The sequence below is a fragment of the Varroa jacobsoni genome, unplaced genomic scaffold (genome assembly GCF_002532875.2).
Source record: "Varroa jacobsoni isolate VJ856 unplaced genomic scaffold, vjacob_1.0 scaffold_879, whole genome shotgun sequence".
Lineage (NCBI taxonomy): Eukaryota > Metazoa > Arthropoda > Arachnida > Mesostigmata > Varroidae > Varroa > Varroa jacobsoni.
Genome location: NW_019213781.1, coordinates 171,708 through 239,887, shown reverse-complemented (window position 1 = coordinate 239,887; position 68,180 = coordinate 171,708). Strand labels below are relative to the sequence as shown.

Genomic DNA, 68,180 nt, shown 5'->3' with positions numbered 1-68,180 from the left:
ATATATAGCACCAATAAGAATATGTCTCTCGGCTACTTCTTGAAACTGAATATTTAGCGCCGACGAAGACGAGCGAAAAGGGTTCTGCTCCATCGTGACGGAGCTCCACGAAAACAGAAGCGATGAAGTTCAGACAAATAAACGAAGTGGCAGATTAAGTCATCTGAGTTATATAGGGCGCTTCCATAAGATACGTTATCCGCTTCTTGCGTTTAGGGTTACTTATACCATACAACGGCCGTAGTTTCGTATATGATAAAAAAAAAATGCAGGAACCACTGGCTGGGGCGGTTACTATAAGGAATCCGAGAAGCCTGTCTATCGTAACTGCTTTACGCCTTTCAGATTGAAAATTCGCATTAGTGGCACCATATGGCATCGACGTGATATCGCTGGGTTAAATCGCAGAGAACATCAAGCAGCTAAATTGGCCGAACACTCAATTCTTGAAACGCGAGTTAGGATTGCAACGCTCAGCACAGAGTGGACCCGCGTAACTCTTTGCCGGCACACTGCTTTTCTTGTTGAAGAGCATAGAATGCGCTTTAACCTTCCTTCCTTCGCGAAAAATCTCGCCAACTGTGAACGGAAATTTGCAAAAATCGAGGTTTCTCAGCATTGCAGCAATCACGGATGACACGTGGAAGAAGCTAAGTCGTTCAAACCATAACGTCATCACGCGGTTGCAGTCCTTGGCTTTTGTCACACGGGCTTTTACGAGCCCATCGGGAACTGCAAATGCATATATGTGAACAAATCTCTGATAGATATCGTGCGGCACAATGCCCTCAGGCATATTCACTGAGAAATCTTGCACAGTAGCGAAGATATCTTGTGATCTTGTGAAACGTTTTTTAATAAACGAATCTCGTACCTCCTTGATTACATATATACATATATATATATGTATATATATAAACATATATATGTATATATATAAACATATATATGTATATATATAAACATATATATGTATATATGTAATCAAGAAGGTGCCAGATTCGTTTTTCAGGCAATAGTCAGCGCTTGATTTCAACTCAGCCGATCCGGATAGCACACAAATGATGTTGGTATTGTCTATCTTTCTTAACTACCTTTCTATCTTTCTTTTCTATAGTATTCTAATGCAATCGTTACTTTGAGAAGAGTCTATCATTTCGCTGAATGTTCTAGTCATGTCACCTGAAACACCACGTACAGCCCGATATCGCAGCTAACACTGGGACGTCAATACCCATTATCCCTCTATCCGTCAGATGGCCACTGCTTTTATGCTTTAGCTATGATCTTATCACCGATGTTGTTCAGAAACAGCTTATTATCGCTAGAAGTATTATAGTAATGTTGACAGACTATGCATATCCATATGTGCGTACCCGTGTGTGCATGTTTGCTGGATCGTTCATTTTCCGCAAACAGACGCGCATTCGACTGTGTATGGTAGTTATTCTATGGTCACTAAACATCAGTTAACCACCAATTACACATTGTTGATTGTGGAAGTGAAGGTAAATCGTGTCGTACTTAGCAAAGAGAACCCACGGCAAGGCGTAATACGCCGCTACGCTTAGGGATCTTCGTCTCTTAAGTAAAGGAATTGACAGTGTACTCCTAAATATCACGACATGGTTGATACATCTATGCTATACAGTTTTCTCAGGAAAGTTAAAATGTTGTCCTTATATTATCAAGCTAAATTATTTAGCTTTTGTTAGTATTTGTTTATATACATACATTTTCGTCGAATTGAAAAAGTTGCAATGATTGTAAATTTGATTTTATTCATTAGGAATCTTCTTTTATACACCTTCTGATTTGCCACGAAATTAACATGACGCTTGTTTTCTCGCGTGTTAAACCATTTTAAGAAGCATTAGTAATGTAAGCGTATAAACAATAATGTGTAGTCCTGTTTCTAATTTTTATTTATTCATTTAATCCCTAAAATTATAATAGATCAGTTCACTCATCAATATATTATACATCAGGAAATTATAAAATTTACTCGTGTATGCGTTTCGTATAGCCTTTGTAAGTCAACAGCCTTCTGCTCCATCGACCTTACGGGCCTATTCCATCCGTTTGTGGTTTTGTCCAAGAGGCGAGTAAGCAAAGAGATGCTCGCAAACCAATGCAGGCTCACCGCATAATATGGTGCAAAGATCTGAAAAGCGATGACTCTCACAATTCAACCATGTCAGCCCTTCCGTGGCCCTCAATGATCACGGTTTCCCCTTTTATCCTTTCGATTTCTCTGTCTCAACTATTGCGGTTTTTCGCGGCGGCAAATGAGATTCTAGAACCGTGCAGCTCGCCGAATTCCTACAGCCAGGCCCGCAGTGACGGCGGTAACAGAGAGCTTCGAGACGTCGCCGTTCTGGGAGCCGTTCGAACCCGCCGTCGGAGAAAAAGTGCTGAGTAAGCTCTGTCGACACGAGAAAGACGAACCAAGCATCAAGCTGTTTTTCGAGGGCTTGGTCCGAGGGATAAAGATACAGAGATGGCAGGCTAGACTTGCTTATCGCCCGATATGAGGTTTGCAAGACGCAAGAGGGAAGTCTCTTTTTTAGGCCAGTGTATTGTATACTGGTAGTACAAGTAGTAGAAGCAGAGAATTGGGCACCGAAATTGGTGAGGAAGTAAAAGAAATTAGGGTTTGTCGGGGCAAGAAAAATTCTGCTGCAGGGTTGGCAGCCTCTAGAGCTTTCAGGCTGCCCATCAATGAATATAGAAAAAAGCCCTCAGGGAGCAAGTAGAAGAACTTCTTTTTTATCTTTTGTTTCTGGAATAGGTAATGGCACCTGCTGTTGTCCGTGGCGAATTGTTTTGGCATTCTTCCTCGTGAAGGCCTCTGTCATGTCCAAGGCGTTCTCATTCCTGTTATGTGGGGACATAAGAAGGACAAAAATGTCTGATTGGGACAGTTTGTGTGAAGGAGAAAGACAAATCCGTTCTTAAACACCCCCATTCCGTGACCCGCTCCCTTAACACGCTCGGACGACGATAAAAAAATGAACGGTGCTTATAGGCAGAAGCGGACAGTGAATTTGTAAAATTTCGCCTAGACTTAGGCCACTGAGCTAAGCAGATTGGGCACGGAGTTTAAAACGCCGACTTACAGCCACACACAATGCAGCCTTTAGATTGTATGGTCGAACTTTATACGTGCGTGTCTGCTCGATATGCACGATACCAAACTTATTGTGCCACAGAACTTGATTTTTTATTTTCTAGATAATTTTGCATCTAAAATGCTTTGCGAACAGAAGTCTTTTCTTACATACAATTACTACCAACTTGGCATTCTCTGTAAAAGCTAGCTTACGGGTTAGTCAGATGCACTACCGAAATTGTCAATGGTCGTTCCAGTCCATACGCTTACCCTCGGCCTTTGCGTACGCTTCCGCTCATCCGACAAAGAGGCACTGATGGAAAATGAGCGGAAGAGCTAAGGAAAACGAGAAAGAGCGAATCGAGTTGTGAACGATAGCGTTGCGGAACATCAATGCCTGGTAGTGTATAGCGAAGAGGACGAAAAAAAAGTCTGAAGTTGAAGGTCGCTTCTGCTGTCACAATTCTATAGCAACAGCAGTAGGGGAGTCTGGACTGCGGGGCGTGCTGCCTGTCCTTTTCATGGCCGGGAGAACGTTTCTACACTTTTGTCATTCAAAGGCCGGGTCTACTTTTCTATAGTGTAGTATAATGCGATACGGTGTTCACTTGCACGGGAGGGAGCTGAAGTTTGAGCCTCATCCATTAGTACCCCATATGCGGCCTGGTGCTGACCATGCCACTGCTGCTCCTTTACCCGCTTTTCTTTTCAGGGTTCTAAGCAAGACTGATAGTGGTAGTTTCAGTGGCAATGAACACTAAGCGCAACCAGAGGTGTCCAGGAGATGACGTTGTTCCGTCGTCTCCTGCTGCTGCACTCACAAGAGGTCTAGCTCGTCCCCGTTTCACGTCTGCAAGACTACTTCCTGCGAGGCGCTACTCCTCTTTCCCATGTATCCGTCTCTTTCGGTAGTTTCTGCGTCTTCTGGAGCACTTCAGTTAGGACATCGTCCTATAAACCTGACCAGCCAGTATCAGTTCCTGGCTATTTCACTGTACCCCCAACTACCAAAATATTTCTAGCCGACTAGCGGTCTGGATTATATGCAATAAAATCGCCTCTTCTTTTTTTATCTTTTTCATCTAAACTGTAGCTCCACAATTTCAGCCAAAGGCAGGAAGACAGCGAGTTGCAGCGCTACGGTGAACTCCGTATTTCTCTTAGCGACAACTACCAACACAAGCGTCTTCAGCCCGAGCGCCATTCAGCGTCTTTTCCGTTACTACTTTCTAACAACAATGTAATAGAGTAATACAGTCAGTATAATGGATTTTTTCTATGGTTGGGGCCAATTCTTATTGTTTTACTATATATCACTAAGAGAAGCTCTGGAAAACAATCAACAGTAGGGAATCGATTAATAATAAGAGGAACCTTATTAAAGCGAGGACATTAAAGCAAACAGTTATAGTCGACTCTCGTTATATAACGACTGTGCGAACGTAACTTCTGATTGGGTTTTGTGACCGTTTCCTCGACGCATATCTATCACCTATGCGTAACAAACTAGTCACTACAGAAATGGCCAGTCAGATCTACAATGTGATACCTAACCATGTTCGCGCGGCAGTCACCAGAAGCGTATGAAATACCCAAGTAGCGAAGACGCGCTTCTTATTAAAGTATAAACGTGCAAAACGCAATTGAATACTTGCAAGTATCTCATACTAGCGTGAAAAATTATTAGGGATAGCACAGAGACAACGTAACCTTTATTATTTTGGTGAACCGGACATAGCCGGAAACGAAGATTATTTAAATATGGCTTACTCTTTTGCCTACCTAAATAAACACTACACGCTCATGACGCTTAGCAGACATGCCTTCAGAAGGACTAAACAACGATGGAGTGTCTGATTATTATTTCAATGTCTAATGAGAGGAAACATTAACGACAGCTATTAGGATAAAAACAATTAACCCATTTACATGCATGCAGTCGCAAGCGGACAAGACGTGGAAACGGAATAGCCATTAGGAGGTCAACACGCGCTAGCTTTTTACTGCTAAAGAAACGAAAGGTTATAGGGGGGAGATTTGTCTACCCAATGTTTACCTGGCTTTTCTTTGCTGCCGCAGTGCAATCAGAATGTTTCTGCGCCAGGAGCCTCTTTTCACTAAGGGATCCTTCTCGGGGTCGCGAGTTCGAGAAAGCTTGGGTTCCTTGTTTTTAAGGATTTGTTGTTTGAAACGTTCAATTTGGTGGCGGAAATCACGACACGCAATAATTATAAAGAGCTGAAGGAATCCATTAAGACTTTTTAGCTCGTACACTAACGTCCCAACGGTTATTCTTCATTTTTGTTTTTCTTCTCTTCCGAACAGCTCAAACCAGGCAGTTCGCAGTCGACCCATTAGCCCATCGCTTAGCACGAAACATCGTCTCAATGAGCAAAAATGATTTTAAATACAAGTCTAAAAAAGTAATCGCCGATGAAAAAAACTAGTGAGTGATGTGAGAAACTCTACGATAACGAGCAACAGGCAAACCTTTTTTTGAAAATATTCACGGTCTTTAGCAGGAGACAAGAGGCATCACTAGTAGATTTGTTGAAAAACTTAGAAAAAGTGGTTTTGTGTTCGAAGCTAATACGTTCTTAAATTTAATTAAATCTTGACGTTAACCGCTAGAAAATAATGTATTCGAACATTTTTAAACACGCGTGTTTATGAATACTGCGGGAGCAAAAGTTCATTTTTCGACATAACGTATCCACAACTTTTCCTTCTTCTTATTCCAATGAGATGCAAGTAGAAAATATGTTCACACACAGAATGTTTGCATCTGAATATCTTTTACAATAGTAGCAGAGGTACCCTCTATTAGTGTGCTTTCCCGAGCCGCGCGCCTCGCCCAATAGAATGCACGAGCTTAACAGTGCTGACTGCGATAAAGGCGAACGTTAATTTGTATAAATCTCCACTTCGTGTCACACTCACTCTCGACTAGCTTGACCTCCGAATTGTTCACTGAATCCTGTCAGCCGTGTTACTTCCTATGACATTAGCCGTTCGCTACCATCGCCTATCAATGCTAACTAGGACTTCGGCCTTTGTTGAGTCCGAACAGACACAGCCAATACAATTTATCTCACTTCGCCTCCCTTAGTACTTCCTTTTAGCTCACCCAGCTACGCTGCTTAAACCCTACCCCTTCCTCAACCAACAATTCAAATTTAAATTAATCAGGGAATAATCCCGAAGCGCTGCCTCTGTGTGATTTATTCCCCCTTCTTCATATGTATCCGCACAAAACATATATTAAGCGTTTGCTTTTCCTTTCTCCCTTATTCCCAACGTTCCACCACTCCTTTCCTTTTAATGCAGTATTATGAAAAAGCCACGTTGCAGGTTATCAGCGAAAGCAGTACCTGAAACTCCGACAAGAAATGGGTCATGGTTAAACAAATAGGTCGCTCGGGCTAATCACGGGAGGACGTGTAGAAGATAATATACATTGGACATCTTACACATAGGACAAGCGCCGAGAAAGACATGCCTGTGTTGGGCCTGGCACAGACCCTATCATTTCTATTCTTTATCATTGCCTTGTTCGCGTTTTTCTTCTATTTCTTTCTGTATTTTTCCCCGTATCGTTGGAATTGCATCCCTCCAAGCCACTGCGTATAGGCAGTTCGTCCCGAGAAGAAAGCCATGAGATTCCGGTAATACGCAGCATGAAACGAAAGAAAGACGGTGGAAACAAGACTGCTCTGGTTTCCTGCTTTCGTTTCTCCTTGCATCTCTGCATCCATAGTTTTTATTAGCAGATCCATGAATCTTTGATGGTAGCGGTGAGAAGCGGAAACAAGCATGGAACGCAGCTGAACCACAAGCCCATGATGGTGATGCGGTGAACGAACCGGGAGGCGCCATCTATCTCTGGGTCTTTGCCACCAGCAGCTTCCTCTTGCTTCTTTCGACCGTCATCTTGTAGCAACACCAATGCCCTGTCGTGACATCGCGGCGAATGCGCCGCCAGTATCTACGCTGTCTACAAAGGCTACGGACAATCGAACGGCTTTTCGTGCGGCTTGAAGAGGCTTTATCGGATTTTTTTTTTCGATCTGAAAGCAGCAGCAGCAGCAGCAGCTGGCCCCGCGCCGTGGTTGCTTGGTTCTCATTTTTGTCATTCGTCTTCGTTGTGGAGAAGAAGGTATAGGAACGAGATGCAAAGAACAGTACCTTTGTGCTTTCTCCAAAGAGCTAGAAAGAAGAAACGACTTCTGTACCGGCGGCTTTCGGCCTTCGATTGGTTGTGGCAGATATTATCGTTGATGCCATCTAAGAGTTCAGTTTCCTAACACAATTCTGCATCCACAGACCTCATATGAAGCATTAATATGACCTGCCCATTTATAGCCGTACGAGATCCGAAGGCTAGACTATCCATGACAGCATCGGGTTGTTTGGGATGAGGGATATTCAAATGTCTCCGGCATCAATACTTCCCTACGTTTAGGGTTCACAAAGGCACCTTTCCTACGCACTGACTAATTTTATTCCCACCCTACAGTAATGGCTGATGTAGTTTAGCGTAGTTTGATATATGACTAGACGCTTACGAACACTTCAGATTTTTCTGACCATTTATAATAAGGTTCGAGGGGGAAGCAAGAAGATCGTTCGCCAAATGGCCAGACAATAGTTCGCTTCTCCTCATTGCTGACGCCGTCAGCTGGATTGAAAGTTCCTTTGTGCTTCTTAGAACGGCGGCATGCTCCTCGCGTTGATCTCAAACCGTACGCATATGAACCCAGTGCCAAGTCACTGGTCATCAGATTCCAAACTAGCGCGGAGAACCTCGCAAATGTTAGCTCTCGCTGCAACACAGAGCCCCACTATCACCTAGAAAATTCGTCGCTGATGTTTGTCATGAGATTACATCATCAGTTTCTTGCGCGTAGAAAAACGAAGAGCAAATACACAAGTTGTTCGTAGGAGACCTGCTGACATGTTCAGTAGTTTAAATTATATCTGTATATATTATATTCTTTTAAATGTAACATTAAGGTACTGTTTATCTAAGCATTGCCTCTATTGGGCGATGGACTAGTGCCATCACGACAATTGCCTAGATGAGAAGCCTGATTGTTCATTTTACGTTACGCCTAATGCGTCATTGGTTGGTCTAATCGTCTTCTGCGTAAGTTACATCTGCTCATATAGATAACACCCGCCCGCACTAAGGATACCGATTGGCAATTTCATGATATGGATTGTTTATAAAACGCTTAGACTATTCTTAGATGTACACATGTACACGAGTATATATGGATACAAAATTATCTGACTGTTTCTTTTTAAAGAGACAAACGTATAAGGAATTAGGTGAGAAAAGCCTTCGACTGATACTACTGTTTTCATACACAAAGTTACTTACGTACGCAGTGCCTAGTAGCCAAGAAAAAGCTAGTAGAACTTCGGGAAGCGCAAATTGCATCCGGAGTAAACGTTGTAAACGTGAGATTCGCAATCGAAAAGTATAGACAAAATTACCTCGATTTGCGTAGATACGGTGTGCTAATTGATGCTCATCGATAAGGTGCTAGATAACATTTAGTAACAGTTAGTAGAATCTCGAAAGACTGACTTCACCAGCAGCGGTGGCCGCGCTCAGTTACATAGCATATATTATTATAGAGGGCGTTTGAAGTGGTTCTCAGAGACGGAATGAGTTTTCAACGGAATTATCCACGATACGATCTTCCAACGCATCAGGTTTCAGGCTAACTAAGGCCAAGAGTACGAGATACCGAAATTAACTATTATACCCATATTTCGTAACTTTCAGGTGACGATTTACGCATACAGCAAATATCAGTACATTAAACAGCTGATGATGATTAACTTTATCGTTCGTCTTTCCTCTTTCAGGCTTGAACGCCGTCAACACTGGCCTACCGCTTGGAAATGGTCTATTTGCAAGAGCAAGCCGATTCCAGCTCACACCATTGCATCTGCCTGTACCGAGCGATACCAACACTATCGATTTCACCAGCCAAACGGACACGTTTGAAAACTTCAAGGGTAAATAAACAACCTGCGAGAAAAACGTAATTAAAATAAAGATGAAACTGAGGGTTTTCTCTGAACAACTATTTGCTAGCAGAATAAATTTGAGTTACAGGGTGAAAACGGATTCAAAAAAGATTAACTATACATTGTTAACTAAATCACTAATTGTTTAGCGTTCAAAGCACTCTACGTACCTAATGTATGTGGTGACTGTTATGTGTTTATTTCAATATAATATAACAAACAAGGTTCTGTAGTTTATGAATGAAATGCTGATATGGTATGCTAATGTCTTAGAGAGTATAGAGTTAGGACATCTTGAATTGCAAACCTTTACACTGGTTTGACGCCAGTAAAACCATGCAGCAAAAATGAATAGTGATAAATTTTTGGAGCCGGTTTCCTGTGTTGTGTCATTCTTAAGTACGGTTCATTGTGACCAATTCAGAACCAGATGGTTTTGGCCGCCGCCGTCGTCAAGTTTGGACGTTTTCATTATCATAATGACCTACGGGGCGTAAGTATTGCACTAAAGCCGAAACTGCAATTCAGCGCAAACGAGATCGTGCTCTTGAGCAATATTCCTTCGAAACTTTGAACATAGCCACATTGATTTTATGAAACGATGGTGTATCCGGTTCCCTGCCATTACATATCATATGATGTGCTTTTGATTGATACCGCAAAATGTAAAAAAATTTCCATACAATTAAAACACCCCTTATTGACTCTGTGATCGAGATATCTATCTATATATTTACATTTTGTTATGGCCATTAAATCGATAGCAGGCTATGCGTGCAGGAAAAATGAGAATGGCACGTTTTCAAACCCCTCAACCCAATGGATTTCCGTACCTAACCCTGGAGAGGTTTCTGGCGAGCGTTATGACCATTCTGATATATAAACAATTGCTTTGCATCTCTTAGAAGCACGACACGCCGTCTTTCTCACCATTTTAAAATGTCAACCTTCTATAGAACCATTGGCGGATGTAGTTTTTACTATGACTAGCTACTTCTAGAAGTAGCTACTACTGCTTCTCATGGTCATCTTTGAAGGGAAAAATCACATTCATAAGTTTACGCATCTACAGCGCTAAAATTGAATAGGGAATGAATTTGAACAGCGGCCAATGCAACAACTAAAAATTTGTACTGTTATAAGTTGAGCAACCTCACATGTATTCATTTCTATGGTCCCACTCACTCCTTTTCAAATGTTCGATAAATAGGTTTTTTTTTTGTTACTATCAGGTATGATGATAGCAGATGATTTTTGAGAATCAGAGCAGCTGAACCGTTCAAGACCTTTAGCTAGCACGAACGTGTTTGAAGCAAAAGAAGTACCTTCTATCAAAATGAAATGAACTTGCTTACACCGTAGATGTTGGTCATGTAGCTCTAGTTTTAATGCATGTGTTTCGTTTGGTATAATTTATTGTTATTACTTTGACATTTGAATATTTCCTGTTATTGTTCCGTGAGCGCCATAGAGTAACTGACAGAATTATGATGAAAATTAATACCTCTCTTTGCTTGCTGCTGGCTTGGTATCGACAAATCTTTGTGTTCCGTTTACCTATAGATACTATAAGAGTTTGCATATATAGTTAGGTAACAGTTAGAATAATGTATCCGTTTCGCTTGTTTTCGATGTTGTTGTCGCTGCCATCGTGCTGGTCGCTTGAGTAACGGCCCTTATAACAAGCTGCCGCTTTCTATAACATCCTCACATCCTTAGCCATCGCCAGGCATCAAAAGAAGGCTCAAAAGTTTTTCTCTCCTTTTTTTTTTAGTTTTGCCCTAGCTATCGCCCACTCAATCTAAGGAAATGTGCATGTCTCAATGCCTTACCTAAATGACGAATCTATTCCGGATTCAATTTCGATTCTATCGTTATCCACTTTTCAATAGCGTTCGCCAATGCAGGACGTCCAGCGGTGAGCACTAGAGAGAAGCTTTTCTCGTCCTTACTCGACTGACGTCTCTAGCTAGTACTGCCTTTACGTTCCATTTTCGAGACCATGTCCGTAAAGCCGGCTGGCTAACCGGACGAGTATTTCTTAGGTTACTCGCTACTTTGTTCTTTGCAATTTCTAAGATATTTGGCCTCTTTCGCGCAACTGCTACTTTCTAAGATGCCCTAGCTTGGCATGGTAATACACGTACGCATACACCATCCCAAACATCACGGGAACGCGAAGAGACTACGAACTCTCTTTCCTTTCCCAACGTGCCCGCTGACTCCTGAGCGGTTTCCAATACGGAACATGAACGAACGAGACATTCGAGAAATCAGATGAAGACGCAAAGTTTGTTTTTAGTTTCGGGCAGTGACAGGAACACGCGTATAGAAAAAGGGAAAGAAAGCCAAACGGAAGCCTGGGGTGTCTGTTCCATACTTATATGTCTTACATTCTAGTAGAGTAATATGAAGAAGCTAGTACTTTTCGATGGCGTAGTTTTTCCCAATAAGCCGTATTCTAGAACTAACTTTCGTCGATCCCAACGATTAAAGTCTATTTTCTACTCAAGGAGACAATTTTGGACTTTGAGACTCTGTTATTTGCCCGCTCAATTTGACTTCATCCACTGACACATATTTTTTACGTTAACTTTTATCAATTTGATCAAATGGACCAAAATTCAGCGCAGTGTACAGACTACTAGCTGGTATCCATCAAAAAAATGCCCTAGGCAATTTTCCCGTCTGCAAGCGAGACCTCTGCCGATGTGGTCATCCGCTAGTCCCCAGTACATTTCACACTCTTATGACTATTCTTAAGGTAGAAACTAGGCAGGTTGCTGGGGTACACGGACTGTGCGCTCCGCACTGAAATCGTGGCAGTCGTGCTATTATTAAGGCTGTTGATGTCGCTGTCAAGATCGTTCGTCATTGGGACCTACCTCTCACTTACACGGACCTTCCAACAGCGACGCTTACCGAAGGATCGGTCACTAGTAATCTTTTGGTTTTTTCCAACAACTTACATTGCAGTTGTCCTAGAGAATAGCCACTGATTCTTTGTTCAATAGGGTATTGTCCGTACCTCACGACGAGCCCTATTTCTGTGCAGCAGATAACAGGATGAGAGAACGGCGTCAGTCCACAGGACTGGCTTGCTGCAGAAGACAAAAGACAAACAAGAAAAAAAGCACTAACCAGGCAGAGAAGGAAGAAAGTTGGAGACAGAATGAAACAAGGCCGAAGGAATGAAAGACAGGAGATGATTGTAGATGACAAAATAGCAGAAGATGCAAGAATCACAAAATCGACAGAAAAACTGAAGAAAAACGGGTAAAAAAGGAAAAACGTAGACAAGAGAAAACGTGAAAGGAAAGTCTGGTATTTGAAACTTATTCTTCTTCTTTTCGACAAGAGTTCTTGTTCCCTATCCTTAGCTTGATACTTTCAGCCTCTTTTAATGAAGGGTGATCTTGTATTACTGCTGTAACTGTAGAACAGCACACTTCAAATGCTGGTCGTCAGCATTCATAGAGGAAGTGGCGCTGGTAAGAACGAAATCATCCAACTACCTATATCTCTCTTTAGGAGATGGAAGACTGGTAGGAAATCGATACTGAAAACCTCGATAGTCATGAGGAAACGACGCTGATTATGCTAATGCTGTTTTCTTAGCAATGTCTTTCACCCTGAATGGTGATATGGCAGTGAGAGTGCTATAATTTCACTGGGTTCTGTCGCATGTATAGCTGTACCAGCATCATTACTATTGTGCATAATATGCAGTATTGGTCTGTAGCAAAGAAGAGACAGACTATGATTTCGAACAGTTTCTACTTAATTGCAATCATGCACTTGGACGAAGATGACAACAGCGTAAAATCCATAGCGTAAATGAAGATCTATATTGATGCTTACTGCGGTTGAACTTAATGCATAAGAAATTCGTACGGCGGAAGTAAATTACATGCTATAAAATACACCGTACTTTATATTGGGCCAACTAAAATAAATCTTTATGAACCAGAGTTTAATATTAGCGCATTAGACTAGACATTCAGCGTCAGTTAAAAGTTACGATGTTCGTTTTTTATTCGTGATTTCGTTACAGTTGAGCCGTTAGCATTTCAAAGCGCTTCGCAAACGGCTGGCAGTTCCTCCCAAATATCGGATTTAAGCGTATCGTCGCAATCACATCAATCACAGTCAACGCAACAGTACTTCGTCGTTCGACCCCGCGACGTAAAAACTGCTCAAGGTGAAAATGTTCTCCTTGAATGCCAAGTAGGAAATCGGCGTGGCCTTGTGCAGTGGAGTAAAGATGGCTTCTTACTCGGTGAGTCTGAAAATACCGATAATGATCCCATCTTTATAGATCAATCAATCTCATATATTCTAGATCCTCAAGCCCTAGAATGTTTTTGGATACTGTCCGTTACCAACAGTTATATGACGGTTTCTATGCTTTTTATCACTGTCTGAATATATTCGTGTGCTTTAAGCTGAGGTACATTGAGCACAATAACTAATATCATGTTTTGGTCGGCGAGTTGGTATTTACACTAGATTTGCTGCTAAATGATGTTAGGTCTATGAGAACAGTTTTGCCTAATGATTTTTTTCAACATAAGTACCACCTTAACTGCACCATGAACACTAGGTAAGTTTTTATTGCAGACAACTAAACAGGTGTTTGATACGTTAGATTCAGCTGCCCAGTGAGTGCGTTAATCACCTTGTTCCTACGAACGTAGGTTACCAAACATCAATACCAGGATTCCCGGGCCATTCGATGGATATAGACGAGGCCAGGGGCGTGTACAACCTCGTCATACGTAATGTGCAAATGGCGGACGAGGGGGTCTACCAGTGCCAGGTCGGGCCAGCTAGCAATGGAGTGACACCCATTCGCGCAGAAGCCAACTTACATGTGATACGTAAGTACAGTCATTCTTTATAGAGAGACGTAGAAAAATTTTAACGGTGGATTTGTTTACGGAATATGACTCTTTTACACAAAAACAGCAGATAGTACGCTCACTACCCTCGCAACAAACCTGTATACTTAATGGCAAAGTGTAAAGTTTTTACAGAACTATTTTAGATAAAAACATCCAAAAGTTCTATATGGAGAGTTTTTTTTCGCAAAATACACTTTATGTCAAGACACACGCGGCCGATCTAACTTTAGAGCCACTCGTTAAATTATTAAATGCGATGAATGGTCTCTTATAATCTCCCAGCACCACTACATTAAGGCAAGTAGCGAGAAGAGGGAACCAGTTTACGTGAAAAAAGTAACACTATTAAACAGAGCTTTTCAAGATCCCTTTTCAGAGTGCGTGTAATGCAAGACATCATGCAAATTAAAGTTCCTATTTCTTGCTTACCCCACTAGAAGGGGCCATTATCGTAAAATAACACACTCGTTCAGTAGGAGCTTCACTTCGGGGTTTCTCGCTTGTATTTAAATAGACCTAACAAAGCTCTCTTTGAGCTCGATAAACTCACCAGAGAAGTTGTTCATCAAAGAGACTCCGTTTGCTTCAATAAGTATACAACTTAAACAGTGGCAAGTCGCTTGTTTCTGAGTCAACTTGTCAAGGCAGAAGGAGATGCCTTCGCCGCTAGGACGTTCCCAATCTGCGACAACAAGGTTGACTGATGGATCAAGACACTGCGTTTCCATTTTTCAAGTCCCTCACCCCCTTGACTGCCACACCGTATTTTGTACTAAGCACGTTACAAAGGTTGACTGAATTTCCAGCTTTCACCCGCTCTTTCTCGACCTTCAGTGGAACTTTCTTTTCGCTCTCTTGCAATTTTTCGTGAACACTTGTTCTGCCACCATGATACCTTACCTCAGGCGCACCCAAACTTAAGACCCCTGAAAGAATTGCGTTTCAGTATAGCAGAAAGCGCATTACTGCTCGAGTGCCTGTGTGTCCATGTGCAGCGGTATCCGACCTAAGCCCTTTTTCTTTCACGTCTATTTCTGTCACCTATTATCCTCAAAATAGCTGGTCCCTCAAACATTTAACAAAGAACACCAAACGTCAGTAGTGGCAGTTCGTTGGTGTTCCTGGCTTTTTTTGTATCTTGTTATTCTCTATTCTATGTTTTGAATTTTGTAAAAAATAATCAGAAAAACCACATTTCTACATTCGGGATGCACACAGGACTTCGAGGTAGTAGGATGAAGCAGCAACTGTGCATCACACACACACGTGCGCATATATATTTTATGATGCGTTCGCTCTAGCGTGTTATTCAACCACTCGGCAGTGAACGAAAGCCCCTTAGATCTGTTCCCTTCGTTCCGGTCTTTGCTCAGCTTAAACGAACCACTGAGAGGGGCGCTGAGGAACGAGCGAGACCGGCGTGCGTTTCTCTGATGCCTGTTTCAGTAGACAGAAAAGACAGTTTGGCCTTGAGGCAGCAAAGGCCAACCCACCCAGGCCTTTCATTAGGGCACAGTTAAACATGCGGTTTAGACGACTTAGCTGCTCTCGGGTAGAAAGTTCTATGTGACTCGGTAGAATGAAGACAGGAAAGCGGAGGGCTAGTTGAAGGGCGCCACAAGATCCCAGCAGCTCTTAGATCCCTGAGTTCCCCCAAAAACCCTGGAACCGTTTTGACTTTGAAAGAAGCGACCCTACCCTACTTTTCGAGGGCGGCTTTTTGCCGCTAGCCAACTGTTGGAACCTTGACCAGCAGTTAACCCTATGTCTAAATACGCTGTAGACGGTCAATTACCACAGCTAGCGTCAAAACCAAGCGATAATCGTGTTTTAAGTATAGAGCCCTATCATTATTCTACTCTAGACATAAACACATGCATAGTGGATTTACTTGAACAAGCCCTAGACGTCACTAGGAGAATTACGAAAAGCTCATATAAAACTGTGTGATGAAAAAAACTGTGACTAATTTTATTGTTTCTCTAAGCAAGCTGTTTGTTTAACTGTAGTATTATGCCTAACGTAACAACGCTATGATGTGTTTTTTAACAATGGTACGTTAACGTGTATCATTTGCTGACGTGAAATTTCAGTACCGCCGGTGCGTTTGGATATTAACGGAAGTCGCGGCCCAGAAGTTGTATTTGCTGTGCGAGCGAATACTCGAGTGGTCCTCACTTGTACAGCGAAAAAGGCACGACCAGCAGCTCGTATTCGATGGTTCAGGAAATCGGTTGAACTTGTACCCGGTTAGTATTAAAAACAAACAGTAACCAAGCCTTTTGTTACACATTTGCGTCTAACAATCCAACATCGTAAACAGACTTCGCCGTTAGCGGCGAAGTAAAAAATGTACTACACACAGTGTCCACGGTATAAGAATAATCGTGGTTAGCAAATTAGTTTGGAAAAATCAGTATGTCTGAATCAAACGAGACTTTGTCTCTTTGGCCTTTTAAATAACATTATTGCTACTGTATTGTCCGGCGTATACACACTATAATTATTGGATCTCTGTTGTTTATGCAACAAGCCTCAAGTAAGAGCTGAACGCTACGAACTGCACTGAATTACTTCACCTTTAAGAGCCTTACCTAAAAAAACTGGATTTGTAGATCGTTTTTAGTGAACGTATGTGTATCTGTTCCCTGTAAGTGCTCAGGGATCGTCTTGGAGTGATAAACACGTTAGGGTAAGTAAAGATAGGAAAACGGAAAAAAGACAGGGCGATGAAAGGACTGCGAATTGAGGGAAATTCCATCAGCACACATTAAGGAACCCGAGTGGAGAAGAAAGTCCATCCAGGACAAGTAGCAATCAGCGGCTTAAGAGAAAGCGGCTTATGCAAAGCGGGACGGCCGCAGTATTAGGTACGGGTGAGAATTCCCCAGATCAGGGCCTAACGACATTTCTGTATATGACGACGCCCCGGCTCGACGAGCTGGTTCATTCGCCAACAAACCAGGAGAGACAGTTTTCTTCCTATTCCAGTCGCATCTGGCACCTTGAACTCAATTCCTACCCTATCCGAGTGAGCGTACCCATAGACTCTCCATTTCTTGGTTCCTAATCCTGATTTTTCCCTCTTTTACACGCGTCCACTCACCGAGGTAAGCCTTCAATATCGTAGTTCATGGCATATTTTTTCTTTATTAATTTGTCGAAAAAATATGTAGCAAAGGGCATTGGCGTTGACGGCCAGTCGCTGGAATTTTTGTATGTCAGCTCGTTACACGATGTTTCGTCCCACTTGTCGTCTACAAACTTTCGCGCAGAGTCTACTTTCTCCGTAGCATGCCAACAGAACGTCAGCTAAGCATAAGTGTAACTAGGGGGTTTGCGTCATGGTAGTGAGAATTCTCTCGGTGGTGCTGGTAGACAAACCAACTTCCCGTGCATCCTGCCGAGTCGGTGGTTAGATTAGCTAGCTCGAAACCCGCCCTAGCCGCCCATCTTGTCGAATTTCCGGATTGTCGACGACATCGTGTAGACAGTCTAGCAGATGACAAGGCAGTCGCGATCAACCGAGGGTTTGGACCCCTTTCCAAAGCTTCGCCCCATCCAAGCAATCCTCCTCCGCTTTACATTACGAGGTCGTAATACCATCCCAGAATCTCCATTCCACTGCAGCTACTACAACGGGCGGCGATGGAAAAGGACGTTCTGCGCGACTGCAGAAATTTGCATGAACTCATTTCCATACGGTTTTTAGAGATCGCTTGCCGGCTGTCTAACATCTAGGCGGCTGGCCAAGATAGTTTCAGAAGGAAGCTAGCTGTAGGGTAGAAGAAAATTGCTGCGACAGGTCAGATATAATAGCAGCGACTGAACAAGCATACGTACTAACGAATAGAGAAGTCTGGTACAGGTATTTGTAAGTACGGCCCCAAGTACTAGCAAAGGCAGCATAAAAGAAGAATGCCTGAGGCATTCTTTAGGGAAAGTTCGTACATGGCCCAAAAGGCCTAATCCTAAAGCACATCTGTTCTGTTCACTTGTTCCCAGAACAACATATGGTTGTTGGTTGATAGTGGCCGTTGACTAAACCCGAACCAGCCGTTGGCAGAACTGGCTAAATGCTTCAATCTCGTTACAAGACTCAGACCCAGACATACAAAAGGGTTAAAAGCGCTTGAGATTGTACTAAACATGGGCTATCTACAAGCCCACAAGCGAGAAATCTGTGTATGCATATGTATCTGAGTTAGTAGCGACCGTTAATGAAGGTAGTCAATAAAGTAGGACCTGGCATGACACTCTAACCCATACCGTCATCACGCCTTCGTGTCTGCATATCTGGATGTACCTATATGTATTATGTGGTAACAAATACATACGGGTATACATGCTGACCCAGCTTTTGTACTTCTGGAGTTAGTTAATAAGACCAAGACTATAACTTTGAATTTAGCTTTGGCCTGTTTTACACTATGGATAGAGGTAATTATAGCAGATGTCCTCTAGTCACTTAGTGTTTTATTAGCCAGGCCATAAACGTATACGTCAATGCTAATGACGGTAATAGTCACAGAATACTAGGTTTTCTCAAAAAAAAAGACATAACAATGCAATTTCAGAAAATGAAAATATAGTATTTTTTCTAGCAAAGTCATAGTATTGAATTGGGTACCCACTGGGCCAGTTGGTTCATTGATTGATCCCGAGGACACCATCTTGCGAAATTCCGCTGCTGGCGCGTGACACCTTTGAATCGTGCCGTAGCAAATGCACGTCGAGTTTCGTATTCGCAGCTACCTTAGTATTGGTCAGACAGTTATCCACGTGCACGGAACAAACGCGTTCGGATTTGACTCCAAGATTCATGTATCCCTTGACACCGTATTATTGCAACGTGTTATCTTTAGCTTTAGAAGTGAAATAAGCTGTTTGAGTGAGGCAATCTAGTTTTATGGATTGCACATATGTTTGAGTCAAACAAAGTCAATGCCTTTTTAATCCTTGCTAAATCCCTATATAGGTTTGTAAACCATACGGCCTACATGGGCACTTTATTTAATAACGCCCCTTAGAACCCCCGGTAACAACACGTAAAAGCTGTTCCTGCTTGTTCTAATAAGATCATAATCCACATCTAGTCGCTTAGCCTTCACACGTCTTGGCTCGGTTCGATCTCTGTGCGACGTTACTGCCTTAAAGTTTTAGAGCCACTGACGCCAACTGCTACAACAAGAAGGTGCCAAATATCGACCATTTTCGCTAGCTTATATGCCAGAGCGCTGTTGTCCAGTTGTTCCGCCTACTTGTCGAATAGATAAAAGACGTCAGCTGCTGTACAGGGGTACTAATAGTAAGTGATGTGGCCAGCGGGAGCATGTCCGCACTTAACCGCAGACACGCACACACACATACATGCACTTCACACGCAACTTCATGGAGTATTATTTTTCAAAAAAAAAAAACTGCAGCAAAGTGAACAATAGCGCGGTATCTGGCATTCCGTATTCTGGTATTCGGTATTGGTACGTTCCATTTATTGAAATGTTATGTATTTAATCGTATTGCGCTCTTTTCCGTCTTATAGAAGCGGCCCGCACATTGACGATCGAGGAGACCGAACGTCGAGTAACAACAGTGTCTTCCATCACGCTATGGCCAAGCCAGTCGGTGCTCAATGATCAGTATACGTGTGAGGCGCTCCATCCAGCGTTGCAGCCAAATGGCAGCGGTAGCGGAAATACTAATACGGCTGGCAAACATATGAAGATCACAGCTCTCGTTCGTGTAATGAGTACGTATTGTGAGGACGTTGGTTTGGTTGTTGATATGCAAAATACAATGAACTAGGAAACTATGTAAAATGATAATCAAATTAGATCTAGAACGCTCAGTACACAATGCACTCCGGCCAAAAAAAAAATCGATAAAGAGATATTATATAAACATGCTTAATGCCCGGCTCTCGGCCTGGAGTGCTCCAAAATTTCAGCCTCTGAATATACTTCCAACGTTATCACAAATTTTATAGGATGGGCGTGTTCGGCGTTATAATTACAACAACCCTTCAATGTTTATGTTGACCATCAATAATTATACTTACTCAATTTCGAGCTGAGCTTAATCGTACACACAATTTATCATATCAACCAGTCTTAAACACTGTTATTATATGACATATACGAAGACTCGTACCTTCAAAAGATCACGCTAGCCTCAGCTTCTTTTGTAGTTAGCAAATCTGACCTAAATATCTGGGTTGGCTATTGCTACGCAACGGTAATTTGCGCAAATGCATCGTCACGATGAAAAATCCCATAAAAAACCGCTCGACGGCGAAAAAAAATCCATACAAGTATACTTTATAACTTTGTATCGAGTGAATCAGCTGGAGAATAGTCCATGCACATATTATTAACTACAGTTCTAATTGTGGAAAAAAGGTAGAATTAACATAAAAAAGAGACAATAAATAACTTGTTTTCTCCACAAATGATAAGAATAATGAGATTGTGCCAAATTATAGACATCATTTAATTTATTCAAGATAATGATGCGTATTGTTATTAACAAAATGATCTGAGCTTTTTGTCATACACTGGAGAATCCTACCCTTATCTGACCGATCAGGAACCAAGCAATGCTGCTTATATTTATATTATTATTTACTTTTATAGACATAAAAGATTCAGGTGTATTATGGTTGAGCCACTTTTCAGCCGCTGTCAGATTATAGAAAACGATTATTAATGATTTCTATGACAGCCTGACAAAAGTACTCATCTCGATGTTTTCACTTTTTTCGAAATAGTAAGAATGCTAAGCTTTCTTTGATAATATGTTAAACATTGACTTCGATGCACACAATTAAAGAGAAGTGAACTTTAAACTAGTTCATAGTAAGGAGGGCAATAACCTGCTGGGAACTCGTGGACTCCAGGTGTACATTTTACGTAAGTAATCTGTTTGTCTCTATATATGCTGCGCATCGTATGGTGTTCATTGACAAAAGAAGGAACAGCTTCTCTAGTTGTTTCTTCTTTTCTTTAATCTAATCCTATGTCACCTTGTTCAGGATCGTATTCCGCTACTGATGAGACGCCTCTTTTCCAACGAATATATCCTTCCTTTGTCTTTCTTGTCGCTCAGAAGTAACGAGAATATGGGCTTGGCCTGCTCTTGTACTTTAATCAATGGCTGGCAGATAAGCTATAGTTTGCTGCGCGTATCCGTATATTCAAAGCCTATTCGTATATTAAAGCACTCGCTGCTCCCGCAAGATCTGTGGAGCTATTACCTCAGAAAGATCCGCATTATCAAGAGCAACAACCTATGTCCTCTGCGAGGCTACTTCCAGCACGAATGGTTTCTAAGAATGAAGTATGTACCACGACGATCTGCATCCCTTTTATTAATCTGCTCACTTTACGTATGTCGCGCCATAATCAGTGTAAATCAGGGATTAACGCGGTACACAAAAGCGTCCCGGTGAAACTTGCTTGGATCATTAGTGCGGTCAGGATGCATAATATTGAGACGGACAGGATTGAAGTGTATCAAGTCTTCTATCATACTGTTACTGATATGGACGAGATTTCGCCCTCGCTAGAAACCGCTAAACATCTCATCGATGCTTGAAGGCGGCGTGAGGCGACATCACAGCGGCGATTAGCGTACTGTCGTTTGATCACTGGCTGATACATAGCACTGCTATGGCTATAATGGCAGCAACAACTCGATACCTGGTTGCAAGCACCTCAAGCTGAAGCTAGGGATCCCGTCGACTTCTTATAAAATATACCCCCAAACAAGCCCTTTGCCCCTGGTAGAAGAACGCACGTAGCACGGAGTTTCCTTTCTTCTAGACCTTCGTTTTTTTATTCTGTACTTCTTCTATTCAACTGGGTAGTGGTTTTATGGTAGGTCATATTTCCACTTCTTGTACGTTTTCGCTTTTTGTCCCTGATAAATCGTCCCATGTTGTCCTGCTGCCCAGTAGACAATTTTAACCATGCTGTGTATCATATTCCAACTGAGTCAAAGGACTCAATGCAACGGGTTACGCTATACAAGCTACACAGGGAACATCACGTTGGTTTCAGGGGCCTTTTCACTGTCCTGCCTTCAGCACGCTGCATCTTATTGTGAAATGTACCACCGTTGGCAACAAGTGGTGGTAACAAAATTAAAAGCGACAGAGCTGTCCTTTCCCAAATCGGCACTGTTCACCCCCAATTTAACTGGCCGTTGGTACACACCATATACCGGCCTTTAACTATTAAGGGCGTGCTCGTGTAGAAATCGCAGTGAAAAAAATTTACGTTATCCAATCCCGTGCTGTTTCGCCTCTGCTCTACTTCTGTATTGAAGACGTTAACAACGATCATTTTACGAGAGACAAATTTTGGTTTGACAATAGAAATAACATAAACATTGCCTTTAGTACGATTCGATCAAAGCGGATGATAAATGCTTGTCTCAATATACACATCTTTTGAACAAAATACTGAAAATGTGGTTTATTCAATATGAAATGCGCTAGCACGTTTACACTGAGTTTTATTTTCCTATCCTATGCACACACATAATAGCATCCTAAACGGTTCCTGGGACCTAGGAAGCGATGAGTTTTTTTGTTACGCTATCTGAACATACTTTCATTAACAGTGAAGGGCTAAGCCGTTGAGTAGAGACTGACAAATTGTTGGCTAGAGGCTTATCCAAGCCGCTTCTCAACTAGCAACTACCTATTTTCGTAGTCGTTACATTCGATCACCCCTACTAGCTGTACCGTGCCCACGCAGCATTCGCGTGTCCCCCCTGCGGCTACGTTGAATACGTGTCACGTTCAATATCGTGTTTGAAATACATGCATACTTCAATGAAGTTGCTACTCGATTCAATAGAAACGTATCCCAAAATATCGGGAAATCGTTTTATATGACTGTAAATATATTTATGGTTGATAAGTCTATACGAGATGCAGAAGAAAGGTGGAAGAATGGGACGTTGGATGGATCGTCCGTTTCCGTCGCGGCTTCTGGACAAATGCGTCTCTAATAGAGTAAGGAGCTGCTTTTAAAAATTGGTCAGATGGAATTTCATCGTATGATGCTAATAAAATTTGTTTCGTAGTTTTCTAGAAGATCTCACGAGATATCACATGCGTATGTCTCATTCTCTGCCTTGCCACGAGAACGAGAGTTAATTTTCAGGCCTGTTTTTAGATGGGTCTAACGAAGTGGGGATTGTCACACCTAGAGTCTGTCATATTACCATGGCCCAGGTATTTTGACCTGCTTATGTACTGTTTGGCTTGGCATTACGATCGGCAAATACATTTATTTACAAATGATGCCTCAGCAAGTTTCAATTCAGTAACATAGTTATGAGCATATTATAGAAATCAATAGGCTGCTCTGATAGTCATATAATTATTTCCACTGTCTCCTTCGTTCGTCGTCATAGATGCGGAAAAGGATCTTTCTAACTGGCCATCACATATATACCTAAATCATCAACTATAACTATAATGGTAGCTATGATTACTAGAAGGAAAATAACAACGCTGGGAGACCATAGGCTATGCACGACAGCACGGTAGAATTGACACTATAGAACACACGGGAATGACACGGTAGAATTGACGATATACACATCTGAATAAATCATGTAAACTTGGCCTCAGCGAATGCCGAAAATCGTTTTAAAAGCAGCCGTCAATGTTAGCTATTGTATTACTGCACACGATCGTCGTTTTCGAAAAATTCTTCTGATTTGCGGACAATTATGATTTTGTAACTCGATTTTGTTCGTCAATTCAGTAGTGAAAGTGATATTGTAGGACCTACTGTAGTGTGTGTGTGTGTGTGTGTGTGATTGACCTAATTTTCACTTAGTGCCTAATGATAATAGCCCCGTAATAATAAAGATATTTCGTTAGATAAATGCATTACATGTCAAAAACCCACCTTGCACTATCACGCGCGTAGAAACCAATGCGGCACTATCCTATGATCAATTTTTACAAACTTTTTTAAACGATACTTATTATATGCTCGGCACTATCTGCGTGCGCCTGTGCGGGAAGGCCTTTAATAACAACCAGCTTTGAAGGCGCTTCAAGAGGTGTCTGTAAATTACTGGTGCTAACTCTCGGCGGGGTTGCTCATAGATCAGTCAAAAGCGTATATTTTATTTTTTTTCTCTAGTAACGAAAGTTCGTTTCATATATACTTAATATTCTGCTCATTTTGCACGGAAAAGAGTCGCACATTTAGCTTCAGGATAAATTTATAGCGTACCCTATGTCACTGGGCGAACATCATCTTTCAGCGGCCCCAAACTCTACTCGAATTGAAGGTTACATAGAAGGGACGCCTGTCCGAGAAGGTGACGTGCTGAATCTTGTGTGCCGGTCACGAGGGGGCAACCCTCCACCAAATCTTCTCTGGCTTCGTGACGGCATATCACTTCCTCCGGAAATCATCACGCAACGCACAAAAGGTAGGCCTATTACAGTAGCAATTTCTATATATATTTGTCTGTGGGCGTAAATTATCTCTATAAATCGTAACGTTTTAGTTGTTCACGCCCGTGATAAATACACCTGCATACACTCGAACCACGACTGGCTGGCAGGGTGTAGATATTATGTAACATCATTATGCTACTCAAAGACTCAGGCCACTAATGAGCTTCAGGGTCGGACCTGCTAATGTGTTTATAGCATTGCTCGAGCGCCATGCACGTAGACGCTTTCGATCGGCTCAGTATTTGGCGTTTCATACTGATAAGCGCCATGTCACAATATAATCATGGAATGTTTACGCTGTAAAGCAAATGTGCATACATATGATTAGGCACGTATTATCGTGCGGATATCTAAAAGCGTCACCTATTTGCGCGCGTTTGAATAGCCCTTAGTGGCAGCAGTATATGCAGAAAAAATGCGCGGGTGCGATGATCCATGCCCGCCAGTGGATAGATACCAGTGTTTAAGAAAAGGGAGCATCGAGTTTCGGTTATTCCTTATTGTTATTTGTGTGTTGTCATGCAAGGCTCAAAAATATGATCACCTAAGTAGTTATTGCATAGCGTAGGCTCTATTGTTGATTTTGGGAAATAAAGAACCTTCATATAATATGAAGTTAGCTTTGAAATGACTATTTAATTTCCATCTTAAATGCATGTACAACTATGGTTGGCATCAATGTGTACCCCGCCTAAAAAGCTAGACTTGTTTACACGACTTGCTCTAGATGAATACGCAGTAGTACTCAGCCGTCGGAAACATTGAAGTTTACTTATGAAACAGTTTATAAAGCTCTTGTCTAGAACTCGTCCTTAATATTTGAAAATCTTACAAGAAAACCCAAATAAGATTGTTTTTTTAACTACACAATGCGAAAATGACCCCAAATTATAGTTAATAACAAGTTGTGTCATTAAAAGAGAAGCACTCAGATAACACTTCAATGCAATTTTGAGCTCCTCAAGCTATCTATGGCGTGAAGAGCTCATCTATGTATTAATTAGCTTGCCAGGCTATCTTCAAACAAAAGTCGATCTCAAACGATACTCAAATTGCTGCCCTTTACCTCTTTATCTTTCATTGAAGAAAAGTTTTACGGTACCATTTTGTTTTCAAGTACATGGAAGCTAATAGGCAGTATTTCGCTATTTTAGGTTTCGACATACGGACACACATATGACAGAAACTTTTAAAGAGCCAGCAAAACTTTACACTATTAAAGAGTATGTTTGTCACAGAGTTAGTACAGAGCCACTTAGAATAAAGAAAGAAAGATAGCCTTCTGGGCAAAGCAAAAAAGACGCCTTCCCATGCATGGATTGGAAGCTCAGTTTAATTATTTAGCCGTGTTTCTTTGGGTAATTGCATGGCATCTAGGCAACCGGATATCTGAGAGCACTCTTGACCTGGAACTGCGGGCTACAGATCATGGCGCAGAAATTCAATGTCGGCCCGAGCTCAGCGTGTCGGGGCAAAGCCCGTCGCCCCAAGTTAGCTCAGTGGGAAGTCCTTACAATGGTACGGGCCTTGAGGCGTCAGTACGACTCACTGTGTATTGTAAGTAGCTTTTTTCATGGATGAAAAAATTTGCGATGATTTTTTAGATAATTCTAGTCACCTTTCATTCTCTTTATTACCACAGAATATTTACGTTTTGTCACAATAAATTCTATCCTCCTCGTGGCGCGTCCACGCCTTCCGGAAAAGGACGCTATAATGTAAGATTTCTTTTTCAACCTTGTCATCGATGAAAACGACCATATCCAAGTTCTATATCTAATCTGAAACCACAGTATAGCTGAAACGAATCTCCCGCCAATTATAGATCCCGCTACCTAACATATGACAGGTTATAACTTCGAAAAAAGCTCTGTCTTGAAATGTGAAATTGTTTATATACGGCCTTGAATGTGAACGTGGCCGCGCGCGCAGATAACGGCAATGGGATTTTTAGAACGCTGATTGGTTTCGTGAAATCTCCAACGAAATGAGGAATTCCACACGAAAAGGACACGTACTAACGACATCTCCTTTCTCATAAGTCGTAAACAAGCGTGCTGATGGGGTCCCGCGAATTTCAAACGCGATGAAATACTGGCGATAGTTGTCTTTTCGCCAGTGTTATCAATTAGCTAATCTACGACACGTTCTTGTTTTGGTGCAAAGAATGGCGGCACAGTGAGCAATAGTCGTCCGACACTGCTGGCTCGGCGTTAGAAGCCGATCAACAAACAGCTGTAATGTTTTGCTAATGCCTTCCACACACGGTCGCGTGTCCCCGTTTCAGGTAGCAGCACGTCGATGTAATTTTACAAATTGCGAACAAAATTGGCCCAATGAGCGGAGGCGTACTTACCAGCCAACGGCTGTAATTTACACTCTCATGGACCATGTGGAGACGAACATAGATAGCATGTATCAACGTTTTCAAATGACATACTTCAACATTTCAGTCAGGCCTTTTAAGAGCGTCGATTGATGCGGTTTATCTTCCGTTCCGAGGCGTTAAAATTGCTACACAGAGGCAAGTAGCAACGCTGGTCACTGACTGGAAATGCGCGCTGTTAGGTTTGTCGACATTTCACCATTGAGCAATGGTTACTGCAGCATTATGTTACCGTACCGTTTCGTGTGTCTGAGTAAAACCCATCTGAAATAATGCCTAACAGCTTAAATACTGGAGCCTGAAAAAGGACATAGCAGAGTATTTAGGATCTACTAGATATGTATTATCTAACTGCTGTCACCGATTTCGATATAAAAAGCTGTTCCAAATCGCTACGTGGTGAAGAATACGGTCCACAAAATATTGACTTTACAAGCTAGTTTGTACATTCGGCCTATCGTATACTGACCGAGCTTGCAACTACGATCTTCCATTGGTTTCCGAGCGAATAACGTACTTCAACGAACTGTATGAAAAGAAAATCGGGAAAAGAATCTAAGTCAAGTAGTAGTTGCTTGCGTTCGACTATCCCGCAGATGAGCTGCCTACCGCCATTTTCAGATAAAGTACATTTGCATTGTAAATCGGTGGCCTGAATCAGTGTAGCGGGCTTAGAGTACGTATTAAAACCAGGTTTGCCTCCCGGAGTTCAATGGAGGGAAGGTGAAAAATCGGAAATAAGCACTTACTCATTATCGGGCTCACCACTATACACCGTTGCCACCAAGACCACGTCTTTGCTTCTTAGGTTAGGATAAAGCATATAGGTTAATGTAACAATATTACAATCGTCTAAATTGCTTGTCACCATATCCATTTTACCTTCTTGGAACGAAGAGGTAAAACGGGCCACACACAGGAAGTACATTGGTTATTGACGCATCTCCAATGACGAACGTTTCTTATCGATTCCATAACAGTACTATACCGTTATATTAAATTTACTGTAAATATCGGCACACAAAACCATGTTTTGCGTAGCGTTAACCCGGATGATTATTTTTAACGCAGAAAGTATCCGGCCAAATTGCCTTTAGTTTGTACGATCTGACTCGGTCAATATTAAAATGAGTGCCAGTGATAATAACTTTATTTCTTATAATAATAATAAAAACAGTTTATATAGTTTTATGTTACATTTTAGCCTAATGGTTTTGTGGAAGTACTTCGATGATCTCATTATTTACACACCTATTTGCAAAACCAACGCGGGGGGAAAATTAACTCAGTTTAATTTGTGTCAAATTTATGATCTATAACCATACAAAAAACGGTTCCTTGTAACTAAAGTAAAGCAAAAATATATTATAAATACGCAGAGCAAACATGAAAATTATTTTTAGATTGAACCTGACGAATTTCACTTTTGTAATCCCTCCAATAGCCGTACGTTTTGAGCAGACCTTTACACATAAAGAACTAAACTTAGATTTTTCCTACTTTTAAATGATATTTAAAGAACTAATTTTTCAGAGTACATTCTTCAATTATATTAGAATATCCAGAAAACTCCAAAGCGATCCGTGAATTAAAACGGATGAAAAAATTGACTGACTATTTTTGCGCACAATAGTCTAGGCAATAACACCTGTTCGTCCGTTTTCTCTCTGATCACCTTTCTGAGCGCTTTTTTGCGAAGTGCTTTCAAATATCGTTGCAAATTATCAAGGGCAACGAAAAAACCAATAAAGTTTGATATATGCGTCCCGAAATCAACAAAAAGGTAGGCGTTAGTCTTTTGCATGGGGATTCTTCATGCCTAAGCCAGTATTGAAAGTGGTGCAACGTTTTAGCTAAATGCTAATAAAGCCGCAACGTTAAAGCTCTAGAGCTCGATCCCACTGCTCTGCATGGAGTCTAGTTTTAAAAGTCGATCTCATACCACGCAAGTGGTATTGTGATCGAGATGACCTGGTAGATTCCTGCAATTTGAATAGGCCCCTGGACACACCGAAAAGCATAACAACAGTCGTTATAATTGTGGTCACAGACTGCTATCGTGATGCTTAAGCTAGAATCGTTCCTTCAAGCATCTTTACCTCTTTTTTATTTACATAAATTAATGGCACACGCTACTCAGCCAGGAGTTATACACAGGGAAACGCTCGTTATAGTTGTATCTAAGAGCCATACCTGTTATGCTACAATGTCAATATTTCATAAGATCGTTGAAGTACTCTGATTTGCCGAGCAAATATTTACACCGTCTCGTAACCTCTGCTAAATATGTACATTTTTGGTTTGTTCATTTTCCTTTTTTAAAACGAACGTTATTTGCATAACTTTTTTCCTGAATGAAAGTGACTGCAGCATAACGTGTTAACGTTTTAGCTTCCTGAAAGACAAAGTGTACTTTCATCCGACAATGTCACATTTAGTCTGTTCTGTTTTCTAGCCTAAATGATAAGGAATAGGCAGAAGCTGTGGATGCGTTGTCTCACATGACAGACGTCCGCTTTTCAGTTTACTTCCGTAATGTTACAGCCAAACAAGAGCGTATACAGTTAACCTACGAAACTTTTATGTCAAGAGGCAATCGTAAAGTGCTAAGAATCATTCGATCGCAGTAAAATGTAGTGTCACACCTTGGGAAAAGCAAATAGCTCGTTCGAAACTCAAAAGCCGCAATGCTCTAGAAGGGGGAATAAGTGGGGCCACATCTCCCAAAGATGCCGTCTGTATAATACAATCAACAAAACTTTTTATTAAAATAAATTCTGACATTTAAAAAAAAATCGAAGTAATACCCTCAACACCTTGCTCGACTTACTTCTTCTAGTTATTTGGTATCGTGGGTCCCACGCATTACGTTTATTTACTTATAACTAAATGTCGATGTACGCCATAGAGGTGTTGAAAGCGAACTACTAGGAAGGCAGTGCGACATCACGCTTCTTTGTTTTCTTCTTTCCTCCCGGGCCGTCTTGGCTAAAAGCAGGACCCATATACCTTCGCTTTTTTTTGGTGCAATGAATAGTCAAAGACAAGAGCATTTATAAGGAAAGCTACCTTTTCGATGCTGCCATGCACACTAGCTGCTTTTGCAGGATTCCCGGTTTCTCAATGTCAATAGGTATGATATACGAACGGAGACGATAAGGTCTACAACATGTAGCTATTTAAAGTGATACCTCTACATGAGTTATTCTAACAATGGCGGAGCTGCCCTGGACACTTAGCTAATGGGAAACCGACAGTGGCGTGAACGTACTCACATTGGGGCAAATTTTCTGAGAGTGCTGTAGCATAGCCGCCGGCTAGGCTCGACTAGGACGGGGAGGCAGCTTAAAGGGGAGAAGAATAACGGCAAAGTCTTGCCAGGAGTAGCAAACAGCTAGTTGTAGCCTAGTTGCTGGAGCGAGGCTTGATTCAAGCGACTGGTACTATCGGTATCGAGAACTACTAATAATGATCAAGAGAGAAAAACCAAGTGCCAACGCGGTCCAATTACACGATGTGTTGATTGCTCATCTGTGCGGATACCTGATGTCTAAAGCGGATTCCAGGTTGGTACGATGACCACACTGGTAACGTCCTTATTCCGCACACTGCGAGAAAACTTGAGATAATTTCGATATGCGGATTTGCTTGCAGTTTTTCGTAGTACAGCCCTTTACAGTTTATTGCAACTCTTTGTCCTGCAACCGATTGCCGGATTTTTTATGCATCGTCTAGGCTACATACTGTGTCCATTGCACCACGGATGTTAAGCCAAATCTTATGAGCGTCTGTTGGATTCATTAGCTTCTGAATAAAAGTGCTGTGCGGCGACCACTATCAGTTGCCGATTAGAGGCATAAACATATTTGGATTCTCTTTTAGACGCAAACATATACATAGAATGCCTAAACACACACAACTGCCATTGTCCGGAGACCTATTTTCGTCACCCAGGTAGCTGTCTGCTTCTATCTCCGACCGGCATACACCCACCTCGTGCCTGCTCATGTAACTGTTTCCGGCTTGTTTGTACCCACGGCCAAAGTACGATATAATCTGGAAGCGAACATTTTCGATAGCCTACTTGTCCGATAAAAGCATCATAGAGCCATAGAACAATATGTTGAAGTAGTGTGTAGGTGAATTAGACACATTAAAGTAATCCCGTTCTAAATCGAAAGGGATGTTTAATCTAGACCATAAGAAATGCAACGCTTTTTATAATATAACCGGAAATTGAAAAGCGTTTAGAGTGGTTGCTACACCGACGATAAACGTTTAAAAGGCCTGTTAGTTTCAGTGAAGTAAATTTCAAAAACCAGCTTGACCGGAATCATCGGGGTGAACTCGGTGCCTGGCTGTACCTTATAATATAAAAGTATTGCTTATTCATTGAAATAACAGCGGAAGGCTGACCGAGGAAGAGTCCGAAAAAATAAATACAAGTACGATAGACTAATGTCGTTCTCAGAAAAAGTTTTCTTGGGTGACGTACAGAATTAGCGCTAGCTACCTACGGTGTTCGTATAGTTATTGTATGCTTTTCCCCATCATTTTTCTCAATATTGGAATTCGTTTGTGAGTAAAAGACTGTGTGAACGGAAATGGTCTGAGAATGAGTCTATGAATACTTAGGTTACAAGCAGCTGGAAAGCGATCTTGGATTCACGCAGACCTAGGATGGCCTAGGTGATAAAGGAAGTCAGAGGCGGCCATAGTCGCAAGTCCAAGGAAGGTAATGTCACAAACAAGTCGTGTGTTTTGTAATGCAGGAGATCCGGTGCAATATAAGGAGGACATTATTGGATCTAATTAAGAAAGCCTCATGTGGACGCTGCGCATACAGAGAAAATAAAGCACGCTTAAAATAAATCGATTTTTGTTACTTTGCCACATTGGGTTCTATGCTCGATTTCTCCTTGTAACATGCTCTTCAAAACTAGCTCACTTGACGGTAAAGGCATGAGGAAGAGCCGTAGACAGAATCCACTTCCGCATCATATACTTTGCTCACGTATTCCAACGTATTCACGTAATTTGACAGCTCGAAATTGTATTTTTATGCTTATATTGGCGGCTTGGAAAATCCTCTATGAGATAAAAATTGGCGGAAGCAGTGTCTCTTCCAACGTTCGTACGGTGTCGGCAATCAGAATCTCCCCAAGAAAATGCTACGCAGGCACCGATCAAGAAAGTTAGTGCAAACGAGCCTGGTGATAAAATGTATGAATACATAAGCGTTTCTGAACGGCGGTGGCCCAGCTAATGAACAAACTGTGCTTGAACGCTAAGTTCAGGACCTCGCAGGTTCAAGTACGCCGACGCGTGTGTGCGCACATTAAGTTCCTCAATGAATAATGATACCTGAGAGTTTCGTGTGTATATAGTCTATATCACTTCTATCGATGATAATGCTGCCAATAGGAATAACCTAGGAACTCCATTGTGCCCCTATGCCTACAGTTATGTCAATTTCGATCTCTCATAAGCGATATAGTCTATATTAGTGATGATTTATCTCTATTAATTGTTGTGTCCATCGGGACCGGACTTTTAAAAAGTTGTTTCGATGAACGTCTGTTACTCGTCGGCCGAGGGTCGACTTAAACCCGAGTGAAAAGACCAACATATAACATATGGGTGCACTAATGGTTTTAACATGAGGCCATTCCGCAGAAGGCGCGCGATAATACCTTCAGCTTTTTAGAAAATATACCTTCAATTGTTCCAGATTTCTCCGCTCACTTGTAGGTTTACCAGGTAAATATCGTCTATAGCCGCTGAGTACACCACGATATCTGTGGCATCCATTAATCTATCTATCTAATTTTTAATGGCTATTTCTCTTCTTTTAGTTGCACCTCGTAAGGTGCTTATCAGCGGTACGAGTGAAGTAAGGCGAGGTAGTGAAGCCAACCTCCACTGCGCAGCGTCTCCTTCAAATCCTGCGGTAACCCTCGAATGGACAATCGACGGGATACCCGTTGAAGCCGAACCACGGACTGCGCTTGTTACACAAATGGACAAAGGCTACATTGCATCTAGCAACCTGACAATTCAAACCGACCCGTCAAGTGTAAGTACTCTTGCGCATCGATTAGGTCCAGGTTTTAAGGTTCATCAGAGCTCATCAGTGGTTATTACAGTGTTGTCCTGTTTTTTTATCAGATGAAAGCAATTTGCAACCTTATGAAGAAAAAATACAAATAAATTATCGTACATTTTTCAAAATAGTGATGCTTCACTTGTAATGATGTGCATTCTGGGCGTATTTAATTCTATATTATCATACTTGTCGGTACCACTATTAAAAATAATGAGGAAATCATATTCCTTTAATTAGGTCGAAACGCTCTATACCTACTGAAACTGAACAGGCTTTTATATAACAGTTGTGACGAAGTGTGACCGCAGACTGAACCAGAAGCGATCCCTCGGTCCACGTTTCATAGGTTGCATACGCTCAGTAATCAGTGTAAAGAAAAATTTTAGATTTCACATAATTCAAGCGGTAAATTTATCAAAGTCCAGTATAAGCAAACTATGTGAGACACAGCACACGATTTTCTTGTGGCCTCTGTAGCCTACACGTAGGCCTTTTTTGCGTTGTCTAAACGTTACCAACTTGTCCTTTGGTCCTTTTTTTTTTTGTTTTACAAAAAAGAAACCATATAAACGAGCCAGAGCAAAACTCTGTCCAGCATAAGACGCACATACCTTAGACCAAATCGGTTCTGTCGTTTCGGAAAAGCGCTGAATGTAGCATTGGAGTTGATACGAAGAATCACTGAATTAATAGTTTCATCATTAGGCGAGCGAGTGACGTATAAACTTCTTGTGGTTTTTGCATAAGGACCCGGCTGTGATTACTCACTGGTGGCTCATGTTATGTAGATAGACGGAGACGGCTGAACAGTTCGTCGGATGGCCACTCTCTCTGTACAGAACTGTGTGTCATGAAGACAGATGGTGGTATAGATATATAGTATATAGTTTAGTACCATAAGGCTCGCAGATGGCATAGAGACAAAGAGATTGGGTAGCATCATGAAGCTGAGCCATTGCTTCGACAAGCGTTGTTCCTTTGTCGGAGAGATCAAGGAAAAAGTCGTAAAAATATGACTCCCCTAGGAACAATTAACATTGTGCTATACAACCTTATTAATTTCTCGGATTTATCAACTTGTCTTTATCCTTTTTGGCTATTGTTTAGTTCCCAGGTAATAAAATTTTTTCCGAATGAGGGAACTGTGTGTGGAACGTGCTCTTGTCTGCACCATTCTTTATTTAATAGGCAAATCTAGTTTAACGCTTTAACGTCCGCAATACGTTGTCGGTTCCACTGTCATATGAATCTGTGACCAGGACTAGTCTTTCGAGCAGAAGACTCTGTTGCCTATTCACAGGGCTTGCCTGCTGCATGGTAATGCACAGCATTGCTAATAACTTAATATTGTTAGTAATCTTGGATACTTTAGATGACCTCTGTATGTGTGTAAGTGTACGGTTCGGAGTTTCCGATCGATGAGGCCACCGTGATGACTCGAGCTGGTTGTATAAATGGCCTCAGCGCGGTATGGGACACTGTGTAATGATCGCGATCTTCGATGTATAAAAATAGTCATGATTGCAGGATATTAAACACGGAACGATTATGTTCTAAGTGTGTTATAAACAATGTGATTCTACTCAGAGTTGGACAGCGAAGTAGATAGACGTTAGATCTAACAAAACTTAAGTCGATCTCGTATTTTACAGGAACGAACCGTTCGCATTATTGATTGTCATGCTCGGAGCAAAGATCTAAAGGGCAGTCCGTATGGTAGACATAGGCTCAACGTTACATGTAAGTATATTTGTCCGTGATGAGAAATTATTTCATTTAAGCCGCTCAAAATTGGACAGCGAACGCGTAGAGGGAAAGGGGCCTTACATATTCGTTTTGTTAGGTGCACAAAAAACAAGCAATTCCTATAAATTGTGACGTGGTGGTAATTACCGAAATTCATGTTTGTAGAATGTGATTTGTATAACTTTACTACTGCGGACAGGTAGGCGGGCGGAGTGCCGGCGTACAGTTACTAGATTTCAACTTCTATCCTCAACTGAGAATCAATGAAAATTATCTAAGCTTTCAATTTTATCGTCACACGTAGTTGTGTCTAACCTAATTTTGTCCTGGCTATATTTATTTGGAATTGGCTCAGGAATGCCACAGATATTGCTTACAGTTATTGGTATTAGATTTCTATCGGTCACCCCTTTAGGAGTAAACTCTAAGATTATAGTAATAAAAATGTATTGCAAAAACGATGTTAAAATGTCTACGTCTAATTTGAATACTGTTTTTTGAAGGTACCCACGCGTGTAATGTTCATGATTTCAGTTCTGGGTTTAGATATCTAGTTTTATTGTTAGCTGGGATTATTTGGATACGCATTCAAACAACCCAGCTACTTTGAAACTAACCTTTGATATACTTATAACATCTGTATTATGCCAAAACCTATTCCAATCACTAAAAAGCGGAAATTGATACTGAAATATTAAGAGTTTAATCGGTGTAAAGTGAAGGAGACTCACAGCCTTCTTAATTATTATTTATAGAAATCCTACCATCAGCTAATACATCGCTACCAACTTCACCTTTGATCAGCCGTGTTAGCAGTGACCTGTATACGCATTGTTTCGATATGCGGTGATATTGCGTACACGGAACAAAAACGGGTAACTAAGCTGTTTAAGGTTGAAGTTCGGTCATGTAGTCGATGCTAGGTCTTAAGGCTTGCCCTTCTTCGTATAATGTCCTAAAAAGCTTTGTTTATTGATTCGTTTCACATCACGGCACGGGTCAAAACTAAATTGATTGGGGTGAAAGGGGAGATAAAAGAAAGGTTTCGCGCTTGACGACCGAGGAAGAAAAGTCAGTTGTGTCCTGAACCGTTGCGGCAAGATCCCAATCACTTTCCAGGCAAAGATATCAATCCTTCCTGTACCAACTGGAGGTCGAGAGTATGCGTGTGTTGGTACAAGTAGTCTATAACAGATCGGCTGCGTAATTGTATGCAAAACGGCCTTAAACGTTCTTTGTTCATGAAAAGCGTTCAAACACTTCTTTTCTCATGTGAGAAGTTAATGTAACTTTGTACCTGAAGCCGCATCAAGGCCGAAAACCTGTTATCTCGTCTACCTTTTAAAACTCTAGTCACAAATCTAGGAAAACAGCCTTTATCAGGTTGGTTTAGTATTAAATTCACTCACATGATTAAGGAAGCATTGGTTGGGCTCGTTTAACTACGCATTTTTACGTCTTACTGAACATAGCATACGGGCTCCTTTTTCATAATGCATTAATCGTATTTGGACCTTCGTACACCGAAGCAAGTGTAACAAAACATTCTTACTGGCTCAATCAAGCCTAGAACAGAAGCCGTCGCAATATAATATGACAGTAAACATTATAATTGATTTAATGCTAACTATTCTATTCTAGTCTACTTATTCTAGTGACCAAATTTGAACGCCGATATGTATCTAACATAGAGTCACAAACATTTAAATATCAGTTGCTACGCGGTTCGTGGTGTGTGTCCTGCTTGAATTGCCTTTGCCGATTTAAGGAAATTGATGAATAGTAAATAACAAAATGACGGGAATAATTATTTTTCTTAGACACTTTTGACAGTATTTGCGACAAAGCGCTTAACGAGCATGTTAAATCTATTTAGTATTTTATCGTTATTGGAGTGCATTGGTTTCAGTTAAACTGCCCGCTATGTCCTAAAACCTTACGAAAGGCCTCCACATGTGTTCCTGTGTTTTTCGAGTTCTTCGGCTAACAATATAGCTTCCTCTGAAGATTTGTTTGCACACGACGGAGAAGTTTGCTGAGATCAGATTTTGATTTAAACTAGCGCTGGCGATAGTGCAAGCAGAGAGCTAAAGAAGTGACAAGGTACACAATCACAATGTTAGACCATAAAGGCGTAAGCTTTGGGCTGACCTTTCTACTTAACTCGCTACGGCTGCTGGTCGTGGCTCTATTTCGTTCCTTCAAGACCAAACCCGAGTCTGGGGAGCAGAATAAGTACAATGTGTTGTTACAGCGCTGCACTCAGAAGACGTTCTTACAAGGGTACTGGTTCCATCACGTCTCAACTACCCTAGTAGCGTCAAGCCATAGCCTGGTGTATACGGTACTTTACCAATAATGGATACACTCGCATTAAAATATGTGTACTTTGCTACGAGAAAGCCAGCAGAATAGCTTGTTTTATGGAATGAATGCAAAATGTAGCAAATGTCCATATTATGTCCGATATTTAGCAATTAATTAGTAGAAAGGGATCACAATGATAAATTAAGCATTGTAAAGACGACGTACGGTTTGTATTTAAATATAAAGATATTTGTAGATCTACTGCAGATTCATATTACTAATCTGCATTTTTATTATAAGAGGGCATTTACGAGAGACTGTACTGGCAATTTTCGAATATCTGGTTTGTAATCTATTACTATGTGAATGGGACAGCCTCGTTGAAATTCTAGTAAAACTTAATATCTCTCTCAGCTCTCGTTTGATTGATCTAACAGGCATGCATTTGATATGTTTTCCGCATGACTCTTCGATGCGTCAACAACTGAAGTCAGTCCGGATAGGCCTCAAATCATTGGGTACAAAGAGGGCCAAATAGCAAGACACATGTCTTCAGTAACCTTGACATGCCTCTGCAAAGGGGGAAATCCATTTGCCGAGCTTCGGTGGCTCAAGGATAGCGAACCTATCCCCACAAAGGACTTGACGATTCTGACCGATGGTGTTCAGAGTGCTATCACTTTCTCGGCTGATCGTAGCGATAACGGCGCAACTTATAGTTGTGAAGCATTCAATCCAGCAACAGCGACACCTCTGGTCGCCAAGGTGAAACTACAAGTAAGATGTGAGTACACATATACATATAACATATAGTATACATGTTACATGTATACTATATGTTATATATATATATATATATATAACAAGTGTTGTAAGTCAAAGGTCCCAATTATCGATAGCACAAGAAATAATCTGGCTCTACGATTTGACTGCATATAGTGACACCCGAAGTGTTTTTACGCCCTTCCTTGCGTGTTTACACGTATATTTGTAGAACGAGACTATATTTACGTCGTCCAATTTATGAAGCAATGGCCAACAGTACAATGACTAAATGATTATTCGCTTTGCTACTAATGTTACAGTCCCTCCTGAGTATGTAAATGTGACAGTGGACCCACCGATGGCACGGGTTGGGCAGCGAGTTTCGTTACTCTGTAACGTATCGTCGAGTCTTCCGGTTTCAACGATTCGCTGGTTTCGTGGTCCATCAGAGATCGACCCGGATTATCAGCAAGTTAACCAGCCAGCGGTAAGCAGGGCTGATAATTTGTCTCTATTTCATCTGCGGGAACGCGAATGAAAAAAATTCTCTGAGAGCACTAAAAATACCCAATAGCACTAAAAATAAAATGTATGAAAATCTCTTTATTCGTATAGATACCCGTGAAACTTTCTTAGTTTGGTCTCCAGCCTAAAATGAGCTGATAAAGGTTTCTAGAGTAAACAATCAAACAAAGTCAAAGTGTTGGGTTTGTTCTTTTCTAGACTAGTGTCTAAATCGTTTACGCTGCCCATTTTTCTGCGCTCCTGACCATAGTGCAATGCGAATAATCAGTCCTTGCGCTGGAAAAACATATGTGTGAATATGCTTCATCTATCATTCAGTCTGTATGCGCTTTAATTTTAATGCGCTTTTAGAATTATCGGACCTTTCCAAGCTTTCATTTTTCGAAAACTTATGTCATGTGGAGTTCTATATACGACACAAATCAGACAGAAATATTAAAATAAACGATATCAAAAGCGAGGCCCACTTTGATGCTCTTCTGTCACTTCGCCGACGCAACTTCGTTGTCCTTTGTCAAGTGTTTGTTGGTATATAGCGCCTTGTTTCTTCCGCCTGAGGACACCTGTTTTAGGGCTTGCCTGTGCCATACGCGCACGAGTTTTTTTTATGAGGTAGTTTGTTGAATGCTTTTTAAATATCAGATATCAAGACAACTCTATATTAAATGTAATGAAGTTTAAAAAGTGTGGTACATTGTAATCGTCGACTGGACCTTTAAGTAACCGATATAAATAGTCCATAAGTTTTTGTTCAGAAGGACTGAAAAATGAGTTTGTTTTATTTATCTTTTCATAATAGCCTGAGCTGAAACGTTCATCGTCGAAAATATCATATACGAGTTAGGGATAGAGCTTCGCACCATAATCTGCAACGCACAATTTGTAACAAGTAATAAAAATACTAACAACGACCGAATTTTTACTAAGTCTTGACGTTGTTACTCGTAGTTTTCAATTTTACAGGCACAACATGCCGCTAACTAAAAGGTATTCAGCATAGCAGGCAACGCAGAGTTGGGACGCCAACCCCAAATTATCGAGATGCCAAAACAATTTTAGAAAAGCGTTTCGTTTCAGTAAGCGATACTTTATGTTTACCCCTTTCTTTTACATTTTAGAGCTTTGGCGGAACTTCTTCACATTCTCGTTTGACCCTTCTGTCAGTAACGGCCGAAGATAATGATCTTCCCATTGTTTGTTCGGCATTCAATCATTTGCTCAACATCTCGCAGATGAGCAAGGTCCATCTTCGAGTAGCTTGTAAGTTGCACTTTTTATGGATACGTTTGTAGTTTACATACTAAAGTTCAGATAACTTCTACTTTAGGCGTAGATTGTAGATGCTTATATAGCAACGTAGAATGCTACACTTATCGATAGGCCCCGTATAAGTGCATTAACGAAAAAAGTTTGGGCGCTAGCAAGAGAGCCAGTACTCACGTTAGCTGTCGTTAAAGGTATACACATTTCAATGAACATTTTGCCCTACCAAGATACTACAATTGGCAGCTTATTTAAAATTTAATTTTCCAATTAATACTTAGTAGCAAATTAATTTTACGATTCTATATTTGAGCTGGGACTCTATTATGTTATTGAAGCGTACTTAATGGAAACAACAGCCAAAACACACATCCAAAGGTTATCACTTACAAGATGTAACTTAGCGGCTTACTGTAACAATGTTTCACATTTCGGAAATATAGCGTCTGCTGGGATGGGTCAGAAAGACCTCAACAAAAGATCGTTTTGTTTGCTGATACTACCAGAAATGGCCAATATGCTCTGCACTTCAAAACTTTCTTTGCTATTGAAAAAAAAGATTCGTCGACCAAACTGCCGAAGTCGTTCCGATTTTGTCACGTTCCTTCTTTCGTATTCGCTTCTTTTTGGGAATATTGGCCAGTGGCTTCGATCCGCGTTTCTGTCACACCAACAGCTTTCGTCGGTTCCAACAGAGTCAGTGATGCTGCCGCACTGCGATCTGTCTGAGAACGAAAACCATCACAAACGAGTCGCACCACGATGGCTGCCGTTGCTATTGCACTTGATCAGACGGAGCCATCTGAAGTTGTCATTCCTTCCATTCTCTTCGATTTTTTAGATATTCACCTTGTGAAACGGGACAAACTTCGGAGCAAAGGCAGAGTCCCTCCTCCGTCCTTAAGGCTAACAAACTAACTAACTTACTTTCTTAATGCAACTCTCTGCTAATGAACTAATTAGCACCTGTTTTTGCTGTTCTTCACCATCGCTTTATCGCGCTCATCTCGATCTGTTTCACTCGCTAGTCGCAGCGACATCGACAATCTGCCTAAAACGTCAAGTTTGGCTTTTGAAGACAACTCTACGAAAACTGTCAGAAAAATACAAAGGAACATTACATCATGGATGACCTTGCGTTATTTGCCCTTTTTATGTTAGCATGATAAGCTGTACCTACGACGTTCCAATCGTCGACCAGTCTAAGATTAAACTGCTGAGTGCCACGGATCAAGGTCCTGTTCGTGTATAGCATGCAGGGTACTGACTAGGTCGCGAATTGATTTCTGTGCATTTAGGTCGCCGATACGTATTGGAGAATAAATATATTTTGAATGAAATATCGTGTAGGACAGTCCTAAAATTTCTACCGCTTCTGTTTATACGGCCGTTTCGTCCCACCTTCGTGGAGTGTCGTCTCTGTTTGGCGTTTCTCTATCTTTTAAGGAAGGAACTTTTTAAAATTCTTGTAGTTTTCTCTAATTTCTCGTTTATCAGCAGTTTCAGAAGATTAAACGTAGTTTGATAAGCGGCACCACCATCGAAGTGCCATTATAGTTTCTGCCTAACTATCAATTAAAACGCCTTTTGTTTTTATATTAGCAATAAAGTCGAAAACTCGGCTTTTTTCCTTAAACGTATTACTCTGATATAGGTATTGACCTCTTTCATCCCATTGTTATTCTCACACACATACAGCATACAACAATCAAGCTTCACACAGCACTGATATTGCCGACATTTTTAAGTAGTTTTCCTAATTACACCTAATTACACGCCATGATGGTATTCAATGTTGCTTTCCACTATATAACACTATCACGAGTAGATCCAAAAATAGTTTTAACAAAGTGTAAGTTTTTTTGGATTCAAAATAAAAAGATAACAGGAAACTATCTAAAAGAACAGCGTTTTTAGTCGCTATCTTAAATTGACGTCAAACGGAGGGTGAAGCGAATAGCCTCAAGGTCCTTCCTCATCAGCAGTGGTCATTGCAAACTTTTTCTCCGAGAACGCGACGCGTCCGGTCCGGCGGAACCATCTACATCTGTTTGTTCCCTGGAAATAAATGTTGACGTGACCATTTGTTCAACCGAAAGCTGGCGCACTCTACTCTCTACTATGGAAAAATTAAACTCACCTTGTAATACTCTAACTCTATGCGAGAAAAAAGAAAACCATTATCCTCGCTCCGTGTGTTTCGACAAGTATACATGCACAAACGGAGTTTGTGTTTCTACACATCTGCACTGCCATACCCTGTCCTTTTCAAAATTCTCAACCTATCAACGATTCATTTCGTGATGTTCACTTAGAGAACAAAAAAGGCTTAGTTTTGTTATTGAAAACTAAGGCATCGATCGTTCGCGGAAGCTCATGAATTGAAAGTATCAATTAGGCAAAAAATGCTATAAATTACAGAGCAAATAAAATGCATCTATGTAATTATAGATGTTCGTTAATTATGCGGGTTTCTTTTTAATTCTGCCTTCGTACTTGAACAGTCTTTGTCTTTGGTTAACATAAGAATGACACTTAAAACATTTGTACCAACAGAAGACAGGCACATTGTTTAGAATAGGGCAGTTTTAGAGTGTCAAAGGATTTCTTACAAGCCTTCATTTAATCACTCATTGTGTTAGGTTTGTGAATTTTGTTCCGCGATTATGCATACGCGTTGAGGCTTCATTCATTGTAGTTCTTGCGATATGAAACCAACGATGGAAGTCCGTAATATAGTGATACGTTGCCTAACTAATAATGTAGATGTAGTAAGGGTTCCTGCAACTGCAGTTTCCTAAATTTCTAATAGGGCAGAAGCCTAGAAGAAAGATACTTCTAATGCGTTTAAAACATGAAAAGTGACTATTCTTGATCAGTCGCTATGAAATTAGCGCCTTTTGCGCCTACTTAATGCTTCGTTATTTTATAAAACAAACATGATCGTTCTTTTTTAGATCCGCCCGAGTTTCCACAGTCTGAGTGGACCTTTAAGCTGACAGAAGGAGAATCAATGGTGGTGAATATCTCGGCCAAGGCGAATCCCTCTGTAACGACCAAGGGATATTCATGGACTCGAAGAGGCGCGTTACTAACAAATGTAGATGGTAATACCGCACTTTGTTTAATAATTAGCTTAGTAAATATGAACGTGAATCACTCAGCTAGCTGAGTAAATAGAACTTGAAACATTTGTACACAAGCACACAGTAGAGCACCTTTTTCAAACTAGTGTGTTGTATAATCCCGCATTATCACCGGCTGATTTTAATCGTTTTTGTAAATGTCTCCTACGGCGGTTCGCTGACCAGTCGATGACCTCATCTTATTTATCCTACACAGCTCTGAACGACAGCGCTCATTCGATATCGTTTGACGGGCCTTTGTTGCACCTGCGCAACGTAACGCGTTTTCACGCGGGCCACTATCTCGTCGAAGCGGACAATGGCGAAGGTGCCCCTGTCAACGCATCTGTCTACCTTAATGTCCTATGTGAGTATGGTAACAAGCACATTCACAATTATTTAAAAAGTAAGCGAGTGAGCTTAGCAGGTTAGGTTCTGAGAAATCTTTTCATGTTTCACTTACTAATGTGCGTCAGCTGTGGTGTCATTGCTTTTTATTGTAAATTGAAATTATTCAGTTAGAAAGTGTTCACCGATTAGCACAGACAGAATCAAAACACGTTTGTAAAATGGAATCCTATGGAGCTATTAGTACTGAAAGTATAGGAATACTAGAGCTGACAAGTTCGCTATTTAGCAGGCATCGGTTTCCATATCAGGCTGTCAGTTTCCTCTACATTAAACGAGACTTATATCTGACATTTCCAAATTAGACAAACGACAACTTGTACTATCTATCGTATAATGATAAATATACTTAGGTCAGCTAGAAATGCGCCCGTATTCTATCCACAACCAAGTTCGAAAACTAACTAACTAGCACCAGTACGATGGATCTAACATGTGTTCCGCCGTCGGCTCTGCTCAATCTAGCCTTTTCGCATTTGTTATTCTGCTGCTCTTTTTCTCTGTATTTTGCGCGATTGCGATTCTAATTTGGACAGGGATTCTATCAGTGCGCCCTAGCGGAGACCACCACAAAAAACGGCGAAGCGTAACGCCAGTCATAGGCGCTCGCAGTTCCGATCAGTGTTACACTTATATTCTAGCACACCTACAGGCACATGTCTTCCTTTCGGTACGATGTCGTGGCCGTTTTCCATAAAGATTGGCTGTCTAGTGGCCCGCAGTTGTTAGCGCAGTCGCTGAATTGTTGGACTCATTACGGGTATGAAGACGGCGTGAACAGATGGCAGGAGAAGGAGCTATATGTTGTCATGCATGGCGTGCAAATATGCCCATATTTTTCTGCCTCTAATGTCGTTCTCTTTTTCCCAGTACATGGTCGGATGTTTTCTTGATTCTCGCAGATTAGGCTGCAATTGGCAACTCACACATAGACCAGAAGGTTTTGAACCAAACTCATCCAAACTAGAAACTAAGCCCTTTTTCCCCGGATGCTCGTTCTGCTCTCTTGTAACTTCTATCCAAAGTTTATGCAAACAAGTTAATTTTGGGCCGCAGTTGTACAGAGTGCCCCGCCGCATAGTTGTGTTTGTTGAAGCTGGGGCGAACGAAGCTTATCAACTTATTCATCCAACGTACTGAGCCAGTACAATTGCAAATTAGTAGTGGCTGGCCGGATCTGCCCCTTGCTACTATCCCTTTGCTACCCCTATCATCATGGCCTTTTCTCCTCACTTTTTGTGTAGAAGTGGATGCAGGACACAGACAAAAAAAAAAGACGAGAAAGGACTTCGATTCTCTACTCCTTGAATAAGATGGCTTTTTTGTTCCGCTGCAGACAACACCAGTCCGATTTGCTTTCTCTGCCAAAGCTGAAAGAGTTGAGGAGGGATCGAAGAAGAACTACTGCACCTTTGGTATTCCTTCAGACATGGCTGGTCCGGCCGTTCCGTCCAACGAAAAGAGCAAGAAAATAGAGTGAGCTAGAGAATAGTCTTTTCGGTTCTCCCTTTCTCCCTTCTGTCATTAATCACTTTGGCTAGGCCTTTTCAAATGTAAGAGTGGGTGCCCCTTGGTATCGTTGGATGATGGTGGCGGCCTTGCCTACTGATCCCCTCTTTTTTGTCTGTCCTTTGTACCGCTTTTCTTCCGGTTAGCTGTTTTTCTGTCACACTCCCCATTCCTGTGCGACTTCTAGACATCACTGTGTCTCTCCACCAGGGGCGTCCTCGCTGAGCGTGAATGAGCAAAGGCTTGAACCGCTGATCGCCTAAGGCGCACACAACGAGCCGTCAGCCTAGAGAACGAGCTACACTGCAGAATGGTGCGTGCATGTGGTACGTGTACGATGAAAAAATGAGGTTAAGAGCGCAAGGAATAGGACAAAACGGGTTAACTGAAGACCAAGGGCTTTAACTGAAACTTTAGCGGCAAGAGCCACAACGACAGCAGTAACGGTAGCTAAAAAAGCTGCCGGTAAAAAAGTAAGAAATATTCTTTCTAGATTCAGGACTCTGCTTGTCACTACAGAAAATGGTTCGTCCGCAAACAAAACCGGCCGCGTGTCTTTTAGTCGTCTGTATCCACTTGTGCACATATCCCAGAGCACTGATCTGCATTTATCGGGTGTATGTGACGGTGCATGAACGTACGAATATCAAGCGGTTCCATACGCATGTTTTTTTCAGTCTGGGCTTGGCGGGTCTATCGTTTCCAATGAAATGGCTCCCAAACGCTTAAAGTGGACGAAAAAAGGATGATGACTAGAATCGGTTAGGAAGGTCGCGCCTCATGAAAAGAAATGTCAGATGCACTGAATAACACGACAAAAAGTAAAGGTTGGGTTAGCTTTAGGGTCTCCTCTCGGATTATTTCCTTCGGCCTGAAAACAGGAATTCGAGACGGAGAGCGAAGTTGACAGCTTGGAACTAATAAGAGATCTCAAAACAAACCGGAACGAATATGTATCGTTAACGCATTTTGCGTAGCGCACCCTAATAGGTAGCCGGTGCGTTACCCAGTTGGTTTGCGGGACTTATTTTTTGTAGATAAGGTAATTTCGTCTTTCACAGTCACAGTCAAACGTAATGACGACGACTAGAAGCAAGAACGACAAGAAGACCTTTACTGAGAAACGCTCAGAGGCGAGGGTGGGGTGCCTCGAACGAGTAGGAGATTGTGGCAAAATCGAAGCGGACCGAACAAGAGGGGAATGGGTGGAGGAGGAGGACACGAACATTTGCATTGACAAATTGATGCCCGCTAATGCTTCGTCGTTGGCGCTTCCTCTACAGCGCTTACTACAGCGATGACGACCTTCACAAGTGAAATCAGCAGCGGATAGACGACAGCACGGCCATCGATAGCTCATTGCTTCTTTATGTCTTTGCTCATAGTATATATTACGGAAGAAACAAGTGCCATTCTCGATGCGGGAAGCCGCTAGCTACTATCCCACTCGATCCATACTCTAACTCCTTTTAGCCTGTTTTATATGCCTCTCGACAATCTCACTAAACAGCCTGAAGACAAAATGTGCTACGTTTTCGCCCTGAATTCCATTGACTTGGTTTTACCTGTTCCCGAAAATCATTGCCCCGCCAGATCTAATAGAAAAAACACAGATACGAAGTAGGCCCAGCTAAGCGGCGCAGAAGTGCTGCGCGATCGTTGTCAGGAAAAAACAGTTGGAGCCGATCTCAAAAGATAACCCGCCATCAAATTAATCGGTGAATACCTGAAGATGAGAAGAATCTGACAATGTCTCCAAGCGAGACAACTAAGCTTAGAAGAACTGCGGTAGGAGAAATCATTTAAAGTAAAGTAAGCAAAAACAAACAGAACATGATCTGACCTGTCATTTCGGAACTTTTTTGCGAATGCAAACGAAGCGAAGATTAAAGGAGAAGCCAAAAAGGGGTATGTCACAAGAGCAACACGGAAGTGATTTCGAAAAACAAATCCATATATACGATGAATAGGATGGGCTTACTTATAGTATGCAATAAATGATTAATTTAATTACATTTTTTTGGATAAGTGACAGTTAGTTGTTTTCACTATTTCAACGAGTATTAAAAAAATGATTCGGCAGGTGTACCAGAAAACAGAAGAAATAAAATCAAAAGAGCCATGTAAATGTTACCTGTCGTAAGCCTGTGTCGATGTCTTTACGCTTTATTTGAGTGTACAAACCAACATGAATTTCGTCATTGATTAAGTGATTGCTTTATTTGTGAATATTAGTCGCACCTATTCTGGAAAACGTCACACGTAACGTGGAGGTCGACGAAGGTCAAGATGCCGTACTGTTTTGCTCGGCTGTAGCAAACCCTTCAGCCCAGGAACTTTTCTCGTGGAGACGTCAGGGAGCCCAGCTTGGACTCGCACCCAAGACAAAACTTATACAGGTATGCACTAAAGTAGAAATACTGGATTTCATAGACTATCTCTAAATAGTTGCCAATAAAATTCATATAAATTCGAATACAAAAATATGCATACAATTAACTTCGGAATAGTATTTCCTATGTTTTTAAATTAATCACCTTTTCATGCTTAAGCTAAAGAAACATGATTCTTTGAGTTAACCACAAAGAACTGATGCTACTGGCACTAATTCGGTGCGAAGACTCATGCCGCGCTTTGGATATTTATACGACACATTGTAGTTTATTATAAAACACTGAATCTGAGACTTTGCCCCTATTGATTTTATTTCTTTAACAAGAAAACCACCTCGAGCGAACTTCGTTTATTAAACGTTTCCCGGAACGCGACGGGAATATTCGAATGCGTTGCCACCAACGGAGTTGGCGAAGCGGCTGTTGGTATTATCCGCCTAACGGTAAATTGTAAGTATCTCATAATCAAAGACTAACAGCTCTAATAAATGACACGTTTGCGAATCGATCAACGCAAGTAGTTGAAACTTGAAATACTTAACTTGGAGCCGAAGACTACCTATACACAAATGGACCATTTAAAATGCATTACAATTAGTGGAGTACACAGTTTTCCGAAAATTTCCGTTGGTCGGCAAATTGACGTGGAAAAATGATCGTATCGGCATTCCCTAGTGCGCTCTATGCTTGGTTGGTGACCATGTGCACTTGTAAGGCATCACTGCAGATATAGTTATCTCTTGCCGAAGTCTGACGTATGAAATAAACAAAGCCCCATAATCTACTGAGATCAATTACTATTGTGTTTGCATCTCCTCTTTAGATCGGCCGCGCATTCAGATGCCGCCTGATCCACCTCTACATCGAGTCGCTTCAGCCGTCGAGGACAGCGTTGAGATTTCGTGTAAGGCGGACGGTGTGCCGGCTGTTAATTTCGAATGGCTATTTAACGGCCAGCCGATATCAGCGATGCATCCGAACTTCGAACTTCCTCGACCCCGCAAACTGGCCGACACCCGGTGGGAAGGTCTTTTAACTATTCGGAAAGTGACCGAAGGCGATTACGGATTATACTCCTGCGTCGCAAACAACTCGTTAGGCACGGATTCGTTGGAGTTTCACCTCGTACCTAAATGTGAGTTGTATGGACTAATTGACTGCTGTAGAAGTTTTCATTTATCTAAATGGAAGTTCAGCTCTGGTGAATCGTGCTCAGGCTTTCGTAAGCTCTAATACGAATAGGCGTTAACTTGGAGAGGGACTTAATGCTCAATAATTGTTCTTAAAATTATTTGTTAATAATTGCTCACAGAAGAGTGACTACGGGTTCTCCGCGTACAGCTAACCTTCATCACGTAGACTAACGACGGCAGAACAATTCATTCCCTGCGCCATACTGTTTTCGTTCGCCTGAGTGCCCTTTAAGCGAGGGCTCGTAAAGTCCATAACTTCAAGTAACCTTCAACGGTGCTATAATGTTTAATGGAATGGAACTTATAAGGGGAATATGTTCTTATATTTTAGCTCGGTCAACAAGATATTCTCACTCGACGTAGAGATGGCTGAATACGTTTGGTTTTCCATGGTTTTTATGTTAAACTCTTCGTGATGATAAAAGGCGGTTTCAGGTTATCGTTTTAGCGGATTAACTGTAACGCTCATTCATAAGGGGTATTGTTAAAATGTATCTTAACGAAAAATCTATCTCTATATACATATATGCTTTTTTTTTTTAAACAGTGCCGCCGCTGCGTTGCTTTTCGTTCGTGAATGCCACTCCCCTTATCGTGATAGCCAAAAGCTGTTCGCTAAAAAAAGTCAGGTTATTTGCTAGGTTTTTCTGAAACTGTGTGTCTCATAGGCTTCGTTTATGCTGTTTCAATAGTACACTTATCTACATTCAAACCTTGCCTATTATAGCACTGGCAAGAAGTTGTTTAAAGGAAGCTTGTCACAGTTCAGTGATAAATAATTTGCTTATTTGCTCTTGGCCCATTGCAAAGAAAACCACTCATTCTATTACTCGTCTCGTTTGAAACATTGGTTATTGCTGACCAGAAGGTCTACCACGCGAGATGATACCAATTTTCCACGATTTCTATTTCGATCAATTGTCATGAACGTAGCATTCGTGTACCAATAATGTTTTCGACTAGTTTCAAAGGGTAGCTCGTAATGCAGTTCTATACTAGAGAGAGACATACACATAAATACCTTTTTCATGAGTAAATTAACTGTTTTCTGATAGCTTCTTTCCACTGTAACAGCGGCGAAGCAGCGCACAGCAGTTTCGTCTAATCAACGTTGAAAAGAGCGTTAGCTACCTTGGTAGATAGTAAGGTTGTGTGTTGCATTATTTGCAAACGTAGTTCCCTATGGGCGACCAAGCAGCTCCTCTTTTTCGCGTTTCCCCGTCCACCTATGCCCCTGTGTTAATTATGACGTCTTAGGAGAATGTTGAAGATGCAACAGATAGTTATTTGGCTAGAGGGAGGAAACGAAGGACGCCCGTAAAGATTTTTCGCTCACCGAACATCCCGCTTTGCGCGCCGTTCAGCTCGACGTGGGGCAGGTGGGAATGGCGGATCCAGCCTTGCCAGTTGTAGGCATTAGTGGACAAGACGTGTTAAACGATTAGAATACGATAATACGTGTTCTACGCACAGACACTTTCTATGCAAGCATTTGCCTGTGGTCGGACCTGCTCATCGCTATTGTGTCTCCTTTTGTCTTCCTTCGTTATTGATTGTGTAGCGGCTCCTGATCCTCCTATGGGACTACAGGCTTTCAACATCTCGCACCATGCCGTAAGGCTCAGCTGGCAACCGGGATTTGATGGAGGGCATTTACAAACGTTTTACATTACCTACAGAAAAACCGATGTACGGGTAAGGTTGTAAAAAAAAACAATAAAAAGATGAAACACAACTTAAATGGGCAACTTGAAAGAGCCAGAGGATAACAGTAAATCCAGCATATTTGCGTGTAGCTGAGAAAATTATTTAGTACGTTGAGCTAATAGTTTATAGCGCACCATGCCCTTCAGCATTTAGTAATCCAATCGTCATAGTTTGCCGTGTCGGAACTTGAAACGAGTGCATTTGTTGAAGGTCGTTACTTATCATCGTCGTTGTCATTCCCATAATTTATTCCAGTTCGAACGTAGATTACGACTATTATATACTGGCGTAATAATCAGTTTTCCCCATATGAGCGCCTTGGGTTATACTGGACAATTAAGAGTCACTGTAGTTTCGACATTATCACGTTCGTTAACGTAATGTTGACCAAGTGTGACAGCTGTTTTCTGCTCGATCGCACCTGCTGCTCAAAGTGCTAACCGTTTTTACAGGCCACCCATCCAGTTACAGTGTCCCCCAGAATAGCAGAAGACGATAGTGAGCGCAAGACCAACGTCGAGACGGTTGCAGACATCCAGCAGCGAGATACCGTTCTTCTGAAACAATCTGTCCTAGCTGTCAATCTAACATCATCGCAAAGTTCCTTAATAGTGGAGGGCCTGGAAGCGAATACCGAGTACACTTTTGAGGTGACCAGCTCAAACATTCTCGGCAAAAGTCGGGCGCCCAGTGAGCCCCTTGAGGTGATAACGCAAAGTAAGTTAGCCATTACATACTATTGCATTATATTAGTTAAGACAGACTGTTTTATTCCAACGTATTTAGCGCGTGCGTTTCGCAAGTCGTGTCTGTAAAAGTGACTAAATTTAAAAAAAGAAGCAAGTTTTTCCTTTTTCCGGGAACAGTTCATCCTAGTTATTTGATATTTGAATAATAATAGGCCCTGAATTGTAAAAGAAAGCATTCATTTCAGTTAAACAAAGACAGGCACGGCGGGAGTGAGCAATTAAACTTCAATTAAACATATTAGCCGCAAAAAAATCTGATAAAAGTGACGTTATCTAATTATGAGGCAAAAAGTACAACGGATGTTATAAAAAATCAGTTTATTAAATACTTGATTCTTCAGTGTAGCAGACAGGTATTGCAAACAAGTAACTTGATATTTTTATAAATTTAATTTTACTTCAAATTCAACTACTCTATATCATTAGCGTTTTGCAGTTAACATTACGCGAAAAAGGAAAGACACTTCATTTCAGAAAAACTATTTTGTCAGATGCCAAGGAAATCTAACAAGCAATTCTTGTATTTTGTACTAACAGCAGGCTCCAGTCGAATTTCACTGTGAAAGTTAATTCTACCACATTTCGGACGACGCCTTTCTGACGTTATTGTTAGTTTTACAAACAAATTTACTTTTTTTTTGCAGATATACCCCAAATGGATTCAACGATCTCCATGGCAGGCAACGGTGGTCCTCTTTCATCTTCAGGCCTTGGTTCGGGCGTAGGATTTCACCAGAGCGCCAGCTCGACGCTGTACGCTCTTGTGGCAGCCGTCGCAGGCCTGCTGCTTTGTGTCAACATTTGTCTGCTCGGAGTGTTTCTCAGACGGCGCAGAAGAAACAATGACTCGCAGGCAAATGGTTTGTAGCGAAGGGCAAAAGTAAGCCATAATTTGCTTTGACACTCGATTGTATCTAACACAAGGTTTCTGTTCCGGATGTTTGGCAGTCAGTAACATGCAGCCGGAGCCAGTGTCTAGTAACATACATTATCAGGTTGTCTATGACGCACTAGAAAAAGGGAAATTTTACCGGAAGGGTCTGATTTTCACGTGTATCAGCACTGTCGTCCTTTTGCTATCTTTTTAACATTCTGCGGAGCGGTGTGGCCGTCTGCGCTGCAGACGTTTTGAGTCTTCACCGGTCTTACTATCGAAATAAAGTAGAGCTACAAGGGAAACAGGGTGTCGTAGAACCCTCTGTCGATTCTTGCTTTTACTGGATGTGACGGTATCACGCAATCCGGCAACAATCGAAGATTACGAAATCATCTACTCATCAACTAGGTGATCTTCAATAATTATATCGCCAGATGCCCATCGTAACAGCCTTGCTATAGGCTCGAATAACCTGACGTAATTTACGTTTACAACATAGACTGGAAAGGCTAGAGAGATGAACGTATCCAAATAATCGCAACAAGCGTGTTATCTTTGGTATTACTGAAAATGACACAATACGCACCAGTTAGGCCTGCTGTAGATAAACCGAAAACTTATCGTGCACTGTGCAACATATGAACTGTAATTGAATGTTTGTCCAATTGCTTGTACTTAATAACTTGTTCATGTATTCGTTTATACTGGTTCAGGTGCTTTCTTATTTGTGCAGAAACGTTACGAAGGCGGCGTCATTGGCGTGTTTATTTAGGATACTGAGCCTTATATTACGAGATAGATGGTTTATTCCATGTACTACTTTATTTCAAATATCGGATTTTTAACTGAAGCTTCCACTAAACTGGTTCTACTTGCTTTAAAAACCAATTTCATTAAAATATCCTATATAGAGCCAACTAAGAGATCGTACCTAGACGCTAGATCAGGGACCTAGTTAGTTCCAGCCGCTAAGGCGCCTATATAGCACATACCATATCGATTTCTAATAGATCAATTTTAGTGAACATTGGAAGTGTATTACAAAATAGCTTGCAGTATATGAGTGTCTATTTTCTAAAAAAATAACGTACAGCAAAAAATAATTATTCACTAATTAATTATCAACAGGTGATTGCAACAGGAGCTCTGCCTCTGGAAAAAAACCATCGAACGACAAAAAAGTGTTCCTTGTAGGCGAACGTAAGGGTTTAGCTGAAAAGGATGCTCCTGCAAAAGGAGCTGCCGGCTATACGAGAGATAACGATGACCACTGGATTCAAACGCCACCGAAGCTCGACTTCCATGTTTTCCGCACACCTGATGATGAGCCTGTTGCGAAGCAGGTTGCCCTTCACCAAGAGACCCTTGAACAGGGTAAGCACCTTTGAACTTTTCGGTTTATGGTTTGCCTATTGCATAGAGCCAATGGGAATACATTGATTTTCTTTTACGATTACTATAGCTTTTTTTTTTTTGCATAAAACCTACGAACAGTAAAATGACTTCGTACATTTTCGTTTTGATACTCCATCATTTCAGAGGTAAAGGTCATGCCCCCCCAGCTGGCTGTTGCAGATGGTTATAAACTACACTCCAGATTTGATACATCAGTGCCGTTAACAGAGGTTCCATTTCCTGACGTACTACCGCTGCCGCGAACCCTACTATCCGGCTCAAGTTCGATAGTGGCCCAACCCACATTATCGGCATCGGGCCAGCTTCCCTCCGAGGTGGCTATTCCGCAACCACTTTCTGCTACCGACGGCATTTTCCTTCCGCATCAGCAGCTACCTCCACCCCCTATGTGGCTACCGCCCATTCGTGATGTGTTCGACCCTACTACGCGTCGTTACAGCACGGCGGCAAACGAGCCTCCAACCGCCGTTCAAAGGGATGACCTGGTATCGTCTACTCTACCGCGCAATCTCCACCTGCACCAAACGGCAGGTTTACAGCAGCAGCGAACTAATCAACAGCAGCTGCAGCAACAACAACCACAACAGATCCTGCCACAACAGCAACAACCACAACTAGCCAATCAGCAGGTGCAGTCCGCAAATACAACTGCGAGTTCTAGTCGGAACTATGGCGGAGCAGCCACCCTCGGGCGACAGCCGCGGAATAGGCAGACGACAACACAGAGACCCGGCGTCCGGTGGATCCCCGCGGTACAAATGATCCCACCAGTAGCTGCCTCAGTGACCGCATGCAATCCAACGAGTCAGGGGCTGAAAGAGACCAGTTAGGCTGGGTTGGGCCTTCAGCAATTAATCTTAATAGAATCAGAACCAGCAAGCTATTTTTTTTCGGCTACACTCAATATTACGGCTAGCGTTGCAACTACTTCCGCCGACATTGTCACTGCAGAAAGTGCGATCCATTCCCACGACATGAGCCCTGGAGCCGTTGCTGTTGCTTCTGCTGGCCGTACAGATAGATGTCAAGGCGATGACACAGATGTGCGTTCTATATGGGACAAGGTTATTTTGACAGGGGAGGGCACCACAGTCAGATAAGGCTGAATCGAGGGCTGAGTGGACGAACAACGTTGAAATGGGGATGCGGCAGTGCGTAGGATGATAACGATGTCATCTACACGGCAGCTTGGTCGGTCGTAGTAGACAGACAAAGCGGTTACAACTAATTCAAGTATGTGCGTATGAGAGATTGCGTTCCAAGGCGCGTTCTGTTAAATGGCACATATAATTACAATTACTATTACTAGTCCTTGAAACCTATAGTTCATTCCTTTGTTTTTGCCTAAAGTGTTGCGACACTCATGGCTGCCAGTAATAGAGCACGATAGCATCTTACCTATAAGCCGTTAACAACCGCTGTATCCCTACCGTTTATCAGAAGAAGGAGCAGGAGCAGGGGCAGCAACAAAAAATAACCAATTGACCATAGAGCATGCAATTTTAGGTAGAAGAAAATTAGATAACGGAGGTTAATATGAAGTAAATGACTAAAAACGAAAACTGTATTATATATTGAGTTATAATATATATAGTCTACAATAGGAGAGAAATGTAAGTGATAATCGGTGAAAGACGAAGTGATAGAGCGGTGGGGGGCTTTTTGATGTAACACTCGTTCGGTGAGCGATGCAGATCTAAGCGGTGATACGGTGCATTGGAATGAATACGTCTTAACTAGCATTTTTGCTGAGACCTTACCTGTTAAACGTGGCTAATGAGTATGGGTGCTGTGGTGAAGGTACAACTAAGTGCTCAAATAGTAAGGCTGTAGAGCATAAAATGAATAAGAAAATGGCCGCGAAAGCAACAACAATAACAAAGGAAACCTGTTGAGGTGAAGGGAGCATGATAAATGAAAAGAAAAACATTTAGACTAACTTTAACTATTAGAAAAGTTGGATAGAGCACTGAACGCAGAAAGTTAGATGTTAAATAACGATGAACGTCGCGTTCAAGTCAGTTGTACGCTCAGCGTGGAGGATAGGGGCCGCCAGCGTGTTAATAATAAGGTTATATATAAAGTAAGTAAGTAAGTATGGGTTTTAAAACACATTTAATAGTTTGACTGAAGCATGTGATGGAAGAGTGCAAAAAGAGGGAAGAACTTACGCAAAGCACAGTGGGACGATGGAAGGCAAATCTGTAAATATCCATAGGCATTGCGGAAAACCCCTAGCTAAATATTGTTACTTCCACTATAAGAGGCGAAGAACGCATGAATAACAGCAAGTTAAAGGAAGGAGAAACACGAGCGGTGAACGCGTCTAAGGCACATTGGAAGTTGAATAAAAAACGAAAAACCTAAGGTCAATTGGGGTCAAGCAAGGGCGGAACGGCAAAAAGACCAGTACTAAAAATCAAAGCAAATAATGTCAGATAAGAACACCAGTTGACAATCAACATACAACAAAATTGCTGAATAATTGAAGACAATTCGCTTAGGCAGATAAACAGATTAACTCTGAGGGATGGAACGTACGTACACGAGTAAAAAACATTGCAGGTCATATCTACCAGAACGAAAGCAAACCGTTGGTTTGATGGTAGAAAACGCCTGTACGAAATTCCCTTGGCTAGATTGCCTTGGCCTGTGTAGATAGGAAGTGCAGGATTATTCGTATGGAAGCGATTATGGATAAACACAAAAATAGAGTCTGTTTTCGTTGGGAAAAAAATGCCTTTAATTTTGACGGCGAAAAATGATTAGGGACGCACCGCAATAATAATGATGATGGCGACTATGAATGCAGAATAATACATTCAACAATAATAGCTTCATTGAACACACTTCCCTGTGGTGCGCGTCGAGTACGACCGGCAAATCGTCCTGTCTGTGCAGTCCATGTGTCTATTGGATATTGTCTGCCGAGGACAAAATGCGACAAGGAAAATGTCGTTTATCGCATCGTTCCTATTCCTGCTCATGGTACCGTTGGAATGGTTCCAAGGCAGTTGAACGTCGTACGAGGCGAAACAAAGTGGCCCCGGATCCAAACTTTTACCGCAATTGTAACGCTCAAATACCTACATATGAATTTAAGCGTACAGACACACATTCATATATAGAAATTTAACAATTAATAGAAACAGCTTTTTGGAAATTTACAGGCATGATCATGATCCTGTGTACCGACATGCGATATTAAGGTAGTTCACCTCGAATGTCAGCAGTGTTCGTAATGAAAAACACAGGGTGGGGAGAGTGTATAATGGAAAAAGAAATGATGTTTGAACTAACTGAGGAGACGACCTCGTGGAGATGAGGAGTAGAGGGCAGAAGAAGTTGGCGATACCAATAATACTAACACAGGAACGAATAGTTGCCAAATGGTAACAAATGAGTGACGCATACAGAACAAAGAAGCAGAAGAAAAAACTACGGACGGCTTTAACAGAATATCGGCGTCAAATGTATTATTTTCTATTTTATATAAATCGATGAACGAGTAAGAATAAAGGATGATTAAAGTTGTCTCTATTTTAAAACCATCGTGCTTTCAATCGATGTAGCATAGGCACCACCAACTAGATACGCTATATGATTAGGTCTAAATGAAACAATAACTATATAATAGAAATGCTATTCAATGCAACTTAAGTAATGGTTAAATAATCTCCAGAAAAGATGCCGTTCAATTTTACGATCAAAAACTGGCTACCAAAGTACACTATTATCATACACCCGGACGAAATTACAGCCAACTTTGATCACTCCAAAGAATCTCGTATTCACTTATTGCCAAAATGCCAAATCAAGCTCTTATTTTTTAGAATTTTTTTTGTCAATCGTGCTTGTTTCGCTCAGCTGTAGATATCTCATTCCAGGAAAATTAACCAATTCGGACGATACCTATAAGGATTTTATCCATTTACTAATATCTGAGTATTTCTCATTCTTCGCGGAATAAATTCGACTAGATCAGATCTTCGTGCCATGTCCGAGTAATGAAACGGAACGACGTCTATCTGGACGTTATCAGAATAACATAAAACAGGCAACCGTCGAAAGAGATAACTTGACGATGCTTTGACACCGAAGTTGACTGAAATAAAGACCCGAGTTGAGGCTTTCCTTGGATTCATCAAACGGCAATTTGCTGCCAGACAATTATCTTCGAATAGGGCACATAATTGTTGAAACGCCCTGCTGGGGAACGTCCTATAGACGCGGTAGAACTGGTCGGTATAAAATATGCAACGCTCCTCTTTCGTGTAGGATGCATCATCAACTAGTGGCTATTTCTACATTTATTCGTCAGCATATAGCTATACAAGACACAGTATATAACAGCCTACTTATTAGATCATTCCTCAATAGATTATGTGTTGAAAAACTCCTATCAATCAGCGCGGCATATTCAATGTATTGTTATTATTATTATTTTTTGTTAAATCGAAAACGTTATTTACATGATTCCATGCGACAACAGGTTTGCCCACCTATGTTGCTTTTCTTTGAAGAAAAATTGAATTTTATTGTATCGTCAAAAGCGCTTCAGCGGTAGTGTTCTTTAGGTCTACCGACATATAGGGAACCGAAAGCAGACGTCTGAGAAACCTGGCAAAACAGATGGAAAAATTTGGATTGTATTCATGACGGTGCACATTTCTGTTTAATTTCGCTTATCGATAACTTCATCCTTCATATACGTAGATCACTTTATCAATCTGCCACTTAATGGCAAGTAAAATACGTGTACAAATAGGTACATTTCGCGCCCCTAGTTTCTTAACTTTTTGCTTTTTTTTTTTATCTTTAACTTATCACAAACGTAGTGATGCGCAAACGCTTAAATGTCAGCATTAATGGGTAACGATAAAGAATTTATGGAATAACGAAGGTAAGTGACAAGGAGCTGCGTATATAGCTACTCTGCTGTAGCATAGGTCCATCGGATAAGCTTCGACTAAATCTAGTAGGCGGCCTTTGAAGTCATACAGAGCAAGGGTCAAATCGAACTAACACCTTAAAAGGTCTTAAACCAAAACCGACCAGCTGTTCTATCTGAATCTAACAGACACTTATTACTGTATACGTCGCCGTCAAAACCCGGCAAAGACCATCTCCGCTTTTACGGCTACCCTGCTAGACGTTTTGATAGCCAAATATGTACGTGTGCAGTTATTTTTACGCATACACAACTTCGTGTTTATAAAGTATTTACAATTAAAATTCCAACAACATAGAAATATGCGCCAGCTCGAAATAACTTGACTTTTTTTTCTAGAGCTTCAAAACGATAACAGCAATTTCGGCTTTCGTATGGGTTGGTCGAACTGTCGTCAGGGCACCGACGAAAGTCGCTTTGCACCTGAGCGTAAATTATCCCTGGCAGTCGCCGCGGGAGTAATGTCCTCTTTGAATATGACTCTCGGAAGCTATAATTTCTACTACATTGCTTCAGTCACGGTTTCGGAAAGTAGTACGCAACGTTTGCTGTTCAACAGAGTCAAAGCCGTTCGAAGAGGTAAGTTATGGTGCTCTTCAGATGGCAAGGTCACACGGGCGAAACCAGCCTAACCTCAGCGTGCTTTACCGGACGGCTACCACCCTCTTTTTCACCACCCTTGCCAGTGCAATATTCACTACTATTTCTACTACAATCGTGTTCCACTACGTTCGTTTGGCGATCTTCCCCTATGAATCATAATGCATGACCCACGATTTTCCACATCCGACCCAATCCATGCTGGCGCTCGTTCACTCTCTGTCGTCGAGAAGAACCCAACATTTGTTTTCGCAGGCTTCTTAACCCGAGCGAGGGTTGTGTTGCGACTTTCGTTTGCGAGTGGGCTAACGAATCGCCGGTTTTCAAGCGACGATTGTCGACGTTGGCTTGTTTTACCCTGTTCTCGCTGCTGTTATTGTGGAAGGACGCATAAGACCTGGCGAAGCTGGCAGTTGCAATGACTGTGGTTGCGTTTCATTGCAACACTCATATAGCACTGCAACTTCATTCGAGTGTGCACCACTAACAGGCCGTCTCGCGGCCACCTTGACTGCTGTACACTTTCATGCATAGTGGAAAAGTGCAAAGATGGCTAACGCTAATAGGCAACAGTTCGTTCCTGCCATTTGTTTCCACACGGCCATTATTAACCGAAGGGCTCGAGTCATTTAGCTCAACGGTTAAACGCTGAAACTAGTGCTCCCCTTGCTGTAGTGGTAGACGATTATAAATATTATACTAAAATCTGTGCGGATTTGCTAACGCTTGGCCGGTGGCTGGACGAGAAAAGTATCCATAGCTTTACAAGTGAAGTGCAGTGCCTGTAGTCTTTGAAACGTGAATAGTCAATGAGTCAACTGTGACTTAGAAGCAGAAAACACAGAAGACGTAAAGGATGTATGACTTTTAGGTCGCTTACGTACGGCGGCTTAGATCGTTGACGTGGGTCAGACAGGTCGATGTTTACCTTTGGGGAAAACCACATGGACAATAGAGAGATTTCGTAAGCGATATTACACCTATGATCTAAGAGAAAATATATATATATATATATAAAATAAGGTTACGTGCCTGATTCTGTCGCTTTACTTCATTCTGGACACGTCCCGCAACCTATCCTGTTTCTGATACCAGGTTACGACGACACTTGTCAAGTATCTGCCTCTGAGCAATCCGCCCAAGAAATCTTTATATGCTAACCTAACAATTTTACGATCTTTTCACAGATCTATCGACACTTCTAGCTGTATGATTTTCAACCGCGAAAAATAATCACTATTAATATTAAGGATAAATTATATTTGTGCTAAATAATTTCGTAAAAATGAGAAGAGATTTTTGATTAAAGCACGTTCTAGGGACCTAGTGATGGGTGCAAAATATAGCATGAGCATATATAAAAAAAAATATATATATATATTTTTTTTTGTTTAGCGCATCTGTCTGTAGCGCATACAAACGCTACATATATATATATATATATATATATGTATATGTAGCGTTTGTATGCGCTACAGAAGAATATGCAGAATTTCCTTGCTATTCCTATCAAATTAGGCATACATATTGTACTAAGTGCCAATATACCTATCTGCATAGTTGAAAGCTGGTTATACATACATCCTGTCGAGTCTTTAATGGAAACTACTATAGTTTATTTTAAGAATTAGCGTATCCCATAGAGTTAGTTATATTTAATAAGCTAATATATATTTTATTTATAGCATTAGCAATAGCCGTAATGACTCGTCTGACCAGTGTTCTACGCACGGCCTCGATAATCCATATGTAGATACACGGGTCTGAAACCCGGTGTCCAGTTTTGCTTAACGTCAGTTGGCCATGTCAAATCAACCTGCCGTAAAAAACAGCCTTGACATTTAACTAATTACCCACTCATTCTAATAATGCTATAGTTGCAGCTTAGTTGTGCTGTTTCCAAGTTACTTGCTCATATTCTGCTCAAACCCCCGTTGCTTTCTTCATTCAATTACTATTTTTGTTTTGATTATTGAAGATTGCAATTTAATAAAATGCGTTCCACTTATTAAATTAATGTTTTAAGTTCAATTGCCTAAAAGCTTGATTTTCAGCCTTATCGTGTCCAAAGTAATTCGCTTTTGGCCTGCCGCTTAACACCTCCTTAGGCCTCTTCAGCTCCCTTATATATAGTAAACACAGCAAAAAATCCTATTAATGAACTGGGTTCAATGGTAAGTTGTAATCGGATTCAAAAGTCGAGAAGGTTATATAGGTAGTTAGATATGAGCATGGCATCAGAATTGACTCTAATGACGAAATCTACGGTCTGTTTCATCTTGCCACATACAACCATATCGCTTAAGCTAATAACTATACAAGAGATATATAGCAGAGATACTGCAGAGCTTGTAAGCAGGGCCTGGTAGATATGAGATAACGTATGTACATAGGTTTAAGGTGTTGAAATTTGGCATCCACAAGCTTCTAAAGAGCTGACCTTTAACGACAGAAATGGTCTAGGAAAGCGGAGTCTGTTTTTTAGGTAACACAAACGGGTAACAGGCGGTGAAAATGATCACTCAAAGACAAAACACATTGAAGATGCTAACAAAGGTGTAAGGTAAGCCTAAATAATTATGAAGATTAGACTCGTGAATAATGATGTTCCCGGATTTATGCTAAGCTTAAAACTACTACAAATGAAATTTTTTTTTACAGAAGACGACATCCTCAATTGTGTCCTCATAGTACCAGTAGTTATGCGTCAGGTGTAAGCGACTTGTTCTGCAATGGCCGATTCCTGTACGCTACAATCCGCGTAGGTGTTGCTTTATTTGAAGAGTTCACAGATATTTCCAAGAGAAGTGAATGCGTCAATCGGACATAAATACGACGAAAATACTTCTCCCTTGGTGGTATTCCCTAGCGGATTTAGCATTCTGCAGTAGACTCTCTCAGCTAGAGATGCACTATTATCAGGTTCAGACTGCTTAACGGCTACGTCCATAATCTAGTGCAAAGGTTAAATCGATACTTTTTTTAAGTTTGTTTTCGTCTCACTTCAGCCGAGTGGAACATTGAATAGTTATTTACCCTTACGTATGTAACACATTTTTTCTCATTCAAATCTCCTACATGACTACCGTATTCTTTATGAAGACGTAACTACTATCTTGCAGTGAAACGACGTATCCTTATGTGTCCATTCGACGGGGCTCCTCCGCTAGAATCATAGATAGATTGTTCTGCAAGACAAGCTAAAAATAGCAATAGACCATTGGGATAGAATGACACTTTCAAAGTGGTTTAGAAGCGCTCGATATCGAAGCAGGCTTGCTTATTACTTTACTCGTTCATGTTTTGTGAAGCGTCTGCTTCATCCAGGTACCTCAAAGTTCGTGCTACGTCTTAGCACCGTTTATCTTGAAATGCATAGCGACGTATTCAGTACAATAGCCAATATTGCTTAACGCAGTTAGCGTGTCGGTGCCAGCAGTGCTCTGCCGTACGGATACATTACGGACGTACATAACGTACTTGCCGGCCATCACAGTACTCCACCGACTGCTTACATTTTGACTTGATACATTTCAGTCTGGGCATCAACCCGTTGTACAGCTGTCTTTATGCAGAGCCATTAACGTCTTTGTTGCCTCAATGTAGGTTTCTGAAGGCGGCAGTATGATACAATTTCAAATGGAACAGCCCAATACATTTTTGTCCTTTCAACGCTGTCTAACAAAATTCTTTATACGAGTCTTTTCACCCTACTAAGGAGTATTCCTAAATAAACTTCTGCAAAAAAAAGTTTTTACTACATCAACAGCTCTTGCGCTGTCCTTTTGACTTCTACACTCTTATTATTGTTGTGCTTTTCGCACACCGGAATCGTTTTCGCACTCTGTTGATTATAAAGTAAGTAACTGAATACAAAAATGCTTTGCCCTTCGCCGGATCACATGTTCTGCCAGCTAATGAAATGTAGTGACGCAGATTGCATAGTATATCCGTGCAATCCGTGAAAAAAGTTATGCTATTTTTTCTTTGTCTCTTATTATCCTTACTAGTTAGTCTTGGAATGAGAACAAACTACCAAGCAAGTCTACAGTTTCAACATCGACAGTATATCACGTCTGATCAAGTATATGTGTATAGGACGTTGTGTTAGCTAGCCAGTGAAACCCGTCTTAGTATGGGTTTAATTGTACCTTGCTATTTTGAGTGTAGAATCCTAGCCAGATCACTACAGATCACTAATCACGATGTTTTTAAACAGATGCAATTGAAATAGAGATTATGCGTTCTCCCGTGTAATCCGATTATATTTGGCTTGACGTACGACAGAAGATGACGTCTTGTAGTCCTAAGGGGCATTCATGTAGTCTGGCCGAACGTTGGAACACTGATAGGGCACTCAAAACGAGCCGTATAATTAAATATAGTATTCTTTAGAATAGATATCAATCAATTTAACCTGTCATGTCGCCACAGTTGCATCAGTCAAAGCAGACGTTCGCATGTTTAAGTTATAATGACGTTAAAGCAAGCGTTTCTGCGTCAGATATAAAAAGGATGACGAGATGAATCGGTGAAAAAAATTCGATTGATACCAAGAGAAACCTGCCTGTAACTGCCATAGGAATTGTAGAAATAGCTTTTATTTTTTGTCAGTGCGAAAAAATAAAGCGTTGCATTTTTTGCGCTTCCTTCGCCATATTGGGCCGCGCCTTAAAAAGGGGCCTCTTATCCATAATTGGTCTGTCTATAATTTTGTGTGGTGGCAAAAGTTCATCGAACTTTGCTGAGAAGGATTAGCTTTCCTTATGCTTGAACCGCGCTCGCAGAGTAATACCCGAAAATCTTATTGTTGATTTGCTTTCAGTTTACATATATCGGTATAGTAGTACCTATGGGTCCACGAGAATAGGCGAAGTCCGCTAAACAAAAACTAATGCTAAGGCAGGAAGCGGTAGATAATAGGATCCTTAGGCGATTGGGTACCAATGATTTCTAGTTGCTCTTCCCGGATATTCTATGATTCATGTGAACCGGTACATTAGTGCATTTAACAAGTGCTTTTGCCATGCGATCGTTTCGAGTAAGTTGATGCCAGCAATGTCTGCTTTTGAACCTTGTGTCCCACAGAAAAGCATTCATTTATGATGAATAGACATTCGGAGGCGTTGTAGTTGTTTGCAACTACTGTGATTGAGCTTGTGCACTGCTTGTTGAAGAAACAACGTTCATTCCCGTTCTCTCAATCTGTCTTTCGTTTTCTGCTCTTATTGTGGCGTTCGGCTGTGGCGGTGCCGGCCGTGCTAGTTATAGTGGCAGTACAGGTTGCTCGAGTGCTCCTTCGATTGGTCCTATGTAGAACGCAAGCACTTGCGTCAGTCACGCATCGTCTCGCCATCACTACTTCCCGTCCATCGACATATGCAGTTAACCACCAGCTTACATCGTTTACGCGGGCCCGGCTACCACCTCGCTTACCTCCTAGGTTCCACAAGATGTTCGTCGTAGCTATCGACAATGGCTCCACCTTTTTCCTCCGACATTTGACCTACGGCGACGGAGCTCCTTTTCTTCTCGGCTCCTTCATGCGTGTCCTTGCCCTCTGACCTTGTCCAATTGGCGTTGCGTCGGTATTGCGTTTGCAAGCATTTGCCAGGAGCTTGCTGTTAGCGGTAAAAAGAAGCAATAGATGCAGCGACGCTTGCTGATTTACTCATCGAGCCAACCTAACGTTATGAATGTTCCATCTACTGAACCTGTTTTGCCCGCCTCCTGCCTCCGTTGCCTGAATCTCCTTTCTGTAGCCTCTTCGTTTACCTTTCTATGCCATTTTTCTTCATAACCTCCCCTTCAACTGGCTTTGCCGTTCTACTGAGCAACATCGATAGTCAATATGACCTCTCAATATGTCCTTTCACGCGACAGCAGTGCCCAAAGCGACGTTCTGTTTTGGTACAGCTAACGTTCGACAATCACTGCGGTCGTATTGTTATGGTTGTTGTACTAACGGCGGTGGCAGCAGAAGGCAGTAGGACGACCTGCAAGCCCGGCTCATCTGTCCGTCTGGTGAGCCGGATGTCCAACAATATTTGCTCGTGTGAGAGCACAAAGCGGGAGCGTGCGTGTATGTACGTGTGTGCGTCGTCAATACCGAACAGCAAATTTAGCAGGCAGCGGCCACTGAGGAGAAAATATATACGAGGGAGTCCACCTGTTTGGCATTAAACCAGAAAGCAAAAAGTTATCTGCTTACAGCATTCGGCCGCTACACGGGAAAGTCCAGCAAAAACTAGGATAGCAACAGACCGGAGCTCAGCTTTTGATGGCGTTACTAAGTCTCCCGGCCGCTCCTTGAGCCACCAGCTTGTTGGCATCATTACCCATTATTCCTGCTTATACCCCGTATAGCTCCTTTAACCTTCCAGCTGCTCGCGGACCGTCGAGACCCCGATGCACAAGCAACAGCAGCGGTAGCAGCCGAAATACAAGGAGAATCAGCAATCGTACCTTATGCCTACTCCTGTCTGACCGTCGGATGGTTTCGTTAACAATGCACTCGACGTTGAGCAGAAACAACGGCTGCAACTGGATAGAATAGCAGATATAGGGATGGATATTTTAGCGTCGTTGCTATCGTAGTGTTCTCGGCCGAGAACGGCCTATTGAATTATAAACAACTGCAGACATAGTAATGGTAGCAGTAGCCTTTTGCACAATAAGTACTATCTTTTTCCAAATCGATGAAAAATATTCATAGGACATTCGCTTTCAGCACGATCGTGCACCGCCTCCATGTAACTAATAGGTCAATCTCTTTACTTTGGTCAGCAACTGATTTCCAGAAGGAGTGGCGTCAAATGAACCACATGATATAATCTCGTTCGACTCCTTCATATAGGTGCCTACAAGGCAAGCTGCGTAACACTAAGAAAACGTCTGTTCTACTATTACAGAGATGAAATAATGCGCTAACTGCCATGACCGCCTTATCTACGTTGCTGAACGCATACAATTTGAAAAATAGATTCATGTGACTCTATCTAGTTGTGGTCTCTTGCAGCCATTGTTGACAGGGTAATTATCCTCGTACCACATTCGTGCGCTAGGTTCGTGCCACAGAAGCTAAAGGAGATGCCTTATTCAGTGACTTAAAGGAGATACAAATAATTTCAACACAAAAATGAACATCTGACACTAACCAACTTCGTGATGTTGCAAGAGCAAGGTCAAGTATTAAAAAGATTCTAATTATTACCGTTGCATTTAAAGAGCTGTAAGTGGGACCGGTTATAAAGGTTTATATCTGGTGAAATCAAAACGAGTTGCACTATAGGGCCGTTTAACTGAAACATCGTAGATGATTTTATGTTTTCCCTGAAGTTACGACTATGGTCAGCGACTAAACTTTCGGTCTCTGTAGTGAAGGCTGCACCATTGAAGTTAGATGCCTTTTAGTAGAAATAGGCAATTAACAATTATTATGAACCGAGAACTGATCATATCAGCCGTTGACCATTATCAAATAGCACGTGTGCAAATGTGTCCACTAAAATTTTTTTGTCGCTTAATTATTTCAACATAGCCTCCTGTTGGCTTTCACTGGAAAGAAACACGCGGAACAATTAGCCATGTAGCTAAACTGTAATGACGTAAGAGACTTTTTTTTTTTCTCTTCCAATACAGTGTAACACTCTTTACTCACTATTACGTTTGCACGAAGGCGACTATTGTAGCGCATGCTCCGTTATGATAAATAAACAGTTATATAAACGTATAAACGTAAATAAACGTAGTGTTCTAAAAGGTATTCCTTTCATCATCTATGGTTCCAAAGTTCGTGTTGGGTCAAAATTAATGGAAAAATGGGATAAAGTTCGGCTGCATCATCGGTTACAACTGTCCTTATCGATTTTCGGCTCTTTCGCTTAACAGTAATTCCCCGCTTCGTTGTGAATCTTTCAGGTTGGCCAATGATAACGTCGAAGATTCATGTCGCGTTCGAAATTTTTATTTTATTAAAATGTCTTGTCTGCCAATCGGAAGTAGGAATACAATCTTTCTAGACAGTTTCTATACAGTTATTGAGTAGGTACGGTCGGGTGACGGGTAGAGCGTCGGGTGACTGAAGTGTTTTGTTCCTGCTCCGTCCAGCATAGTCACGTGTACAATCGGGCGACCTATACAGTGACCTGCGTGAATACCTTGTAAATTATAAGGGGCCCTGTGGATCAATGTGAGCTTACCGAGCGACGCTTCGCTGACAAGCCGGCTAGAGAAGGCGCCTAGAACTTTTACAATAATCTTATATAACACATCATTGGCTGGCCGCCACCTGCTTAGGGGAAGATTATACCGTTATTAAACCTGTTATAAGGAATGACGTAGTCCGGGCATAAGACTAAACAACAAAACGTCAGGGAGCGAAAAAAAGCGGCATCGTACAAACAGCTGATACGTACTATGCCAGCTTTGGAATAGCTAAAATACACAGATTGACAAGAATAGGTTGTTTTAAGATGACTGCAATGGCTCTAGAGTGCAACGTGAAATTTTTTTGATATTTAAATAGAGAAATCATGCACGTGTGATAGTTATTTAGTAAGATGGTGTGACAAGCTCACAGTATGTTCAGGTTCAAGTACAATGAGGAGGTCCAAATGTACGTCACTCTAATAGCTACGGTATTAGAACGCGGTATGATTTTGCCTTCGAGCACAGCCTGCCAGTCTGATCACAACCATTCTGGTACGAGGTGCACAAACTACAGTAAACTAACCGCATTGTTATTGTCTCAGCCTGTAATGTCACTTGCAGATATATTTATTAAAGTCACTGCAAGAAAAAAATCCAAGTTGAGAATCAATCAAGTAGCCAACGGGGCTTTTTCGAGCTCGTTGTGTAATTTAGAAAAATTATTTTCGTTTCAGCGAATACAACACTTTTGTCAAAAACAAAAAAATCCCTTCTTCTAATGCAACACCTCACGGACGGACATTTTCATTTTCGAATTAACAAAATCATGTTAGATGTGCTAATGCAATACGAGGCACAATCGGCACCTACATCTTACAAAGCGTTTTCTTACGTTGCAGTCGCGACAACTGAATGAGTGTCCTTAAATAGGAAAATGTAAAACGTTTTGGAGGTTTTCTTTGAGAAACTGAAAAGAAAAAACTGGTTAGCGATAGAATTTGCATCATCAAAGCTTCCACCATTCGTCGCGTCATGGCAGTGAGTTACGTGTTGCTACGCATCTAAGCATAACGTAGAAGTTGGAATGACATTATGGATAAACTTCTCCGCTAAAAGATAGGTGTAGACAGACAGAAACCCGCGACTTTCGGAAACTTTCAATCTGATCTGCTATGTGTATACTTAGATCCAGGTGCGTCGTTAAAATCCTATATTGCGATCATTGCATAGAGTCGATACATATTTTTCACGGCAATCCTTGCGACGTGACGTTCAACGGCAGTGTTAACGTATTAATATACTCGTTCTGTTTATATTCGCTTGATCATTATACTCACAATAGATTTACAAACGACATTAAGTTCAACTCACGTTCAAATTCACGACTATTAATAAAAGTGCCGCAGAACCCAGGAAAGTAGTTAGATCTCGAAGTTATTCAGGATGTACATCGTCC

General features: G+C 41.5%; 1 protein-coding gene across 1 annotated transcript; it reads left to right on the top strand.

Moving 5' to 3' along the window:
• Positions 1-8,989: 8,989 nt before the first annotated feature.
• On the top strand, positions 8,990-56,570 carry LOC111264601 (adhesion molecule nephrin; the record flags this gene model as incomplete). The annotated part of the gene is given in 23 exon segments (XM_022840654.2): positions 8,990-9,142; positions 13,209-13,433; positions 13,852-14,034; positions 16,152-16,307; positions 19,601-19,807; positions 24,349-24,519; positions 25,925-26,104; positions 32,789-33,009; positions 34,692-34,779; positions 37,583-37,876; positions 38,178-38,344; positions 39,501-39,642; positions 42,603-42,752; positions 42,988-43,137; positions 46,923-47,086; positions 47,407-47,530; positions 47,904-48,215; positions 49,835-49,968; positions 50,433-50,697; positions 51,374-51,589; positions 52,735-52,980; positions 53,146-53,774; positions 56,193-56,570. Coding segments are annotated over 23 exon segments (4,583 nt in total), but the record flags the coding sequence as incomplete, so codon positions are not given.
• Between the last annotated feature and the right edge of the window lie 11,610 nt (positions 56,571-68,180).